Raw genomic sequence first — 72,089 nt, 5'->3', positions numbered from 1 at the left:
TGCCCATTCCCCCAATTCCAGTCTGGAGCACAAACATTACCCTCAAGATCAAATCACCAAGAGTCATTCTCATGAGATCATAGAAGATATTGTTGAGAAAAGAGTCTGAATGTCACAGAGTTAGAATTCAGAGTAGTAGTACCAGTCCCAGATTTGATCCAGCATTCCCAGTTCTAAGAGAGACTCTTGGAAACTTCACTAACTCACCTTTCTGAGGACAGTAGTTACATTTATGGGGAGAGGACTCCACACTGGTGAGCTCAGACTGCTTCTCAAAGTAGCCAGACTATCATGTTTCTTTTTACACTCACAGGGCCATGCAGGATGGGGCAGTATTTAGTCTGTTTCCTGAATCCTTCAGAGTGCACATCAGGGCATCATCCACAAACAAAGTTTTATCTGCCACATCAAAAATGTCTCTGATACACCCACTCTGTGTATAATAGATTTTAAGTCCTTGGATATATGAAGATTAATGGAGCTGGATCACTGTTCCTAAGGGCTCAGAGTCTAGTGTGGGAGACACATATATAAATTATGATAACAGTAAAATGCAAATCATGCCATGAGTGAAGCATATGCAGGGCATGCTGGATACAAGTATCAGGGATTGTAGCATTGGTGAATCTATGGTAATATGCAATAATTATATTATTTTTATTACTTAGTAATTTTTTTCCAAATTATATAATTGGTGTATATATGTATATCACAAGTTGTAAAATAATATAAAGGCATACACACAAAAATTATGTAAATCCACTTGTCATGTTATAATCCCACTTCTGTGTTAACCATACATCTCAAGTGTAGATTCTTTCACAGTTTTCTTCATGTTCTTACAAAATGTGTGTGGTTTAGCAATCAGTAAAAATATAGAACTAAATTTGTTGCTTATATTTAAAAATTTAAACTTGTGTGCCTCCTAAGTTTTGAGTGAAAGAAAACAATTATACTGCAAACATGGCATTAAGAAGATATATCCAAGAATTCAGGGACAGTTCCATATTATAATATCTAATACTAAAGTTGACTGTATGGATATTTAAAAAATTCCTATGACTGTCTCCATTAATGATAACAAATGACTTTGATGACTATCAGCAGCATTAATTAAATAAATATATGAGAATGTTTGGATATTTCTTTAGCATGATGTATGTGCATATTCTAGTGCTTCATTTATGTTTTTCTTTAGGAGAACACAAAGAGGACCATTCTTTCAAATAATAATTACTACTGTTCTATAAGTATGAGTAATTATATAAGAGGAAATAAATTATCATAAAATCTCAGAGAGAAGTAGACTATTTGCCGTCACATGTTTGCAGTATAATTGTTTTCTTTCACTCAAAACTTATGAGGCACACAAGTTTAAATTTTTAAATATAAGCAACAAATTTAGTCCTATATTTGTACTGATTGCTAATAAGCAACCCCAAGAGAATCAGAGTTAAGAATTAACTCAAATAATAGAAGAATTTAGGAAGGTAGCAAGCTATAAAATTGATATTCAAAAATCAATAGTTTTTATACCCACAAATAATCATTTACATGATGACATTGAAAGTACTATGTATAATACCAATCAAAACTTACAAAGTTTCAGAATAAAATGAAGAGGGTTGGTGGAGAAAGGTCTTAAACATCTCACTAGCAGTAAGCCTGGTTAATGGAACTCATTTCTCATTCCTGGGCAGCATATAGAACCATCATAAATCTATCAGTCCTTCCAGAAGTTAACCTGAAAATTTGATGGCCCAAGTAAATACAATAATCATATTATGGATCCAGACAAATTGACATGAAATATTAAATATAAAATAGCATGCAAACTTAGATAAAAAGGGATAACAGAAGAGATGTGAGCTATGCAGCAGTTCCCCCCAATACTAGAACACACTTCAGAGACTCCATGTTATAAGAGTTGCACCTGACAAGCAGAACAGAAAGGTATCTAAAATGTACAAGTGATACCATTCCAATACATATTAGATGAAAACATGGATGAATTCCTCTATGACCTAGATATGGGGAAGGATTTCCAGGTATATCTCCAAATCAAAAAGCAAGAACATATTGGTAATGTTAACAACATAAAAGTTAAGAAAAAAAACTTTCGGGGCTAAAGTACTGTTTCTCTTTCAGGTTTAGTTGAGAGCATTCATTTGAACCAATTTTCCTAGACTGAATAACCATTAACTATGGGCTATCTTTAGAATTCACTGGAGTTCACTAGGGAGTGAGCAGAAGCAGGCAGATCTAGAAAATGATTGACACTTGACAGAAAAGGATGAGTTTTTCACTTTTTAAAGTGCCTCTGTTCTTGTGGGCAGCTGTGGTTGACACCCTACAAAGTGACTAAAGCTGAAATAGATTCCCATTATCCCTTTGGTCAAATGAAGCAAAGGAAATAGTTGAGGACAACTGTAGAGGCTGCGAAGGAAATAGCTATGGAAAAAAATAGAGCTAACAGGTGGGACCATGAGTTTTAGGTGTGGCATTTATCCAAGTCTCTGATAGATGGATGACTGCAAATGTAGACGCCAAGTTGCTATGGAAATCTAAATTAACTACCATGAGACTTCTGAATATGGAGTTTGAATTTAGCCAAATTAACTATCTGCTGAACAAAAAATATTCTGTGCTCTTTGTTTCTCTTATGAAAACATAGCCAAATGCAGTCTCTATAATGTCTGAGAACACAATCCCAAATTACAAAACACATAAACAAATAGGAAAATGTGACCCATATTCAAGGCAAAAACTAATCAATGGTGACTAAATCCAAGAGAGCTCAGATGGTAAAAATAGCAGATAATTATTTTAAAACATATTTTATATGTGTGATCAAGAGATAAAGAAAAATAAGTGAATAAAAATAGTAACCACATAGAAAAACAAATGAAAATTCTAAAACTGAAGAATAAATATTCAAAATAAAAAAATCACCTAATACGACAGAAAAATTCAATCATAAAGAAATACATAAATGCTACCATAGTTAAAGAATTATAAAAATTAGACAAAACAATAAATAGCAGAGGAACTAGAGAACCTGTAGTCATCACAGAAACTGGAAGAATGTATACATTGGTGTGATAGTGCAAAATTTAATATATATATAATATATATATGCCCCTGATTCCTGATAGGGAGTTGAATCTCTTCTTCTTGAGATGCTAGAGAAATCTTTTCTTATAATATTTGGTCTCTGACCTGGTTCAAGACACAGAGCTGATAAGACCTTTGTAAGTGCCTGAGTGATGTAAGCATCTGACACAGGTCTCCTAAATTCTTTGAATTTCATGTGATAGGAGCATCTTCTGCCCAAATCGGATGACTCTTGGGCTCCCAGACAGACTCACATGGGGGCTGGTTGCCTGGGGAAAGAACCTTGTGATTAAACGGTTGAAATACTTACCTCCACCCCTAACCTCCAGAGAAAGACAAGGGATAAAGGTTGAGATAATGAACACATGGCAGGATTTTTATCAATCACTAAACAAAAATTCTTTTATAATGGAGCTTTCATTAAAAAATAATGGACAGGGTTTGGAAAGATGCTAGGTTGCTGAACTCATACATAACTGGTTTGGCTCCAGGTGCCCACACTTCTGCAAGTTCCAGCATTGAGACCAACCAATCCATTGCCCTTTTGTGATCTACACGTGCTCCTTTTCTCAAATTTTTGCTTCAGCACAAAGTGTAACAAGACTCACCTACCTGCTTGTCTGTCAAGAAGAGACTTTTATGTAGGGTAACAGTGTGGGCTCCATAAAGAACAGTAAGACTGAAGACAATATTCTCAGATCCTGGGGAGGGGGGGACAAAAAGATAAAAAAAAATGAACTCTCAATGATGTTAGCCCACATGATCACCCTCTATTTCTCCATCATTGAGGTACTTCCAGGGTCAGATACTGTAGAAAATGAGGAATAATAGCCCACATATTAAAGCAGGCTGGATGATTTAGATGGTGATTCATGTCAGATCATAGCAAGGTGACACCTTTGTCTGATCCATCAGGTCCAAATCCCAATTTTGACCCAAATTCATATGCAAAGGGTGAAACCATTCTTGTGACATAAGAAAAATCATGATACAAACAGTGAAATTGACTGAGAATTGACCTTATGCCACATATTGCTTGGAGAGTCTTAAATCTGTTCATTCATGATTTCTTTGATATTCTAAATATGGCAAATACCATTCTCACTTCATGGAAGGTTAACAACCAGGCAGAGAGAAGTCACGTGTTTCACTTAAATTATCAAAACGAAGGGTGGTGAAGGATATAGACCCAGTACTGCAGGGCCTGATGGTCCTGCCTTGGACACTGTTCAGCTAGAAAGGAATGGCTTCTATGATGCCATCCAAGTTGTCTGATGGTATTCTCTTTATGAAGCTTTTTTTTTTTTTTTTTTTAGAGACAGAGTCTCACTTTGTCTGCCCTCGGTAGAGTGCTGTGACGTCACAGCTCACAGCAACCTCCAACTCCTTGGCTTAGGTGATTCTCTTGCCTCAGCTTCCCAAGTAGCTGGGACCACAGGCATCCACCACATTGCCTGGCTATTTTTTGTTGCAGTTTGGCCAGGGTCGGGTTTGAACCCACCACCCTCAGTATATGGGGCTGGTGCACTACTCACTGCGTCACAGGTGCCGCCCTATGAAGCATTTTTTAAATTGACATCATTAGCTATCACAAGGAAAAACTAAATAACCAACAAACCAAGAAATGTGAGCAGTCAAGTACCACGGAAGTGGACACAAGTTACACAAAAATAAAAATGGAAATGAAATGGGATGTGAGAGACAGGTCAGACACTGGGGACAGGTACAGTCAGACATGAAAACTCCTGGCTGAATATAATCCCTGTATCGTGAAGAGGATTGACTCACAGAATGATAATTAGGAAGAAGAATGTAATTAGAAGAAACCAGTCACATAGGAGAAAACACGATGAGATGTGTGGAGAGGAAAAATTGTTCAAGAAGATGGAATTGCAGATAAAGAAAAGAATGAGGTTAGAACTGCACTGTGTTTCTAATCCATCTCCTAGTAAGTGGCTCAAGTTTCATTCAGGGAAAATAGCAGTTCATTCAGTTTATTGATGACTTTTCTGTATGTTGGGCTTTATATCTGGGTACAGAAGTCCCATGTATGTTAATATTCAATGTCCAGTGTCAAATAATATTCAACGTTTTGAAAAATATATATTCATCTGTAGTAACAGAAAACAGGCCACTAGTTGCCTGGTGACTGGGATGGGATGGGGTAGGAAGAAAGGCTGCCCCGAGAACACAAGGGAATTTGCAGAGGCAATAGATATGTTCTATGTTTCAAAATGTCAAAACTGCACAGGTAGAGAAATATGCCAAGAATTCTTAAATTGTACATCTGTCATTTAAACCTCGATAAGCTGTATATATAGCAAAGATGTTCTTTTTTTTTTTTTTTTGTAGAGACAGAGTCTCACTGTACCGTGCTCAGGTAGAGTGCCATGACATCACACGGCTCACAGCAACTCTAACTCTTGGGCTTACACGATTCTCCTGCCTCAGCCTCCCAAGCAGCTGGGACTACAGGCACCCGCCACAACGCCCGGCAATATATAGCAAAGATGGATAAAAAGGAAAACAAAGTACAGAGATTGTTAGCTTTGTCAAGGTCACTCAGTCTCAATGAAAGGCAGACTAGGTCTTGGATGTGGTGAGAGCTTCTCATTGAGAATACACACCTGCAGTAGCTACACTCCGTGGTGTGGGAGTGCACATGCAGTGTATGGAAATGACACTGTCTCTGCCTCTTCACACCCTCCCAAGTCACACACACACACAGTGGATTCAGACCATTATTGAGACCATTCTCCAGCACCTCTAAACATCACCAGAGGGAAGAGGAAAATAATACCAGCACACAGATGGGGAAGCATTTTGTTACAGTTGCTGCTGACTGATTGTCTATCTTGCTCCAAAGTATTGGCCCAGAATCAGGTAGAAGAGACCACTGTGACTACCTTTGCTAGAGGCTATGGGAGCAGTGCTGCCCTGCATGATGTTGAGAGACACTCTGTCCCTATCCCTGTTTCTGGGACTCCTGGACTGGGGATCAGAGACACTGTCAGGACTCCCAACTTCTCAGCCTGTTGGGACAGAGTCAGAAATGTGAGAAACTGTTCCTGGCTCCAAAGACTAGACTCTCAGTATGAATTTGAGCCTTTCAATGGGGAAGAAAGACACATGACACCACAAACCCAAGATGACCCACACTCATGCAATTACTCATGTGTGCCATTAAAATTCTAAAATCTGCCTATGAGAGTTATTTTGGGGCCATGCAAGTCTGGGTACACATATGTGTACAGGGAACAGAGACCACAATCAGCCAAAGACCCTGACATTTCCTCTTAACTGTAAATACCCCAAAATGTCTCAAAATCTCCATGTCCAGTCTCAGATAATCCAGGTGGATGGACAGAGACCTCCATAAGGGGAAAGAACAGATGAGATTACAGGGCCCTCAAACCCCAGGCTGGCCCCAGCCTCAGAAATTTCAACCCCCATGAAATTGACTACCCATGACAGTTCCCGGCCTGCTGTGGGGTCTCCATCCTCACACTCTCCTTCACCCCCTCAGCTCAGAAGCAGTTCAAAGCTTAGATGAAGCTGTTCGGAGAACTGAGATAAACTTCTGTTCTGCCTAGATCCTCACCTGCCTTCTGAGTGTCTGAGGTTTGAATCATCCCATGACACTCACCACAGTCAAATGTCGTGGCTGCAACTGCCAGGGGGATCATTGTCTTCACTAGACACTGGCCATCTGGAGTCAAAGCAGTTATGGGTCTTGCTATTCCCTTATTTCATTTCCCCTCAGAGCTATAATTACCATGTCACCTTGAGGCACTTCTGCAAGGGACCTTGTCACATCTGGAAAGAAGCTGAAAATATTTGTTCCTGGAAAAGTCAGCAGGTCCTGGGGATTCTTTGGACATGAACTAATTAGAATCAGGTGCAAACAGGAGGAAGACTTACCCAAGGCCACTGCAGTGAAGTCTGTAATGTGAGTGGGTGAAAAGGGAAGACAAGACCTTGTTAGTGCTGCACTAGGATGGCCCCAAGATGATCTGAAAAATGGATTCTAATTTTCAATTTTTGCCTCCATTTAGGATCTCAGTGATGCCATGTATCACATTAGTATTCCACCTTATGTTCTGGTGTGTTACTGTTAAGAACACAACTCCTATATAGATGTTTTCTGGTTCCATACAGCAATTCTTAGTAATAAAAACAAAGATGGGGTCATCACCTTAACAGACTTTGGGGTATATTACAAGTCCATAGCGAACAAAAAATGTGATATTGGCACAAAAATAGAGACACAGACATTTGAAACCAAATAGAAAACCATGAGATGAAATTAATAACCTACACTCACCTGATCTTTGATAAACCTAACAAGAGCTCACACTGGACATAAGAATCTCTATTCAATAAATGGTGCTGGGAGAACTGGATATCCATATGTAAAAGAATGAGACTGGACCTGCACCATACTTTTCACCACTCACAAAAATTTATTCAAGATAGATAAAACATTTACATCTAAGGCATAAAACTAACAAACAAAAAATCCTCAAAGAAAATGTGGGGAAAACACTTGGAGATGTCGGATGGGGAAGATTTTATGAAGAAGACTTCCATGGCAATTGCAACAACAATGAAAATCAACTTAATTAAACTGAAAAGCTTCTGCACAGCCTAGGAAACAACAAACAAAGCTAATAGACAACCTTCAGAATGGGAAAAGATACTTGCACATTAAAAACCAGAAAAAAACTTGATTAAAAAAAGCTAGTGACTTCATAGGTCACTGGGAAAGAGACATTATAGAACCTTCTCTCAGGAAGACAGACCAATGACTAACAAACATACTAAAAAGTACTCATCATCCCTAATCATCAGAGAAATGCAAATCAAAATGAACTTGAGATATCACCTAACCCCAGTAAGAATAGCCCCCATCAGAAAGTCCCAAAACTGCAGATTCTGGCCCAGATGCTTACACTGTTGGTGGGCCTCCAAATTACTGCAGGCTCTTTGGAAAGAAATATAGTCAATCCTCATACTTTGACTTCCCAATCCCAATATTAGGCATCTACACAGAAGAATAAAAAATCATTTTATCATAAGGATATTTGCACTAGATTGTTTGTCACAGCTCAATTTACAGTTGCCAAGATGTGAAAACAACCTAAATGCCCATCAGCTCAGGAAATGGATTAACAAATGGTGGTACATGTACACCGTGGAATACTATTCAGCCATCAAAAATATGATCACTAAACATTTTTGTAATATCCTGGATGGAGTTGAAAACACATTCTTTTTAGTAAAGTATCACAAGAATGGAAAAGCAATTATACGATGTACTTAATACTAACATGAAGCCCACAAAGCCCAAAATACATGCCCATGTGGGTGAAGAACAACTCATTTCAATCTATATTTGGGGAGGAGTAATAAGGGAGTGAGAGAGGGTTGGGGTGCTCTCACTGAATGGGTACTGAGTTGGGGGAGTGTGGGCACACCTTTTGTGTGTGGGACATAACCATAAGAGGGACCCTACTTAACAAAATCGAGTATTTTGACCTGGTTGTTTGTACCCTCATATTAACCTGAAATAAATTTACACAAAATAAATAAATAAATAACACCACTCCTTTTGGTGGTGGGAGGTGACATAGACATTGGAGCACTGTGACATGATGCTATATTCATATCTCTGCAAGAGCATCTGGAATTCCTGGCAGTCTCACATTTCCGTCAGGCTATTCCAAAATTTGTATTTTAGAATTATCCTGGAGAAAAGCCAGCACACACAACAAAAATTGACTTCATTTGCCATTTATGCAAGTGCTTCTACCCCAATCATTGAGTCCCTGTCAAGAGTAAAAATGTAAGTCCTATAGTTCCACTTCCCCTTATTTCCTGCACTGCTCAGAATTAATAAATTTTTCTGATGAGGTTAGATCAAACCAATCAACATAGCTTTCACCTCATTTTCTTGATTATTGTGCCAAAACATCTGATGCTCTATACTTGAGAGAATTGATTTGAAAATATATATATATATATATCAGTACATTGTACCCCACATATGCATGAATGTATTCATGATCTATGTGTATTTGACTTAATAAAAAAAATGAAAACTGAAAAAATAGGTTTTTCTTGGTGTTTTCTTCTATTTTTTTTAAATTACTCAGTGTAAATACTATTTACCTCCCTCCCAAGAGTAAAAAGATAAGATTATATTCTTACATTTTATTTTCATTCTCCAGTTTCTCTACAAACCTATATAGTCTATAATTTCTACACTGTCATTATTTTAGCACTTATATTAGGGTTTTCAATTCAAATTCCAATAATTCACTGTACTCCTATTTATGTCTAGGATTCCTAGACATAAATGGATTCCTGGGTAGAGGTTTTAGAAGAAATTTTGAGAGTAAATTATTTTTTTTTTATAATACAGTGTATAGGAATATACATATTCCATGGTGTTTTTTTTTTTTTTTTTTTGCTTTAGTAAGTAATTTCCTCCTCTATGTCTAATACTAATATCCATTTCCATTCTTATTACTGGTAATTTGTGTTCAGTCTTTTTGTAGAATATTATTTCTTATTTTTTAAAGATTCTTTCCCATATTCTTAGGTTATAACTGGGTTATAGCTTTCATATGAAAGCCATAAATTAGTTTCATAGTAGGGCTGAGTACATTGGATACTTTTTCTTCCATTCTTGAGATACTTTACTAAGTAGAATATGTTCCAGCTCCCTCCATGTAAACATGAAAGAGGTAAAGTCTCCATCTTTCTTTAAGGCTACATAATATTCCATGGTGTACATATACCACAATTTATTAATCCATTTGTGGATCGATGGGCACTTGGGCTTTTTCCATGACTTAGCAAATATGAATTGGGCTGCAATAAACGTTCTGGTACAAATATCTTTGTTATAATGTGATTTTTGGTCTTCTGGGTATATACCTAGTAGAGGAATTATAGGATTGAATGGCAGATCTATTTTTAGATCTCTAAGTGTTCCCCAAACAACTTCCCAAAGGAATGTAACAATTTGCATTCCCACCAGCAGTCATGATTGAATTAATGTACACAGCTATGATTTAATAAAGAAAAAGAAAAATGATTCTTTCCCAGGATGGTGCCCTTTTTCCTTGGTAGACAGCTGCTTTCTTGTTGTGTTATCCAAGCTGGACTTGAATTTCTGTGCTCAAGAAATCCTTCTACCTTCACCTTTCTAGAAGCTGCCACTGTACCTGTCTGGATTTGACATTTTTTAAGAAATTGAAGAAGTAGCAGCAAGCCACACAGGTAGCTAGGAAAAGAACTTTTGTGGTAGAGGGAACAACAAAGCCTGTGATGTGAGGGAGCGCTAGCTAGACTCAGTACCTCTTAGACTCAGAAAACTGAACACCTTCTCTAGGCAGTAGAAGACTTTGCTCTTGGAGGTGGAGCAAGATGGCGGCCGAGTAACACCTTCCTTGCATCTGGGCACCATGAGTCTGGAGAGATAGGAGTCCAGGCATCTCTGGCTGGTGGGATCTGCCTATCATCACCCCAGTGAGGATACAGGTAGTCAGCGAGAGACTTCTGGACCCCAAGAGGAGGACTAAAACAGTGGAAAAATGGCAAGTGGTCGCGTGTGTTCAATCCATCTAAACCTGCCTGCAACTGTAAGTTCAGTACCAGCGAGACTGCAAACCAGAAAGGCCTTACCTGTGAACTGTTTTGGTGTCTTTGGACTTGGCACTCAGTTGAACTGCCTTGGGGAGAGCCTGAGTGGGAGTGTGGAGAACTTTGGCCATTGTCTGGGGCCCCAGTCTCAGCCACTGAGCCAGACGGAGCTAATAGTGTTTGGCTGTGGGTCACAGGGAGCCATTGTGAGCGATCTGCCCCGGCAAGCTCCACCCTCAGGGTCGCAGAGCTAGAATAGGGTGGGAGCTGGTAACCCAGCGACCAAGTAGCCTAAGGGTGGGTTCTGAGCCGCCTTGCAGCCCTAACCCTCAGGGGCAGAGTGAGACCGGTTTTGGCACACTGGGTAAGTGGATAGCCACTTCAGCAGTGATTCCAGCGAGAAAGCTGGGAAAGCTTCTGCTCAGCAAGTTTACAAGTTCAAAGTGCATTTTAAGTGGGCTGAAGAGAGATTTAGGGTGTCTACATGCTGGGGTTTGAGAAATCAGCAGCCTCCAGTAATATAAGAACTGTGATTAACATCTCCTACACCAGAAGACCACGTGTTGCCCAGACAATATTCAATAACATATACATACTGCTTTGTTTTTGGTTGTGTTTTTTTTTTTTTATTTTGGTTTGTTTTTTTTGTTTGTTTGTTTATTTTGATGTTGATGTTGTTTTTTCTTTTAATTTCAACCTTTTCCATACAGATCCTTTTTCTTTCTCAATTTTTCTAGTTTAATTATAATTTCCCATTGCTGCCTTTTTCAATAACTAGAACTTCATTTTTGCTAGTGTTTCTACCACTATTATTTGGTTTTTCACCCAATTTTATCCCGTAAAGTTTTCTGTTTGCTTGTATTGGTTTGATTTATAGCATTTTTGTCTTTCCTCTCTACTTGGTGGAGGTGGAGTACTGTATCTGATCAGGTTAGCAAAGAGCTGCTGACCTCAACGGAACCACCTAACTGGGCACCCCCAGAAGGTGGGTTTTTTTTAAGGCTGTTTCAAAGTACCCTACTGTACACCTTATTGATCTGTCTCCCTATTTCTGTGCCTCTCTCTTTTTGTCAATATTCCTTTTACCTACCCCCTCTCCTTTCTCTATTTTTCTTTTTTTTTCTTAACACTCGGTCCTCCTTTCTTTCATTCCTTTTTTGCTCTTCAACCTTCTCACCCTTCTGGTCCTATAACCCTTACTCCACAGGCATGAGAACTGAAAGACCAAGAAGAAATGAAAGGAAAATTAGGGCAAGGAAACAGATAAAAGAAATCACTCATGAGGAAGAATCAGCAGAAAACTCCAGGCAACATGAAGAACCAGTCCAGAACAACCCCGACAAGGGACCATGAGGTAGCTACTGCAGATGATTCCACCTATAAAGAAATGTTAGGAATGACAGAAAGGGAATTTAGAATACACATGTTGAAAACAATGAAAGAAATGATGGAAACAATGAAGGAAACTGCTAATAAAGTGGAAAATAACCAAAAGGAAATCCAAAAACAGAATCAAATAACAGATGAACAATATGAAGAATAGAAAAAAGATACAGCAGAGCTGAAGGAACTGAAACAGTCAATTAGGGAACTTAAAGATGCAATAGAAAGTATCAGCAACAGGTTAGACCATGCAGAAGAAAGAATTTCAGAGGTAGAAGACAAAGTTCTTGAGATAACTCAGATAGTAAAAGAGGCAGGAAAGAAGAAAGACAAAGCAGAACGTTCACTGTTAGAATTATGGGACTTTATGAAGTGTTCCAACATACAAGTTATAGGAATTCCAGAAGGGGAAGAAGAATGCCCCAGAGGAATGGAAGCCATACTAGAGAATATTATAAAAGAACATTTCCCAAATATCACCAAAGATTCTGATACACTGCTTTCAGAGGGATATCGGACCCCAGGTCGCCTCAACTCTAACCAAGATTCTCCAACACATTGTGATGAACCTGTCCAAAGTCAAGACAAAAGAAAAGATTCTGCAAGCTGCCAGGAGTAAGCGCCAGTTGACCTACAGGGGCAAATCCATCAGAGTGACCGCAGACTTCTCTAATGAAACTTTCCAAGCAAGAAGACAATGGTCATCCACCTTTTATCTACTTAAACAGAACAATTTCCAGCCCAGAATTCTGTACCCTGCTAAGCTAAGCTTCAAAATTGATGGGGAAATCAAATCATTTACGGATATACAAACATTGAGGAAATTCGCCACAACAAGACCAGCTCTACAGGAAATACTTCAATCTGTTCTGCACACTGACCACCACAATGGATCAGCAGCAAAGTAAGAACTCAGAAATCAAAAGACAGAACCTAACCTCCACACTGATGCAAAAGATAAAACTAAGCAATGGACTCTCACAAAATAAGATGACTAGAATACTACCACAATTATCAATTATCTCAAGAAATGTTAATGGCTTGAATTCCCCACTGAAGAGACATAGATTGGCTGACTGGATTAAAAAACATAAGCAATCCATTTGCTCTCTTCAAGAAACAAACATGGCTTCAAAAGACAAATTAAAGCTCCGAGTCAAGGGTTGGAAGACAATTTCTCAGGCAAATGGAATTCAGAAGAAAAGAGGGGTAGCAATCTTATTTTCAGATACATGTGGATTTAAAGCAACTAAAGTCAAAAAAGACAAAGATGGTCACTTTATATTGGTCAAGGGAAAAATACAACAAGAAGACATTTCAATTCTAAATATTTATGCACCCAATTTAAATGCTCCCAGATTCTTGAAACAGACCTTACTCAGTCTGAGCAATATGATATCCGATAATACCATAATAACAGGAGACTTTAACACTCCTCTTACAAAGCTGGACAGACCCTCTAAACAGAAATTAAACAAAGATATAAGAGATTTAAAGGAGACCCTAGAACAACTGTGCCTGATAGACGCATATAGAACACTCCATCCCAAAGATAAAGAAGATACATTCTTCTCATCACCCCATGGAACATTCTCCACTATTGATCATATCCTGGGACACAAAACAAATATCAACAGAATCAAAGGAATTGAAATTTTACCTTGTATCTTCTCAGACCATAAGGCACTAAAGGTGGAACTCAACTCTAACAAAAATGCTCAACCTAACCCAAAGGCATGGAAATTAAACAATCTTCTTTTGAATAACAGATGGGTGAAGGAAGAAATAAAACAGGAAATCATTAACTTCCTTGAGCATAACAACAATGAAGACACAAGCTACCAAAACCTGTGGGATACTGCAAAAGCAGTTTTGAGAGGAAAATTCATCGCTTTAGATGCCTACATTCGAAAAACAGAAAGAGAGCACATCAACAATCTCACAAGAGATCTTATGGAATTGGAAAAAGAAGAACAATCTAAGCCTAAACTCAGTAGAAGAAAAGAAATATCCAAAATCAAATCAGAGATCAATGAAATTGAAAACAAAAGAATCATTCAGAAAATTAATGAAACAAGGAGTTGGTTTTTTGAAAAAATAAATAAAATAGAAAAACCATTGGCCAGACTAATGAGAAACAGAAAAGTAAAATCTCTAGTAACCTCAATCGGAAATGATAAAGGGGAAATAACAACTGATCCCACAGATATACAAGAGATCATCTCTGAATACTACCAGAAACTCTATGCCCAGAAATTTGACAATGTGAAGGAAATGGATAAATATTTGGAATCGCACCCTCTCCCTAGACTCAGCCAGGAAGAAATAGAGCTCCTGAACAGAACAATTTCAAGCAGTGAGATCAAAGAAACAATAAAACAACCTTCCAACCAAAAAATGCCCTGGTCCAGATGGCTTCACTCCAGAATTCTATGAAACCTTCAAGGAAGAGCTTATTCCTGTACTGCAGAAATTATTCCAAAAAATTGAGGAAGAAGGAATCTTCCCCAACACATTCTATGAAGCAAACATCACCCTGATACCAAAACCAGGAAAAGACCCAAACAAAAAGGAGAATTTCAGACCAATCTCACTCATGAATATAGATGCAAAAATTCTCAACAAAATCCTAGCCAATAGATTACAGCTTATCATCAAAAAAGTCATTCATCATGATCAAGTAGGCTTAATCCAAGGGATGCAAGGCTGGTTTAACATACACAAGTCCATAAACGTTATCCACCATATTAACAGAGTCAAAAATAAAGATCACATGATCCTCTCAAAGATGCAGAAAAAGCATTTGATAAAATCCAGCATCCTTTTCTAATTAGAACACTGAAGAGTATAGGCATAGGCATAGGTATAGGCACATTTCTAAAACTTATTGAAGCTATCTATGACAAACGCACAGCCAATATTTTACTGAATGGAGTAAAACTGAAAGCTTTTCCTCTTAAAACTGGAACCAGACAAGGTTGTCTTCTGTCACCTTTACTATTCAACATAGTGCTAGAAGTTCTAGCCAATACAATTAGGCAAGACAAGGAAATAAAGGGAATCCAAATGGGAGCAGAGGAGGTCAAACTCTCCCTCTTTGCTGACGACATGATTTTATACTTAGAGAACCCCAAAGACTCAACCACAAGACTCCTAGAAGTCATCAAAGAATACAGTAATGTTTCAGGATATAAAATCATCAAGATGAGAAGCTAATTAAGGACACAACTCTCTTCACCATAGTTTCAAAGAAAATGAAATGCCTAGGAATATACCTAACAAAGGAGGTGAAGGACCTCTATAAAGAAAACTATGAAATCCTCAGAAAGGAAATAGCAGAGGATATTAACAAATGGAAGAACATACCATGCTAACAGATGGGAAGAATCAAAATTGTTAAAATGTCTATACTTCCCAAAGCAATCTACCTATTCAATGTCATTCCTATCAAAATACCAACATTGTACTTTCAAGATTTGGAAAAAATGATTCTGCGTTTTGTATGGAACCGGAAAAAACCTTGTATAGCTAAGGCAGTCCTCTGTAACAAAAATAAAGCTGGGGGCATCAGCATACCAGATTTTAGTCTGTACTACAAAGCCATAGTGGTCAAGACAGCATGGTACTGGCACAAAAACAGAGACATAGACACTTGGAATCGAATTGAAAACCAAGAAATGAAACTAACATCTTACAACCACCTAATCTTGATAAACCAAAGAAGAGCATACCTTGTTCTTGGGGAACAAGGGGGAAAGACTCCCTTAGGGGAAAGACTCCAAAAGGGGAAAGACTCCCTATTCAATAAATGGTGTTGGGAGAACTGGATGTCTACATGTAACAGACTGAAACTGGACTCACACCTTTCCCCACTCACAAAAATTGATTCAAGATAGATAAAGGACTTAAATTTAAGGCATGAAACAATAAAAATCCTCAAAGAAAGCATAGGAAAAATGCTGGAAGATATTGGCCTGGGGAAAGACTTCATGAAGAAGACTGCCATGGCAATTGCAACAACAACAAAAATAAACAAATGGGACTTCATTAAACTGAAAAGCTTCTGTACAGCTAAGAAGACAATAACCAAAGCAAAGAGACAACCTCACAATGGGAAGGGATATTTGCATATTTTCAATCAGACAAAAGCTTGATAACTAGGATCTATAGAGAACTCAAATTAATCCACATGAAAAAAGCCAACAATCCCATATATCAATGGGCAAGAGACATGAATAGAACTTTCTCTAAAGATGACAGACGAATGGCTAACAAACACATGAAAAAATGTTCATCATCTCTATATATTAGAGAAATGCAAATCAAAACAACCCTGAGATATCATCTAACCCCAGTGAGAATGGCCCACATCACAAAATCTCAAAACTGCAGATGCTGGCATGGATGTGGAGAGAAGGGAACACTTTTACACTGCTGGTGGGACTGCAAACTAGTACAACCTTTCTGGAAGGAAGTATGGAGAAACCTCAAAGCACTCAAGCTAGACCTCCCATTTGATCCTGCAATCCCATTACTGGGCATCTACCCAGAAGGAAAAAAATCCTTTTATCATAAGGACACTTGTACTAGACTGTTTATTGCAGCTCAATTTACAATCGCCAAAATGTGGAAACAGCCTAAATGCCCACCAACCCAGGAATGGATTAACAAGCTGTGGTATATGTATACCATGGAATACTATTCAGCCATTAAAAAAAATGGAGACTTTACATCCTTCGTATTAACCTGGATGGAAGTGGAAGACATTATTCTTAGTAAAGCATCACAAGAATGGAGAAGCATGAATCCTATGTACTCAATTTTGATATGAGGACAATTAATGACAATTAAGGTTATGGGGGGCAGAAAGAGGGACGGAGGGAGGGGGGTGGGGCCTTGGTGTGTGTCACACTTTATGGGGTCAAGACATGATTGCAAGAGGGACTTTACCTAACAATTGCAATCAGTGTAACCTGGCTTATTGTACCCTCAATGAATCCCCAACAACAAAAAAAAAAAGTTAAAAAAAAAAAAAAAGAAAATATAAAATCCAATTTGGTCTAAGGAAATGATTAAAATGTCTCATATCTGCCCAAATTTACCTCCATGCTTCATCAAATATTTCAAAGGAGTGATGCCAAATCATTTGAATATTTCTATTTCAAAATACAAAACCTTGGTATGGTGCTAGCATTCAGTTTTGTTTTTATTTGGTAGTATGTCTGTCTTCTGAGTAAAGCTGAAGGCTTCTACATGACTAAGTCAATGTCATTCAAAACTCTTTAGCATCAGTTTATTGAGTGTATGTCATATTCACACATTCTCATTTAAATCAGTGAATAACTAGATTCTTTGAACAAAAGAAACACTTATGAATGGCAGGACTTATTATTTAGATCTTTCTTTCTCCATCTACGAGCAGAAATTAGGTTTTTGAGGATCTTGAACCATCAGTATCAGGGGGCTAAATGTGGGATAACATCCTGCCAGAAAAGTGGGAGTATGCTGCAGCCAGAGGTGAGATTTGAAAAAAACAATATGATACATTGTAAGCATAGAATTAATGAAGTAAAACATAATGAAATTGGCTGCCAGAAGCAGAATGGTCTGAGTGGCTTTTGCCTCAGGAGAGAACCTGTGGGAGGTGCTGAGGGTGTGAATATGCTTCACTTTACAATGGAAGATGTGTCTGGATTGTTAAAAGAGCAAAGTCCATAATTCCGTGTCTTAGGAGCATTATGGATATGCTGAAGAGCATGTGCAGTTTTAGGAACAAAGACATTCATCAATAGAGTGAAGATCCAGCATAGAAAGCAGAAGAATCTGATGTACTTCAAAGCTCTGACTTTGAGCTTCCTCCACCCCCCAGTTCTAGGGCTGATGGTGATAGCCTGAAAACTGCTCAAGTGACAAGTAGCACAGAGAGAAAGGCCCTGGGCTGATCTATGGATGTAATTGACAAGTTTACACCCTATTATGTCCCAGAATGTTTGTCACTCCCCAGATAAATATTATTTGAGGGATCCCTTTGAAGAGAAGAACCAAGAGGTTGGCTACAACTAGGTTGGTGAGGATAAGGTGTGTGGGCCTCGGGGCTTGGCTGGTGCAGGCTGTGGAGGCATAAGTTACCAGAAGAAAAGTATTCCCTAGGACTCCAATCCCCATTTGTACCACAAACATTAGTCCAGGATCAAATCACCAAGAGTCATTCTCATGTGATCATGCAAGAAGTTGTTCAGAGAAGAGTCTGAAGGTCACAGAGTTAGAATCCAGTGTAACAGCACAAGTCTCAGGTTTGTTTCAATATTCACATTTCTAACAGGAACTTCTGTGCCCTCACTAACTCCTCTTTCTAAGGATAACAGTTTCATTTAAGGGGAGGGTACACCACAGCAGTGAGCTTAGAACTGCCACTCATCATAGCTAGCGTGGCATGTTATTGTTTACAGTCATATGACCATGCAGGATGTAGCAGTATTAGTTTATTTCTTGAATTCTTCAGTGTGTGTGTGTCTAGGGCATCATCCTAAGAAAAGGCTTTATCTGTCATATCAAAAATGTCTCTGAAACACCCATGTAAGCAGAATAAATTTTCAGCCCTGTATATACAAAGATTATTGACCTGGGTCACTGTTCCTCAGGGCTCATAGCCTAGTGTGAGAGACACAAATATAACATATGATAACAGTAAAACAAAAATCATGTCATGAATGAAGAATATGCATGGTGTTGTGGAACACCATTCCACCAGAGGTGAGATTTGAAAAAAACAATATGATACATTGTAAGCATAGAATTGATGAAGTAAAACATAATGAAATTGGCTGCCAGAAGCAGAATGGTCTGAGTGGCTTTTGCCTCAGGAGAGAACCTGTGGGAGGTGTTGAGGGTGTGAATATGCTTCACTCTCTGGTGGTGTCTGTGTGGAATATGTATCAGGCATTGTAACACTTAGTGGCCATATGGAAATATATAGAAATTGTATCATTTTTATTATCTTAGAAAATTTTTTCTATGAAATTATTCAATTAATGTATATGTATATCACAATAATAAAATAATGTAAATGTACGTAGACAAAAGAATTAGTCTACAACCAATCTATCATTTATAATACTACTTCTTGAGATAACCGTATATCTCAAGTGTTCATTCTTCCAATATTTTCTTTGATTCTTACAGAATGTGTATGTTTCAGTAAACATTAATTAATACAGGAACAAATTTGCTGCTTAGGTTTAGAAATTTAATGCATTCTTCCTCATAAGTCTTGTTTCCCAGGAAACAATTATACTGAAAGATGATATACCATGATGATGTAAGACATATTTCAGGAATTCAGTGACATTCAATATTATAAAATCTAATAATAAATGTTACCGTATAAATATTAAGAAAATTCATCTGATGGTTTCCATTAATTCTAACAATAGCCTTTGATAAAATTCAATAGCATAAGTTAAAAAAATACATTCAAATTATGGGAGTATAGGGATATTTCCTTAGCACGATTATGTGTGTATAATCTAGTGGTTCATTTATGTTTTGCTAAAAACATAAAGAGAAACACTATTTCAATTAATACTTAACATAGTCCTTCAAGTTTGAGTCAATATAATTATCCAAGATAAAATAAAAACTTACAGAGGGTAAAACTAGATGACATGATAGTATAAAAAGAATCCCTGGAAAATTCGATAAAAATGAAGTCAACTAAAAAAAAATGAGAAAAGCAGTAACCTCTAAATTTAGTACACAAAAATCATATAGACAAATAATATCAGTTATGTAATGGAACATAAAGTCATATTTACAAAGCAAATCAAAAGTTTTAATGTTTAGGTATAAAATTTAAAAAATTAAGTAAAACTTGATGAGTAAAAGTCTTAAACACCCTAGGAGGGCACCAAAGTAGCCCTGGTCAATGGAAGACATTTGTGATTTCTGGGCAGGATAGCAAAACATTACAAAGACATCAGTCCTCCAGAATTTAACCAGTAAATTTACTGGATCAACTAAATATGAGAATAATTCTTTCTTTTTTTTTTGGAGCCAGATGAATTGACACTGAAAATTAAATTGAAAATAACATTTAAAATTATGCAGGAAGGTATAAAAGAAAAGTTGTGAGCAATGGAGCAACTCTGCTAAGTCCCAGAACATATTTCAGAGTCTCCATGTTAAAAGTGTTCTATCTATACACAGAAAAGCAGAACAGAAAGGTATCTAAAATTTTAAAATAAAGCCATCCATAGTCTTAGATGAACACATGGGTGGATTCCTCCATGACATGAATATGGGGAAAAGCTTTCCAAGTTTCCAAGTTTAGGAAACTTTCCAAGTTTCCTAAGAAGGAAATCAAAGGCAAGAAAATATTCTCAATAATAACAACACAAAAGTTAAGAAAAACTTCTTCATGACCAAACACTGTAAGAAAGCATAGTTTCTGCTTCTGGTGTAGCTCAGCAAACCCAACTGAACCAAATTTCTTACAAATAATGACCATAGACTCCAGACAAAATATAAAGCATGGCTGTCTTTAGAGTTACCATAGTTCACTAGTGAGCGAGCAGAAGCAGGCAGATCCTGGGGAAGGATGACAATGGGGAGAGAAGGGTGAATTGTCTACTTTTCAAAATGACTCTGATCCTGAGAGTAGCTATGGTTGGCATCCTTCCTGCAAGGTGACTAAAGCCAAAATAGATCCTCATAGTCCCAGAGTGGAGGACAACTGCAAAGGCTGAATACAAGAAAGTGGTAGAAAAAGATAGCTATATTGTGGGACCATAAGCTGTAGGTGTGACTTATTCAAGTCTCTGGCAGGTAGATGCTTAAGTATTCGTGAAGATACCAAAATGCTCCTGGAAGCCTAAAATAACTGAGCTGAGATATAAGAATGTAGAATTTGAGTTTAGCCAAATCAACTGTCTGCTGAAAGAGCAATAATCTTATGTTTGTGTCAAAAAATGACACAGAATCCAATCTCTACAATGTGTGAGGACACATCCCAAAATGATTAAACAGATAAACAAATAGAATATACTGACCTATATTCAAGCCAAAAAATGATCAGTGGAGACTAAACCAAGATAGCTCAGATGCTGCGATTAACAGAAAGTGATTTTAAAGCAGATTTTATAGCTGTGATTATAGTGACGAAGAAAAATACGTGAGGAGAAACAGAAACTACATAGGAAAGCAAATGAAAATTCTAGAACTGAATAATAAACATTCAGAATAAACAAATAACTAAACATGACAGAGAAATCAAATCTTAAAACAAATAACTAGATTTTACTCAGGTAAAATATCATTAAATTTGGATAAAGCATTAAACTTGGATAAAGTTCAGTGTCATGAACATATAGATACAGAGAGTAACTGAGTGATTTTGTAATATAATGAGAAGTATATGTATTGGGTTCTGCCCCGATTCCTGACACTGAGTTGTTGAATCAAAACCTTGCTAATAAGGATGCTGGGAGAAATTGTTTCTAATATTTCTCTCTGACCCTAGTTCCTGCCACAGAGCTTTTAAGACCCTTATAATTGCCTGACTTATGTAAACATCTCACAGATCTCCCAAATCCTTTGGAATTTCCTGGGTGATGGGAGCATCCTTTGCCCCAGCAAGATCAGTCTTATGGGCTCCTGACCAGTCTTGGGGTGGGCTCCTTGGCTGGGTAACCAACCTTATGATTGAAGGGTTGGAGCGATCAGCAACACACTAACCTCCAGAGAAAAGAGAGGACATAAAGGTTGAATTGAATACCAAATTCCAGGGCCCTGATCAATAACAAAAAAAAAAAATGATTGTATAATGGAGCTTTCATAAAAACCTAAAAGATGGGAATTGAAGCACTGTCAACTTGCTGAACACACATACAGTTGCATTTGTCTTCAGATGGCCGCACTATGTCTGCCAGTTCCAGCAATGAGATTGACCCATTCATTTGCTTTTTAGGATCTACTCACATTCCCCTTCTAATGTTTTGCTTCAACACAAAGTGTAACCAGAATCACGTATCTGTTTGTCTGTTAAAAAAAGACTTTTCTGTAGATTAACAGTGTGGACTCCATAAAGAGTGGTGAAACTAAAGATAATATTCTCAGATCCTGAAAAAAAGAAAACCAAACCAAAAAAAATAGCTCTAACTGACTTTAGCACAAATGACCACCCTCCATTTATGCAGCAGTGAGGTACTGCCAGGCTGAAAGGCTCTACAACATGAGGAGGAATAACCCACTTCAGTCACAGATCAAAGCAGGCTGAGTAAGTTAGGGATTCTTCTAGTAAAATCATGATAAAGCAACCATGGTCAGATTCATCAGGTCAAAATATCAGCCTTGCTTAATGCTCATAATGACACATCCACTGAAACTCATTCTTTGTGATAACCAGAAAATTAATAATACAAACAGGGAAATTGATTGAGAATTGACACTGTACTACATACTACTGTAAGGGTCTTAAATAAATCTATTCATGAATTTCTTGATAACCCAAATATAGTAAATATCATTCTCCTTTGGCAGATGATGACAGTGTGAATGGGAGAATTCAAGTATTTCACTCAAAGTCTCACAAGTTACTAGTGGCAGGTGAGGCAGCTGGACCCAGGAATATAGGGCCTGAGGGTCGTGCCTTAGCCACTCTGCTCTGCTAGAGTGAAATAGCTTCTGTGATGCCACTGAAAGTGTCTGCTGGGCTAGCATTTTTCTCCAAGTGCTTGGTTTTCTTTTTTTTGAAGCAATTTTTAAACCAAGAGCAGGAACAAATGAGGCAAAAGCAAAAATCCAACCAGCCAAATAACTTGAGCACTGTAAATACCACACAGGTGGATATCAGTTAGAAAAAAATAGGAAAATGAAAATGGAAGAGGGTGTAAGTGAGAGGTTAAACACTGGTGACAGGCACAGTAAGATTTGAAGCTCATGGCTGGACAGAACTGGAAAAATTCGTATGTCCTGAAGGGAATTGACTCCCAGAGGATAATGAGAAAGTACAATGGAATTTGGAGAGACCCAGTCACAGAGGAGGAAAGATAAGGAGAAGTGTGGAGAGAAAATGTTGATCAGGGAGGTGGAAATGCAGATAAGGAAAGGGTAAGATTGGACCAGCAGTACCACTTTCTGTGTTTCTAATCCATTTCCAAGTAAGAGGCTCAAGGGCAATTAAAAAAAAATTCACCAATCCATACAATTTGTTGATGACATACTGTATGTTAGGCTTTAGACCTGGGTACAAGACTGTAGTGTATGTTAATAATATTCAGTATCAGGGAATATTTTTATGTCATTTTATGTGAATATAAAATGGACAAAATATTTATATAATATTCTAATAAACAAAAATTAATCTGTACTAACAGAAACCAGATAAACAGTTGCCCGGTAGCCGGAGTGGGTGGGGCAGGAGGGAAGGCTTCCCACAGAACACAAGAGAATTTATGGTGACAATAGACATATTCACAATTTTGAAAGTGGCAATAGTTTGATGAATGTAAAAGCATGCCAAGAATTCTCAAATTGTACACTTGTCATTTATACCTCAAAAAAGCTGTGTATAGAGCAAATGTATAGAGCTGTGTATAGAGCAAACAAGCAAATGGAAAACAAATATTTCTTAAAGCTTTGCCAAGGTCACTCAGTCGCAGTGAAGAGCAGACCAGGTCCCCGGCATAGTGAGAGCGGCTCACTGAGCATACACACCTGCAGCTGGTGCACTCCCAGGGTGTGGGCCTGATGCAGCTCTGTCACTTCATACCCTTCCCAGACCCAGACACATGCATACAGAGGGGAAGTATTCATATCACTCCCAGAACCTTCAAACATAATCAAAGGAAGAGGCAAATCATTCCAGTCACACAGAGATGTGGCAGCTTGTGGTTACAGTTGCTACCAGCTGATTGTCTATCTTGCTTCAAAGTAGTGACTATGGAATCAGGCAGAAAAGGCCACTGTTACTATCTTTTGTTAGAGGCTGTGTGGACAGTGCTACCCTGTGTAATACTCATAGACACTCTCACTATCCCTGGCTTTCGACTGTGAAGCCCAGAATCTGTCAGGACTCACGACCCATCAGCCTGTAGGAACAGAGGCAGGAATGTGAGAAACTTCTTGTATCCAGAGGCTGTACTCTCATTGTGAAGTCTAGTCTTTCAGTGGGGAAGAAAAACACATGATGTCACAATCCCATGATGATCCACCACACTCATGCTGTTACTCAAGTGGTGTTGAGTTTTTGAACCTGCCTGTGAGAGTCACCTCAGTACCCTGAATGTCTGTGTACACACTAGTGTTCAGGGGGCAAGAAAAACACACAGCCAGAGACACTGAACATTTACCTTAAACTCTAAATACCAGAGTGTCTCAAGTTCTTTAATTCTTATTCTCAGGAATCCAGATGATAGGACACCTGAAGGAGAACAAGCATGTGAGGACATAGGTCCCTCCATCCCAGGCTGGCCCCAGACTCAACAATGTCCACCTCCGTGAAGCCAAGTAGCCATGACCTTTCCAACCTGCTGCAGGATCTCCATCCTCACACTTCCCTTCCCCTCTCATAGAATGAAACTGCTCTGAGGATGGAGCTTTGAGGATTTCCAAGCTTCTATGCCACTGTGGTTAAAGGCTGGTGATAGCAAGGCAGCTGATTTTCCCCAATACTGTGGTTTTAATGCTTCTATTTTTCACAACTGATGTGGAGCTGGGGAGAGCAGAAGGGCACAGGCCAAGTTACAATTTTACAAACCTCATTGTTTTTACAGACATCCAAAAATTTTTTCCTGAACAAATGCTATTGAGAATACTTAAGCTCCTGGTTAATTCCTGGAGTTAACAATAATTGACATTGACAATACTGATGTTGTGTTTGTGGAAGAATTAATTTACAGAAACCCTCATGATTCTGGAAGTCTCACCCTATCACTGCATGTATTTTTGCACAATAAATGCACAAAGTGAAAATTTAATTGATCATGTAGGTAAATACTCTAAGTTGTATAATGATTAACTGGCTTTTCATGGTTTTTTTATTTTGTTGTTTGTTTGTTTTTCAGTTTTTGGCCAGGGCTGGGTTTGAATCTGCCACTTCTGGCATATGGGGCCGATGCCCTACTCTTTTGAGCCACAGGCACTACCCCTGGCTTCCCATGGTTTTAATTGGAAGTGGTACCCAAAGCTGTGACTGTTTACCAATATACAATATTGCAGCCAATTTGATCTAATTAATCATTAAAATTTTTCATATCCCCAAATTATTTTTACCCCACCTCATCCCCATGCTTCCATCAAATATTTCACAGAAAGAATACCAACAGAAATCATTAGATAGTGTTAACACACAGTTTTGTATTTATCTGATTGGAGGTCTGTCTTCTGAGTGCAACTGAAAGCCTCTGCATGGCTAAGTCAAGGTCATCCGAATTTCCATATCAACAATGTCTTGGTGTATGTCGGTTGTATTTTAGACATTCAAACATTCTCACTTGAATAAGTGCATCACTAGATTCTTTGAACAAAAGAAATACAGTTGTGAATAGAACCACTAGTACTTTCTGATTTCTTTTTCACTATCTAAGAGTAGAAACTTGAGGCTTGAGGATCTTGAAGCATCAGTATCCGGGGCCTGAGGGTGTGAGAACATGCTGCTAGAAAGATGCTGGCCTGTTGCAGCCAGAGGTGAGATTTGAAAAAAACAGTATTATAGATTATAAAAATGAATTCACAAAGTAAAAGAAGATAAAGTGAGTTGCCAGGAGCAGGATGGTCTGAGTGGCTTTTTCCTCAAGAGAGAACCTATCGGAGGTGCTGAGGGTGTGAATATGCCTTACTCTCTGGTGGTGTCTGTGTAGGAGGAGGAACATGTAGACACTGGCCCCAGCCCTGAGTCTTATGAAAACAACATCTGGGAGGACCTTTGGAATTGTGTAAATCATAACAAACAATGCTTCAGGATTTTTAGAAGAGCAAAGTCTGTAATTCTGTGTCTTAGTAGCATTTTGTATATGCTAAAGAACCTGAACCTTTATAAAAACAAAGATGTTTATCAGCAGATTAGCAATCCAGCATAGAAAGCAGGAGAAGCTGATGTTCTTCAAAGCTCTCCCTTTGAGCTTCATCCACCCCCAACTTCTAGGGCTGATGGTGATGGTCTGAAAACTGCTCAAGTGACAAGTAGGCAAAGAGAAAGACCCCAGGCTGTTCTGTGGAAATAAGTGACAAGTTTACACCCTGTATTTCCCAGGATGTGTGTCACTCCCCAGATAAATATCATTTGAGGGATCCCCTTGAAGAGAAGAAACAAAAGATTGGCCAAAGGTAGGTTGGTGAGGATGAGGTGTGTGGGCCTCGGTGCCTAGTTGTTACAGGCTGTGGAGGCATAGGTTATGAGAAGAAAGGTGTTCCTCAGGACCCCAGTACTGGTCTGGAGCACAAACAGTAGCCCCAGGATCAAATCACCAAGAGCCATTCTCACGGAATCATGGAAGACATTTTTCAGAAAATTCTCAAGATCACAGAGTTAGAACTCAAGCCAGTCCCAGACTGGCTCCAATATTCCCAGTTCTAACAGGGACTCCTGGAAACTTCACTATCTCCACTTTCTGAGGATAGTAGTTACATTTATGGGGAGGGGACTCCACATTGGAGAGCTCAGAACTGCCATTCAGTGTAGCCAGCCTGAAATGTTACTATTTACAATCATATGACCATCCAAGATGTGGCTGTATTAGGTCTGTTTTCTGAATCCTTCAGTGTGCATGTCCAGGGCCTCATCCTCAGACATAGCTTTATATACCATAACAAAAATGTCTCTGAAACACCCTCTGGAAGCAGACTAGGTTTTCAGTCCTTGGATAGACAAAGATTAATTGACCCGGGTCATTTTTCTTCATATCCCAGAGCCTTGAGGGGCAGACATATATATAAATTATGATAACAGTAAAATGCAAACCATGGCATGAATGAAGCTTATACAGGGTCTTGTGGAAACATGTATCAGGGATTGTAATACTTAGTGACTCTTAGGTAACATACAAAAATTGCACTATTTTTATTAATTTACTAAAATTTTCTTTAGTAATTTACTAAATTGTTCTTCCAAATTATTTAATCAATGTCTATGTGTGTCACAAACAATAAAATAATAAAAAGACATAGGCAAAAGAATTAATATATAACAAATGTGTCATTTGTAATCTTACTCCTCTGAAATAATCTTACATCTCAAGTGTGCATTTTTCCATGGTTTTCTTCATGTTCTTACAAAATGTGTATTTCAGCAATCAGTAATAAATATAGGATTAAGATTACTTTTTGTGTTGAGAAAGTTAAAACATTCTCATAAATTTTGTGTCAAGAAAAATAATTATACTAGAAACAGGACATTAAGAAGAAAATATACCATGATATGTGAGACATATACCAGGAATACAGAGACAATTCAATATTGTAAAATCTTATAGTAACATTTATACTTTATTATATATATTCCAGGCTGGCTACACTGAATGGCAGTTCTGATCCCACCAATGTGGAGTCCCCTTCACATAAATGTAACTACTATCCTCAGAAAGAGGAGATAGTGAAGTTTCCAGGAATCCTTGTTAGAACTGGGAATATTGGAGCCAGTGTGGGACAGGTGCTATTACTCTGAGTGCTAACTCTGTGACCTTATATGTTGATTAAGAACATTCATATGACTATCTTCTTTAATGCTAAAAAAAGCCTTTGACAAAAATCGATAGCATAAATTAAAAAAAAAGAAAACATTTTAAGTTATGGTTGAGCATCAATATTTACCTACCACGATTCTCTACATATGTATATTTTTTCTATTGTTATGCAAAGAGGACCACTATTTCAATTAATAATTGCTACTGTCCTGCAAGTATGAGTCAATGTAATTGTTATAGAAGAGGAAAGAAGTTAGCATAAAATATCAGAGAAAAGTAAACTATTTGTAGCTGACACGATAGTTTAATAAGCAGCACCTGGAGAATCAGTGTTAAAAATCAACTCAGGTAATAGAATAATTTAGAAAGTACCGAGGTACAAAATTAGTATACAAAAATCAACAGCCTTCATATCTATAAATAAGAATCAGTTATGTAATGACATAGAAAGTCTTACCTATAAAACCAATCAAAAGTTATATGTTTATATGTTTAGGAATAAAATTAAGAAGAAATATTGAAACTTTTGATAAGGAAAAGTCTTAAAACTATAGGAAGTAGCCCTGGTCTATGGGAGACATTCTGCATTTCTGGGCAGGATATATCACAAAGCTATCAGTCCTCTAGAAGGTAACCTGAAAAGTTAACAGACCACATAAATATAACCACAATCCTTTTTCTAGAGCCAGATGAATTGACACCATATATAATGTGGGAAATAACACTCCAAATTTGGTAGGAAGGGATAAAAGAGGAGATGTGAGCTACGGGGCAGCTCCATCAAATACTAGAACCTACTACAGAATAGAAAGGTATCTAAAATGTACTAATGAAATCATCCTTACAAGTATTAGAAGAAAAGCTGTGTGAAATCCTCTATGACCTGCAAGTGGGAAAAGGCTTTCTAACTGACTCCAAATAAAATGTCAATAAAATATTGATAAAGTTAACAACATAAAAGCTAAGAAAAAGTTTTCATGGTGAAAACACTGTGATAAAACACAGTTTCTGCTTCTAGTATAGCTGAGCAAATCCAGTGGAACCAATTTCCCTGCAAATCATAACCACAGACTCTGAATAAATATACAACGTGACAATCTTAGAGTTCAACAGAGTTCTCCAGTGAATGAGAAGCCAAAGCTGGCAGGAAGTTGACACCTGAGTGAGAAGAGTGAGTTTTCCACTTTTCAAAATGCCTCTGATTCTGAGGGCAGCTGTGGTTGGCACCCCACAAAGTGTCTAAAGTCAAAGTAGATTTCCATAGTCCCATTGGTCAAAGTGAAAAGTTAAGGACAACTGCAGGGGCTGAAAGGGAGAAAGTGGTGGGAAAAGAGAGCTAAAGGCGGGACCATAAATATTAGGAGTGACTTTTATCTAGGTCTCTGGCAAAATGCCTGAGTACTTATGTAGATGCCAAGCTGCTCCTGAAAATTAAAGTAACTGAGCTGAGACTTCTGAGTATGAAGTTTGTGTTTAGCCAAATCAGTTATTTGCTGAAAGAGCAATAATCTATGCTCTCACGTTTGTGTTATGAAAACAATCAAATGCAATCTCTACACTGTGTGACAACACAATCCAAAATTAGTAAACAGATAAACAAATAGGAAAATGGGACACATTTTTGAGGCAAGTAATAATTAATAGAGACTAATCCCAAGATAGGCCAGATAGGAGAATTAGCAGACAATGATTTTAAAGCAGACTTTATATCTGTTATCCAGAGGATAATGAAAAGTAAGTAAAGAGAAATAGTTTAACTATATAGGAAACCAAATTAAAATTCTAGAACCAAGAATACACATTCAAACTGAACATTTCTCTAAACATGGCAATGAAATCAAAGCTTCAGCCAGATAGATTCTCCTGCAGATAAAAAATTATAAAAAATTGGATAAAACATTAAAAAGCAGAGTAATTAGAGAACATGTAAACACAGGCAGAAAAGGGAAATATGTATACACTGAGGTGATACTGCAATACAGTAATAAATACAGTTTTTGGTTTCTGCACTTGGAGTCTGACACAGAGTTTTTGAAACCTTTCTTAATAGGTATGAAGGGAGAACCTTGTTTGTATTATTTGATCTATACCCCTGTCTCCTGAGACAGAGCTGATAAGACCTTTGTGATTACCTGAGTAATGTAAGCATATGGCACAGGCCTCCCAAATCCTTTGAAATTTCCTGGGTAACTGAAGAGTCTTTTGCCAAAATTGGATCACTTTTGGTGGGCTATGGGGCAGCCTCAGCATAGAGGCTAGTTGTCAGGGTAACCAACTTTGTGATTAGAGGATTGGAACATTCACTGCACAAGGGCATTTGCAGGGACAATGGATATGTTTACTATTTTAATACTAGCAATAGTTTCATGGGTATAGGAGTATGCTAAGTATTCTCAAATAGTATACTTGCCATTTATAACTCAATAAACTTGAGTATATAACAAAGAGGTCAAAAAAAAAAAAGCAAAGAAAGTACAGAGATTGTGTTTTAAGCTGTGTCAAGATCATTCAGTCCCAGTGTAGGGCAAACCAGGTCCCTGACCCAGTGAGAGCGGCTCACTGAGCATACATATCTGCAGCAGATGCACTCCCTGTTGAGCAGAGTGTGAGACTAATGCTGTCTCTGTCAATTCACACCCACCCCAGACAAGTCACACAGAGTGAAATTATTCAGATCATTCTCCAGAACCTCCAAATATCACCAGAGGTAAGAGGCAAATCACTTCATTCACACAGGGGTAGTGTAATTAGGGTAGCATTTGTTTATAGTTGCTCCTGTTTGATTGTCTATCTTGCTCCAAAGTACTGGCCTGGAATCAGGTACAAGAGATCACTGTGACTACCTTTGTTAGAGGCTGCAAGGGTACTGCCACCACCCTCTGTGATGTTTAGAGGCACTCTTTCCCCATCTCTAGCTGCTGAGCTGGGAAGCTGACACACTGGACTTCTGACCCTTCAGCTATAAGGGCAGAGACAGGAATGTGATAAATTGTTCATGGCTACAAAACCTGTAATTTCAGTATGAACTTGAGACTTTCAGTGGTGAAGAAAAGCACATGATGTCACAACCCTATAATGGCCACACCCATTAAGTTACTCAAGTGTCATCCAGGTTCTGAAACCCACCTATGAGGGTCACCTAAGGCCGTGCTTGTCTGTGTGCAGGGACAGGGACCACACACAGCCAAAGACCCTGAACTTTACCGTGAACTCTAAATACCAGAATGTCTCAAATTCTGTGAGTCGAGTTCTCAGGAACCCAGGCCAATGGACAGAGCATCCCGAAGGGGAAAGAGCATGTGAGGACACAGGTTCCTCCATCCCAGATGACCCCAGCCTTGGAAGTGCCCACCCCTTGAAGCCAAGTGGCCATGACCATTCCCAGCCTGCTGTGGGGTCTACATTATCACCCTTCCCTTTGCTCCCTTAGCTCAGAAGCAGTCTGAGGCTTAGGCACAGCTCTGCTGAGGCCCATGGGAAACCTCTTTCCTGTGCAATTCCTAATCTGCCCTGGGAGTATCTGGAGTCTGAGCCATCACAAAATATTCACCAGAGTCAATATAACGGCTGGAACTGGCAGCAGGACCATGGCCATCAGTAGATACAGGCCCTCTGGAGCCCAAGAAGTTATGGATATTCTATTCCCTGACTTCATCTCCCTCTGGAACTGCAATTACTATGTCACCTATAAGCCATTTCTACAAAGGGATCTCATCACACCTGGGAAGAAGCTGTAAATATTTGTTCCTGGACAAGGGAGCAGGTCCTGGGGATTACTCAGACATGAACTAAACAGCATCAGGTGCCCCTGGGAGTAAAAGTTTCCCAAGGAGTGAACTCCATGTCCAAGTGGGTGAAGAGGGTGGACAGGACCTGTCAGTGCTGCGCTGGGATAACCCAAGCATTTTCTTTTCGTTCTTCCTTTCTTTTTTTTTTTGAGACAGAGAGTCACCTTTTCTCTCTGGGTAGAATGCAACCTCAAACTCATGGGCTCAAGCGATTCTCCTGTCTCAGCCTCCCAAGTAGCTGGAACTACAGGCTCCTGCCACAATGCCTGGCTATTTTTAGAGAAGAGGTCTTTATCTGGCTCAGGCTGGTCTCAAACCCCTGAACTCAGGCAATCCACCAGCTTTGGCCTCCCAGAGTGCCAGGAGTACAGGCATGAGCCACCATGACTGGCCTCCAAGCATTTTCAAGTTCTGCTTCCTATCAAGGTCACAGTGATGTCTTGGGAAATTATAAACAGCTACCTCCTCTTGAAGGGACAGTGATAAAGTTATCCTTTCGCCCACACTGCCACAGTCAGACCTAGGCCAAGAGGCCTCAATAAAGAAAGAAGCTTTGGGTGGGTTTCACCCAGGAATACTGAGACACAGCATGGCTGAACATGCATGGAAGAGGTTAATGAATCACTCGGGTAGAAGAGATAATTGTCAGGTTACTTGTAAAGGATGTTACCAAGTCAGTGTGCTTAAAGGTACTTAATAGAAATATATGATCTTCATAAACCACTCAGCCCAGGAACATTGTGCCCCACCCCACCAAGTATACTAGTCTTCTAATGCTTTCTGTATTGCTGAACTGCACTACCATCCCTCCAATTATAGGAGAAAAAGTGTTCTACAGTCTCCACCTTGAATCCGTTACCAAGCTCTATCATCTCTATTTCAAGATTTTTAAATCCAATTTCTCCTTAACAGTCATCAACTGTATAAACAAAGGTAATCATTTCTAGTTTCCTCTTGGTCTGCTTTTCATTCCCAATCCCTTTCAGTCTAACAATCACAGATCAGCCACATTTATCTTTATAAATAAAAGTGTGTCACCCTGTATATGGGCTTCAAAAGTGCTTGGGATGAGATGGTTTAAGTACACTTGATCTATCTAGCCTGGGACCACTTCTGCCAACTCAGCTCATGCCATCCTCCCCTTCCCTGGTGATACCACAATGAACTTTATTCAGGTCTAAACCATTCTGAGCTCTTTCTCATCTTACTTTCTTTGAGGCTGAAGAATAAAGATTGAACTTTAGAGTTTTCATTACCAAAGGTATATTACGAGGAAAGAAAACATTAGTGTTTTCCTTTATAGTATCTGTCATAGTTTGTGTGTGTGTGTGTATATGTGTGTGTATTAATCTGATGTAATTCTTTTTTCTACTAGCTTGTAAGTTCCATGGGTTGTCAAGGATGTTCTCAGATGCTCACCCTTTTTATAATGACTGATGAACAGAAAATACATAGTACGTTCCCTGAATAAATGAATGAATACTAGTTTAAAAATAAATAAATAAATAATAAAACCATGGAAATCCAGTTAATCATTATACAACTTGGAGTATTTACCTATATGATCAATTAAATTTGTTCTTTTTACACTAATTGTGCAAACATACGTACAGTAATAAAGTTGGACTTCCAGAAGAGAGAGGGCTTCTTTAAATTAATTCTTCCACAAATACATCACTATTGCCAATGTCATCAGTTGTTATTACTCCAGAAATTAACCAAGAGCTTGCAATATCCTCAACAGCATTTATTCAGGAAAAAATTTGAACTTCAGTAAAAACAGTGAGGTTTGTAAAATTTTAATTTGGCCTGTACCCCTCTTCTTCTCCCCAGCTCTGTATCAGTTGTGAAAAATAGAAGCATTAAAACCACAGTATTTTGGAAAATCATAAGCCTTGCAACCACCAGCTTTTAACCACAGTGTCACAGAAGCTTGGAAATCCTCCCAAGCTCCATCCTAAGAGCAGTTTCATTCTGTGATCACTTTAGCCCAGGACTTCAAGTTCAATCTTGGCAACACAATAAGACCATAATATCTAGACTAAATTAAAATAATAAAATAATTCAGAGTTTAAGAATGAAAAGGTATACCACTGCTATATAAAGAGGAGGGATAACTTAAGAAATACTAATTATAAACTTATTTAAATTGTGAGAGTTGGTACTCAAGGGCTGGTAAGTTTCAGATGAGATTTGGGGGCTTTGAATTGAGGCTTTGATGGTTTGACACTTTGGAGGTGTTGAGATGGGGTAAATGTATTTCCCAAGTGGAAAATAAGGAGCTTTTTGGACTTGATAGTGTGAACTGTTGTGGGTAGACTAATGGTTCCCTAAAGACATACACATCCTACTCCCTGGAATCCATGAATATAGTATATCCTATGGCAAGGGGAAATTAGTTAGCAGAAAAAATTAAATTTAATAATTTATCTTAAATCAGGGAATTTGTTCTGGATTGTCTGAATGGATACAATGAGATTTGATGTGGAGGAAGGAGGCTGAGAAGTTCATGTCAGAGGACTGCAACATGAGAAAGCCTCACCAGCCATGGCTGGGTCTGGAGATGGGCTGAGGCCATCAGCCAAGGAAAGAGCTTCTAGAAGCCAGAAAAGGCAAGAAAATTGATTCTGCCTTAGAGTTGCCAGAAAAGAACACTCCTTGTTGTTAGCTCAGTGAGACCCATTTTGGATTTCTGACCTTCCACACTGGAAGATATAAATTGGTTCCTATTGAAGCTAGTGAACTTCTGGTAATTTATTACAGCAGCAACAAAAATCTAATTCATGTGCATCTAGCAAATTAATTTCCTCTGAATAATTTGAGTTGGGGAATGTCAGTTGTGGAGGAGGCTGATCTAGAGACAAGGTCATGTGTAGTCCTTTATTATATCCCCACTTGAACAATCCATCTGCAAAAGACTCTTTGGGGAACTGTTAGGGAAATTTGAATACAGATAAGACTGTATATGGTATTAAGGAATTCTTGTTTTTGCTATTTTGATGGTTATGGGAGAAAAATTCCCTTTGTTTAAAAGACACATACTACAAATAAAATATTTAAAGGAAAAATGTCAAGATACATGTATCTGCATGCATTGCTAAACCACTTCAGAAAGTAATAGGGAAAAGAAATGAGCAAATCTTAACAGCTATTAAATTTATCGGATAGGTAAACTGATGTCATATGATTTCAACTTTTCTTTCTGGGCATATGTAGGACATTTTATTTTTATTTTTCTGTTCTTGTCATGACCATATTGTAGGGAAAATTGTCCCAGGACATAGCAAAGTAGGCCCTTAAGTCCCCCAGGACCATGTTATGCTGGCCCTACAAAGACTCAAATCAAGTATCATTGTTTCCCAAGATTGGTAATTGTCTCCAAGACTAAATTAGTTAGAACAAAGAATAAAGATAAGTGTTTTGAGTAAAAAAAAAAGAAGAAGTTTGTTAATTTTCTGGCAAACAAGGAGGGCAGTGGATTAGTGTCTATCATCCTTGCTTATTAGAAATATAAAGGTTTTGGGCGGCGCCTGTGGCTCACCGGGTAGGGCGCCGGTCCCATATGCCGGAGGTGGCGGGTTCAAGCCCAGCCCCGGCCAAAAAAAAAAAAAAAAAAAGAAATATAAAGGTTTCAATACTTGTGCTGAGATCTCATCCACCAGAGTCACATGTTGTGGAGGAGGGCTGGGCATAGTGATAGTGTAGATAGAGCTCTGTCACACAGCTACTGATAGGTCATAGACCAATACTGGTTGACAACCAAAGGTTAAGATACTATAAGAGAAAAAACAAAGAACATTTTTCTGCCCCTTTGATTACTAGCTTCAGGAAGGAATTTATAGTTTTAATTCCTAAAAATAATGGGAGTTTTAATGAGATAAATCATAAAACATTCCATTGCCCTTGTTATACTTTTTTTCTCAGCAATGGCTGCAGGAGCAGAGTGTGAAGAGGCCATAAACATATCATAATTATCTGGAAGATAAAATTGGCCCCTCTTGGTGCATTAGTTCAGATATCAATATCAATATATGCAGAAATGTTAGGCCATTGGCAGCCCAGAAACAAACTTCCCTTGGGCAAAACCAGTGGTTTCTGAGAGCAAGAAACAGGAGACAAAGCATGTTACAGTCAAGAAAGAAGACCACTGGTGTGGAAATCGATTGATGAATGAGCCCTGGTGCATAGTGAAAATAATACTAATCAGGAATGTGTTGCAGGGCATCTAGCCCTCTTAGTTTCTGTTAGTCTAAGCTGTGGAGTCATCCCTGCAAGGTACTGAGAGACCATGCATATGATGAGTGAGAAAAAAACTGAGAAATTTGTTTAGGTAATGGCCCAACCTCCTTAGGAGCTTCTGCAAATCTGGCCATTTCCCTACATCTCTGCCCCCATGAGGGATTCACAGCCAGTGTGAATAGCCCATGGTCTGGATCTGCTCTTAATGACAGTTCCTGAAGTCTTGGGATTGACCACACAGGATTCCAGAGCTCATCATAGTTGGATCAGAAAGGTGGTCTTGCAGTGAAATGCTATGCATCCACTCACCCAGAATTCATATCAAAAGCTCACCTAGAATTCCCATCAGGAGTGACACGCCACCAGGCCCAGCTGTTAAGATATTCTCCACAGAGAGACCCAAGGGGACAGGCTCTGGGAAGGAAGATAAAGGGGCAGAGAGAAAAAGGAGTTGCTAACAGGTGAATCAGCCATATCTGAGCCCAGAACATAACATGCAAGCTCTCCACTCCCTTCCCATACCTTGCTGTGCCACAGCCACTCAACTGAAGGTCACTGCCAATCAGGAAGCTCAACACTCCTGTCTACAATGACCTCGGCACACAGATAAATGGGATACTAGCACCCGGGGCTGAAATACAGCCTGAATAGTCTTCATACCTCTATCCTGCCACAAGCCTGGACACAAAGCTATATCCACCACAGAAAGGGGCACCTTTTCCTAAATTCTGGGTCTAGGGGACATGAAGAAGGATCTTAAGACCTAGGAAGGCCATGTGGAATATCTCACATTAGATTTACCTACACGGTCTCTCCTATTTGGACTCCAAACTGCATCTCTCTTTTACTTACAGAATCTCTTCTTGGCACATGGTATTCCGTGACCTGTCAGTGGTCCAAGCATGGCAAAAGCAGGGCAGGCCTCCCCACCTCTGCCTTCCGTCACCAGTGGGTCACTGGGAGTGGACCACAGAGAGGAGGCTGTGCTTAGAGAACTATAACATTGATAGATATTCCCTCAGACCAGGTCACGGGGCTCACAGGAAAGATGGCTTGAAACACAGCTTTGTACTCTGATCTCAAATGCTGTGGCTGACCAGTATCACCCTCCTTGTACAGATAGAATGTATCAAACCAGGTGTTTGAGCTACATATCAGAGACTTGTTCTTAGGATACTTCAGCAAAGAATACGGACGGGCAAATATTTTGTGTTTCTATTAGGGAATCTTAAAAAAGAGACTGAAATAATTTAAAAAATAAAACCTACATCTTATAATATTTGTAGCAGTTAACTTCCTTGTTTTCTGAAAGTATCAGCATTTTATATGCAGTTCCACACAAAGTAGTTGTTTTCCCTCATGTACATCAACTATTAACTAGTGTGATTTAAACATTCCAATTGTATATGAAGTCAGCACATTTTACCCCATAAATATACTAATGTATACATTTCTATGTGTTTATGATTTAATAGAAAATAAAATAAAATAATACTTAAAAAAAAAAAAGTCTTTTTAGCTCATCCCATAGGGGATAAATTTTAAAATCCCAGTCCTCCTTCATTATTGAGGTTCCAACACTTATCCTAGGTCCCGTTCTGTCTTGCACAAAAGACCAAATATCTTTCCTGCAATTCTGAGCACCCAGAACACCTTTCCCATCCTAGTCACTGGAAGGACTGTCACCTATAGAGTCCAGAGTATTTGACAAGCTCACTGAGAAGCTCAGAATGTTTGTCAGCCTTTGAGCTGCAGTATGAGAATAGTATCATGGCAGTTCAAACTTTGGTGGGGAGAGGGTGAAGTACCCATCTCCAGGTTCTCAGGAAATCTCAAGCAACACTGTTTTCTGCACTTCAGGAAAACTGAGCTCCATTGGTTTGGTGGGACCAGTGCTCAGATGACTTTGACTTGTGACTGAACTTTGGACCTGCTCCCTCTATGAGGCATGGCTCTCAGAATTTGATTGTATGAGCAGGGGAAGTGTCTAAGTGACTTTTGGCTGAACTTTGGGCCTCTGGTCTCCACCACACAGGGGTCTCTGAGCCACATTTTCTCAGGAAGAGCCATGTTTAAGCGACTTTGGACTGAACTTGGGATTAGCACTATCCAGCAAGTGGAAGCTCTCTGAGCTCTGTTGGATGGGCTGTGCCTGGTGCCTGAGCTACTCTTGTCTGAACTTTAGAACTGTGTCCCCTACTGTATGGCAGCCCACTGAGCTTGACAGAGCAGGCAGTGCCCTGTGTCTGAGCAACTCTGAGCTCTAGGCTTACAGTGTCCACAGAGCGGTGGTCCTCAGTGCTTGATTGGCTGCATCATCCCCAGAGACCTCCTGAATTCTGGGTCAACACTGTCATCTGGGCAGCCTTGTGAGCTTAATTTGGTCGGCAGAGCCAGTACTGGTAGAGTGAATTTCATTGGGACTGTAGACCTGTACTGCCTACAGATTCTTGTCATCCTGGAGACACTGTCTGGGGCAGCAGATTCACCAATTTCCTGCCTTTGTTAGTGCATCAGTATCACTGCAGTGGTGAGGAATGAACTAATTAGGGACAACCTATCAATTCAACTAAAAAAGCATGATTAAAACATTAAAAAAGAGAAAAAGAGGAAGAAGCTGAAAATACTCATGAGGAGGAATCAGCTGAAGAACTCTTGCAACATGAAAAATCAGAGCAAATCAATGCATTCTGGGGATGCCAAGGAAAATACAACAAAAAATTCCATCCACAGAGAAATTGCTGAAATATAATAAATATAATTTAATATATGGATGGCAAATAAGATAATTGGAATGGAGGAAAAGATGGAAACAGAGAACCCCCCCCCAAAAAAAAGTTCAGAATTTGTCTTGAGAAATTAATGAATTCAAAGACAAAGTCACCAAGGATATGGACACAATGAGGAAAGATATAGCAGAGCTTAGGAATTCCCAGATTTCAGGTTATATGACAAGGCTATAATGATCAAGACAGCATGATATTGGCACAAAAATAGAGTTGTAGATCTATAGAATAGGATAGAGAATCTAGAGATGAACCAGCCACATACCGTTATTTAATCTTTGATAAGCCTAACAAAAACATGCAATGGGGAAAAGAATCCTTCTTTAACAAATGGTGTTGTGAGTACTGATTATTCACATGTAGAAGACTAAAACTGGACCTTCACCTCTCACCACTGACAAAAATTGATACTCACTGGATAAAAGGTTTAAATTTAATACACAAAGCAATAAAAATTCTAGAAGAGAGTATGGATAAAACACTTGAAGATATTGGCCTGGGAAAAATTTTATGAGGAAGACCCTTTGCCCCCCGCAATTGCAGCAACACCAAAAAGAAATAACTCAGACTTGCTCAAGGTAAAAAGCTTTTGCACAGCGAAGGGTACCGCAAACAAAGCAAACAGACAGCCTTCAGAATGGGAAATCTTTGCATGTTCTGAATCTGACAAAGGCCTGATAAATAGCCTCTACAGAGAACTCAAACAATAAGAAAAGTGCAAACAACCCTCTCCGTAAGTGAGCAAGAGATTTGAACAGAAACTTTTCAGTGATGACAGATGAATTGCCAGCCAACACACGAAAAAGTGCTCATCATCTTTAATTATCAGAGAAATGCAAATCAAAACCAGTCTGAGATATCACCTAACCCCAGCAAGGTTAGCTCACATCATAAAGTTTTAAAACACCAGATGCTGGCATGGATGTGGAGAAAAGGGAACACTTCTACACTGCTGGTGGGATGACAAAGTAATACAGCCCTTTTTGAAAGAAGTAAGAAGAATCCTCCATTTGGCCCTGAAAACTCATTGCTAGATATCTACCCATAATAAAAACCATTTTGCCACAAAGACATTTGCACTGGAATGTTTATTGTGGCTCCATTCATAAAACCCATGAATGGATCGGCAAACCATGGTATATGTATACCATGAAATATTATTCAGCCATTAAAAAGATAGAAACTTGACATCTTTTACTTTTACCTGGATGGAGCTGAAATACATTCTTTTTTTTTTTTTTTTTTTTTTTTTTGTAGAGACAGAGTTTCACTTTATTGCCCTCGGTAGAGTGCCGTGGCGTCACACAGCTCACAGCAACCTCCAACTCCTGGGCTTAGGAGATTCTCCTGCCTCAGCCTCCCGAGTAGCTGGGACTACAGGCACCCGCCACAATGCCCGGCTATTTTTTTGTTGCAGTTTGGCCGGGGCTGGGTTTGAACCCGCCACCCTCGGTATATGGGGCCGGCGCCCTGCTCACTGAGCCACAGGCACCGCCCTGAAATACATTCTTCTTAGTAAAATACAGCAAGAATGGAAAAATAAATATCAATGTATTCCATACTACTATGAAACCAATATATAAACAATTACATGTTCATAAGAACAATAAAACACTAATATAGTCCAGGTTGGGGGTAGAGGGAAGCTGGAGGGTGGAGGTAGTTTGGCAGAAGGAGGGAGGTCATGAGGCAGGAACTCACCTAATGTGCACACTGTGAGGGTGTGTAACATACCCCCTGGGTGAGAGAGGCTCTTCTATAAATGTAACTTTACCCTGTAAGTGAGAACAATGTAACCTAAACATTTTACCCTTTATTAATTTGAATAAAATTTTTTTAAAAAATAGAAATATGATTGGGAAAGGACACTCAGGACCAATGGAGTGTCAGCAACCTTCTACATCTGGATCTGGACTGTGCTTCAGTGCACAGATGTTCAACTTGTAAATATTAATTACACCAGGCCTTGGCATGTTTTACTTTACAAGTTTTTTTTAGGTTGAAGGAAAAAGTCCCATAATCACCACAATACCAGTAGTAATAATCAATATCAATTGTTTTTCAACACTAATGACCAATAGCAATAATAATAATCAATAAGAACAAGAAATATTTTTGGAAATTGGAAGATATTTATTTTAAAAATGCTTAAATATTCTTTAACATAGTGGAGGTTAGCTCTCAAAATTTTACAGCTAACATCATATTTAATGATAAAATTTTAATATGTTGCCTAGTTGTTCAGCAATGAAGAACACACATCTGTTGTCACTATTTCTACTAAACACTCTGCTAAATATTTTTATCAGCACAGTACAAAAACAAAAAATATAATGGGTTCAAAATTTTGGAAATTTTAACAAAACTGTTATTATATTCAGATGATGCATTTCTCTTACATGTAAAGACAGAAGTATCCATAGACAGGCATGTAGAATAATTAGAAAGTCTAGTAAGATTTCTGGATACATGATCCAATGCATAACTTCAATAGAGTGCTCAGCATCATAAATAAAAAAAAATTGACAGTGAAAATGGTCATAAGGGAATGTAAAATGTAAATATCACATTATTGGAAGAGTATTAAAAAGAGAAAAATTAAGTAATAAGTACGTTTTTTATTGAATAAAAGGAACCAATATGACAAAGATATTGGCCTCTAATAAATAAGTTTGTTGAGTATCAACATGCAGAAAAGCAGCGCTGAGCATGCAACAGCTGAGGGCAAGTCATTCCTATAAAGTTTGGAAGAACTTGCTAAAACATGATTTTACCCATAAAAGATAAACAGATTAATAATGGCAAAAAACTGACCTTGAGCACAAAATCCAGATAACCAGAGACATAAATTAACATGTAGTTATTTATTGGACCCTGAGTTACAAACCCTAATAAAAATGCTGATAATGTAGAAAATACAAAACTAAATAGATTTAGAGAGGAATGGGTGAAAGGAAAAGGGAGTGTAAGAACAATAATCATATTAACTTAGTGAAGGAAGGGAGATAAGTAGTATGCAGACTAATTTATCAAAAAAAAAAAATAGAATAGGGCGGTGCCTGTGGCTCAGTTGGTAAGGCGCCGGCCCCATATACCGAGGGTGGCGGGTTCAGACCCGGCCCCGGCTGAACTGCAACCAAAAAATAGCTGGGCATTGTGGCGGGCGCCTGTAGTCCCAGCTACTCGGGAGGCTGAGGCAAGAGAATCGCTTAAGCCCAGGAGTTGGAGGTTTCTGTGAGCTGTGTGATGCCATGGCACTCTACCGAGGGCCATAAAGTGAGACTCTGTCTCTACAAAAAAAAAAAAAAAAAAAATAGAATAAGTACACAAAATGTCTGTAAAGAAACTATGAATACCAGGGAACATTATGTAGCCTTAAAAAAGATGGAGACTTTACCTCTTTTACACAGATGGAGCTGGAACATATTCTTCTTATTAAAGTATCTTAAGAATGGAAGAAAAAGTATCCAATGTACCAGTACTATTAAGAAACCAATATATAATCACCCACAATTTCATATGAAAGATAAAACACAACTATAGTCCAGGATGAAGGAGGGAAGAGGAGGGGGAGGGAAAGGGAGAGGGTGAGTGGAGGGAGGGTAAGTGGTGGGACCTCACCTATGGTGTGTATTGCAAGGGTACAAGTCAGATCTATTAAGAGTAGATATAAACACAATAATTAAGTGAGGTGAAGGCTATGTTAACAAGTTTGATGTAAGCATTCCAAATTGTATATTAAATCAGCACATTGTACCGTGTAAATTCATTTGTGTATACAGTTATAATTTAATAAAAAAAATTAAAGAAACACCATGAAAAACAGGCTAATCCTGGGAAGGAGTAGGAAAGAAAGGAGATACGGAACTCAGGGAATTGCACAATTACTCATACCAGGGACTCAGAATTAGGGTAGAAACACTTACAGAAATGACAAATGGAGTCATTTTTGTTGTGTGTGCTGCCCTGTCTCCAGGACAGTTCCAATGGACAAATTTGGGAAGGCCTGATGGATGCGTGTGACTGGTAAATTCCAAAGTCTCCTGCAAGGACATGAGAATAGCATGGTGTCATGGTTGTTCTACTATCTAAGTCACCACCCATCCCAGTAAGAGGTTGTTTCCTCATCAGACCAAAGCTCAGAGGCCAGTATGAATATGACAGGTGGCATCACTGTGTACCTTAGTGATGAAAATATGAAAATGAAAATTCACTTTGTGTTCCTGTTGGGGTCACCTAAGTGCAGTGCAGAGAAGACCACTGTCACCTCCTTGGAAACAGCATTCAGTGTAATGACCTCGGGAAATTTTCCTCCCAGTTGCTTGTGACACTGATTAATTCACGTCTGAGTAATCCCCAGGACCTGTTGACTCCATCCTGGAATAAACACTTACAACTTCTTTGCAAGTGTAACATGTCCTTTTGCAGAAGTTTCTCTCACATGACATGGTAATTGCAGCTCTAGGGGGGATGAAGTCAGGGAATTGCAAGACCCATAACTGCTTGGCTCCACATGGCTGCTGTCTATTGATGTCCATGATCCCACTGCAAGTTGTAGCCAGGACATTGACCCTGGTGAGTGTTTTGTATCGGCTCAGACCCCAGACACTCAGAGGGCAGGTGAGGAGCTGGGTAGGACAGAGATTTTCCTCAGGCCTCAGCACAGCTTCACCTAAGCCTTGGACTGCTTCTCAGCTGAGAGGGTGAAGGGGAGTGTGAGGATGGAGATCCTACAGCAGGCTTTGGAAGGTCATGGCTACTTGGCTTCAGGGTGGTGGACATTGCTGAGTCTGGGGCCAGCCTTGGGTGGAAGGACCTGTGTCCTCACAGGCTTGTTCCCCTTCACGTTGTCTTATCACTTGGATTTCTGAGAATGAGACTTAGAGAACTTGAGACATTTTGGTATTTAGAGTTTAGGGTAAATGTACAGCATCTCCGGCTGTGTGTTTTTCTTGCTCCCTGAACACTAGTGTGCACACAGACATTCAGGGTACTAAGGTGACCCTCACAGGCAGGTTCAAAAACTCAATAGCATGGCAGCGCCTGTGGCTCAAAGGGTTGGGGAATTGGTCCCATATATTGGAGGTGATGGGTTCAAAACCAGCCCCGACCAAAAAAAAAAAAACTCAGTATTGAGTAACTGCATGAGTGTGGTGGGTCATCATGGGATTGTGACATCATGTGTTTTTCTTCCCCACTGAAAGACTAGACTTCACAATGAGAGTACAGCCTCTGGATCCAGGAAGTTTCTCACATTCCTACCTCTGTTCCTACAGGCTGATGGGTCGGGAGTCCTGACAGATTCTGGACTTCACAGCCCAGAGCCAGGGTTAGTGAGAGTGTCTATGAGTATTACATAGGGTATCCCTGTCCACACAGCCTCTAACAAAAGATAGTAACAGTGGTATTTTCTGCCTGATTCCATAGTCACTACTTTGAAGCAAGATAGACAATCAGCTGGCAGCAACTGTAACCATAAGCTACTACATCTGTGTGTGACTGGAAAGATTTGCCTCTTCCTTTGATGATGTTTGAAGGTTCTGAGTACTTCCCCTCTGTATGCCTGTGTCTGGGAAGGGTATGAAGTGACAGAGACAGCATCAGGCCCACACCCTGCTCACCAGGGAGTACACCTGCTGCAGGTGTGTATGCTCAGTGAGCTGCTCTCACTGCACCAGGGACCTGGTCTGTTCTTCACTGCGACTGAGTGATCTTGGCAAGGCTTTTTGTTTTCCATTTGCTTGTTTTCCATTTGCTATATGAGCAGCTTTTTTGAGGTATAAATGACAAGTGTACAATTTGAGAATTCTTGGCATACTTTTACATTCATCAAACTTTCCACTTTCAAAATTGTGAATATGTCTAATATCACCATAAATTCTCTTGTGTTCTGTGGGAAGCCTTTTCTCTTGCCCCATCCACCCCAGCCACCAGGCAACTGTTTATCTGGTTTCTGTTAGTACAGATCAATTTTTGTTTATTATAACATTATATAAATATTTTTTTCATTTTATATTCACATAAAATGTCATAAAAATATTCCCTGATACTGAATATTATTAACATACACTAGATTCTTGTACCCAGGTCTAAAGCCTAATATACAGTATGTCATCAACAAATTGTACAGACTGGTAATTTTGTTTTTTTAATTGACCTTCAGCCTCTTACTGGAAAATGAATTAGAAACACAGAAAGTGTTACTGCTGATCCACTCTTAACCTTTCCTTATCAGCATTTCCATCTCCCTAATCAACTTTTCCTCTGAACACTTCTTATCTTTTCTCCTCTGTGACTGGGTCTCTCCAAATTCCATTGTACTTTCTCATTATCCTCTGGGAGTCAATTCCCTTCAGGACATACGAATTTTTCCAGTTCTGTCCAGCCATGAGCTTCAAATCTTACTGTGCCTGTCACCAGTGTTTAACCTGTCCCTTAAACCCTCTTCCATTTTCATTTTTCTATGTATTTCTAACTGCTATCCACCTGTGTGGTATTTACAGTGCTGAAGTTATTTGGCTGGTTGCTTGTTTGCTTTTGCCTCATTTGTTCCTGCTCTTGGTTTAAAAATTGCTTCAAAAAAAAAAAAAAAGAAAGAAAACCAAGCACTTGGAAGAAAATGCTAGCCCAGCAGACACTTTCAGTGGCATCACAGAAGCTATTTCACTCTAGCAGAGCAGAGTGGCTAAGGCACGACCCTCAGGCCCTATGTTCTTGGGTCCAGCTGCCTCACCTGCCACTAGTGAGTTGTGAGACATTGAGCAAAATACTTGAATTCACCCATTTACATTGTCATCATCTGCCAAAGGAGAATGATATTTACTATATTTGGGTTATCAAGAAATTCATGAATAGATTTATTTAAGACCCTTACAGTAGTATGTAGTACAGTGCCAGTTCTCAGTCAATTTCACTGTTTGTATTATTAATTTTCTGGTTATCACAAAGAATGAGTTTCAGTGGATGTGTCATTATGAGCATTAAGCAAGGCTGATATTTTGACCTGATGAATCTGACCATGGTTGCCTTATCATGATTTTACTAGAAGAATCCCTAACTTACTCAGCCTGCTTTGATCTGTGACTGAAGTGGGTTATTCCTCCTCATGTTGTAGAGTCTTTCAGCCTGGCAGTACATCACTGCTGCATAAATGGAGGGTGGTCATTTGTGCTAAAGTCAGTGAGACCTATTTTTTTGGTTTGGTTTTCTTTTTTTCAGGATCTGAGAATATTATCTTTAGTTTCACCACTCTTTATGGAGTCCACACTGTTACTCTACAGGAAAGTCTTTTCTTTACAGACAAACAGATACGTGATTCTCGTTACACTTTGTGTTGAAGCAAAACATTAGAAGGAGAATGTGAGTAGATCACAAAAAGCAAATGAATGGGTCAATCTCATTGCTGGAACTGGCAGACAGAGTGCAGCCATATGAAGACAAAGGCAGTTGTAAGTGTGTTCAGCAAGTTGAAAGTGCTTCAATTCCCATCTTTTAGGTTTTTATGAAAACTCCATTATACAATCATGATTTTTTTGTGATTAATCAGGGCCCTAGAATTTGGTATTCCATTCAACCTTCATCCCCTCTCTTTTCTCTGGAGGTTAGTGTGTTGCTGATCGCTCCAACCCTTCAATCATAAGGTTGGTTACCCAGCCAAGGAGCCCACCCCAAGACTGGTCAGGAGCCCATAAGACTGATCTTGCTGGGGCAAAGGATGCTCCCATCACCCAGAAAATTCCAAAGGATTTAGGAGATCTGTGTGAGATGTTTACATCAGTCAGGCAATTACAAGGGTCTTAAAAGCTCTATGGCAGGAACCAGGGTCAGAGAGAAATATTAGAAAAAATTCTCCCAGCATCCTTATTAACAAGGTTTTGATTCAACAACTCAGTACCAGGAACCAGGGGTAGAACCCAATGCATATACTTCTTATCATATTATAAAATCACACAGTTACTATTTTTATCTAGATGTTCATGACACTGAGTATTAATGCTTTATTCAAATTTAATAATTTTTACCTGATTAAATTCTAGTATTTGTTTTAAGATTTGATTTCTCTGTCATGTTTAGTTATTTGTTTATTCCGAATGTTTATTATTCAGTTCTAGAATTTTCATTTGCTTTCCTATGCAGTTTCTGTTGCTCCGCATGTATTTTTCTTTGTCACTATAATCACAGCTATAAAATCTGCTTTAAATTCATTTTCTTTTAATTGCAGCATCTCCATTGATCATTTTTTGGCTTGAATATAGGTCAGTTCATCCTATTTGTTTATCTGTTTAATCATTTTGGGATGTATCCTCAGACATTGTAGAGATTGGATTCTGTGTCATTTTTTGACACAAACACAAGATTATTGCTCTTTCAGCAGACAGTTGATTTGGCTAAACTCAAATTCCACATTCTTATGTCTCAGCTCAGTTACTTTAGGCTTCCAGGAGCAGTTTGGTATCTGCATGAATACTTAAGCATCTACCTGCCAGAGACTTGGATAAAAGTCACACCTACAGCTTGTGGTCCCACAATATAGCTATCTTTTCCCACCACTTTCTCGTATTCAGCCTCTGCAGTTGTCCTCCACTCTGAGACTATGGGAATCTATTTTGGCTTTAGTCACTTTGCAGGGTGCCAACCATAGCTACTGTCAGGATCAGAGTCATTTTGAAAGGTAGATAACTCACCCTTCTCTCCCCAGTGTCAGCCTCCCCGAGGATCTGCCTGCTTCTGCTCACGCACTAGTGAACTCTAAAGACAGCCATGCTTTATATTTTATCTGGAGTCTAGGGTTATTATTTGTAAGAAAATTGGTTCAGTTGGCATTGCTGAGCTACACCAGAAGCAAAAACTACTCTTTCTTACAGTGTTTGGTCATGAGGAAGTTTTTCTTAACTTTTTTGTTGTTAATATTGTGAATTTTTCTTGTTTTTGATTTTCAGTTATACTCGGAAAACTTTCCCCCATGTTCATGTCATGGAGCAATCCACCCACATGTTTATCTAATACTATTGGTGGTTTTATTTTGAAATTTTAGTTACCTTTCTGTTCTTCTTTTCTGGATACAGACCTAGCACTTTTAACATGGAGACTCTGAAATATGTTCTGGAACTTAGTGGAGCTCCTCCATTGCTCACAGCTTTTCTTTTATACCTTCCTTCATTATTTTAAATGTTATTTTCAATTTAATTTTCATTGTAAATTCATCTGGCTGCAAAAAAAATTATTATTATATTTAATTGATTCAATACATTTAGTGGTTAGATTCAGAAGGAACGATGTGTTTATGATGTTTTGCTATCCTGCCCAGAAATAACCCTCCTAGGGTGTTTAAGACTTTTACTCATCAAGTTTTTCTTCATTTATTTTATTTTATGCCTAAACATTAAAATTTTTGATTTGCTTTGTAAATATGACTTTCTGTTCCCTCACATAACTGATATCATTTGTCTGTATGAAGGGCATTGATTTTTTTTATTTATTTTATTTAATTAATTTTTTTTTATTGCTAAATCATAGCTGTGTACATTTGTGAAATCAAAGGGTACAATGTGCTGGTTTCATATACAATCTGAAATATGCTCATCAAACTGTTCAATGTAGCCTTCATGGCATTTTCTTAGGTATTGTATGTAGACATTTGTATTCTGCATTTAGTAGGTTTCACCTGTACCCATTCGAAGATGCACCGTAGGTGTTGCCCCACCCCTTACCCTCCCGCCATCCTAACCTCCCCCCTCCCTTTCCATCCCTTGGCCCTTTCCCCATATTCTTGTGCTATAGTTGGGTTATAGCCTTCATATAAAAGCTATAAATTAGCTTCATAGTAGGGCTGAGTACATTGGATACTTTTCCTTCCATTCCTGATATCCTTTGCTAAGAATATATTCCAGCTCCATCCATGTAAACATGAAAGAGGCAAAGTCTCCATCTTTCTTTAAGGCTGCATTCCATGGTATACACGTACCCCAATTTGCTAGTCCATTCGTGGGTCGATGGGCACTTGGGCTTCTTCCATGACTTAGCAATTATGAATTGGGCTGCAATAAACATTCTAGTTCAGATGTTTTTGTTACATTGTGATTTTTGGTCTTCTGGGTATATACCTAGTAAAGGAATTATAGGATCAAATGGCAGGTCTATTTTTATATCTCTAAGTATTCTCCAAACATCCTTCTAAAAGGAACATATTAGTGTGCATTCCCACCAGCAGTGTAGAAGTGTGTCCTTTTCTCCACATCCACGCCAACATCTCTGGTTTTGTGATCTTGTTATGTGGGCTACTCTTACTGGGGTTAGGTGATTTCTCAAAGTAGTTTTGATTTGCATTTCTCTGATGATTAAGGATGATAAGCTTTTTTTCATGTGTCTACAGATTGTGCATCTATCTTCTTTAGAGAAGTTTCTCTTCAAGTCCCTTGGCCACCCTGAGATGGGATCACGTGTTCTTTTCTTGCTAATACGTTTGAGTTCTCTGTGAATTCTGGTTATTAAACCTTTATCAGAGGAAACCTGCAAATATTTTCTCCCATTCTGAGTACTGTCTGCTTGCTTTCCTTACTATGTTCTTGCCTGTGCAGAAGCTTTTTAGTTTGATCAGGTCCCAGTAATGTATTTTTGATACTGCTTCAATTGCCTGTGGAGTCCTCCTCATAAAATATTCACCCAGGCTGATTTCTTCAAGAGTTTTCCCTGCACTTTCTTCAAGTATTTTTATAGTTACATATCTTAGGTTTAAATCTTTTATCCAGTGAGAGTCTATCTTAGTTGATAGTGAAAGGTGTGGGTCCAGTTTCATTCTTTTACATATCGCCAGCCAGTTCACCCAGCACCATTTGTTAAATAGGGAATCTTTTCCCCAGTGAATGTTTTTAATTGGCTTGTCAAAGATCAAATAACGGTAAGTAGCTAGATTCATCTCTTGGTTCTCTATTCTGTTCCAGACATCTACTTCTCTGTTTTTGTGCCAGTACCATGCTGTTTTGATCACTATCAATTTATAGTACAGTCTCAAGTCTGGTAGCGTGATTCCTCCTGCTTTGTTTATAAAACATTTCAAAAATGTTTTATACAATGTTTTATACAATGTTTTATTACTCAAAAACATTTCTGAGTAATATTTTGGCTTCTCGAGGTTTTTTCTAATTCCATATAAAATGAATTATTATTTTTTCAAGATCTTTAAAATATGACAATGGAGCTTTAATAGGAATTGCATTAAAATTATAATTGCTTTGGGTAGTATAGACATTTTAACGATGTTGATTGTTCCCAGCCATGACTATGGTATGTTTTTCCGTTTGTTAACATCTTCAGCTATTTCTTTTCTTAAAGTTTCATAGTTCTCTTTATAGAGATCTTTCACGTCCTTTGTTAGATAAACTCCCAAATATTTCATCTTCTTTGGCACTACTGTGAAAGGAATAGGGTCCTTGACTGTTTTTACAGCTTGGCTATTGTTGGTATATATAAAGGCAACAGATTTATGGGTGTTGATTTTGTAGCCTGAGACATTCCTGTATTCCTTGATCACTTCTAAAAGTTTTGTAGTAGAATCCCTAGTGTTTTCCAGATATACGATCAAGTCATCTGTGAAGAGTGAAAGTTTGATCTCTTCTGATCCTATGTAGATACCCTTGATTGCCTTTTCTTCTCTAATTGCAATGGCTAAAACTTCCATTACAATGTTAAAGAGCAATGGAGCTTTATGTCAGAATTCTACCAAACCTTTAAAGAAGAACTAGCACCTATTATACTAAACCTCTTTCAAAATATAGAAAAAGAAGGAATACTACGCAACACATTCTATGAAGCAAACATCACCTTGATCCCCAAACCAGGGAAAGACCCAACAAGAAAAGAAAATTATAGAACAATATCACTAATGAATATTGATGCAAAAATACTCAATAAGATCCTAACAAACGGAATCCAAAAACACATCAAAAAAATTATACACAGTGACCAAGTGGGATTTATCCCAGGCTCTCAAGGCTGGTTCAATATACATAAATCTATAAATGTAATTAGGCACATAAACAAAATAAAAAATAAAGACCATATGGTTCTCTCAATTGATGCAGAAAAAGCTTTTGATAATATCCAGCATCACTTCATGATCAGAACACTTAAGAAAATGGGTATAGAATTGACATTTCTTAAACTGATAGAGGCCATCTACAGCAAACCCACAGCCAATATCGTATTGAATGGAATTAAATTGAAATCATTTCCACTTAGATCAGGAACCAGGGAAGATTGCCCATTGTCTCCATTGCTCTTTAACAGTGTAAGGGTATTGATTTTTGTAAATTTATAGATTGCTGCCGTCCTCATTTTTTCAGTTGAGTTCATTTTTATCTGATTTTCTAGAGATTCTTTTTATACTATCATATCATCTACAAATAGTTTTCCCCTCTCTAAGTTTTTATTTTCTCTTGGATAATTATATTGACTCAAACTTATGGACTTTGGTAAGTATTAATGGAAATACTGGTCCTCTTTACTTTTTTATGAAGCAAAACATAAATGAACCACTAGATTATACACATATAATCATGCTAAGCAAATATCCCAATATTCCCATACTTTTGAATGTCTTTTTAATAACTTTGCTATTGAATTTTATCAAAGGCTCTTGTTAGAATTAATAAAAACCATCGGATGAATTTTTTGTAGTAAAGTTTATTATTAGATTTTATAATATTGAATGTCACTGAATTCCTGAAATATGTCTTACATCATCATGGTATATTATCTTCCTAATTTCATGTTTGCAGTATAATTGTTTCCTTGGAAACGAGACTTCTGAGGAAGAATGCATTAAATTTCTAAAATTATGCAGCAAATTTGTTCCTGTATTCATTAATGTTTACTGAAACATACACATTCTGTAAGAATCGAAGAAAACATTAGAAAAACAAACACTCGAGATAGACAGTTATCTCAAGGAGTAGGATTATAAATAGATTGGTTATAGACTAATTCTTTTGTCTATGTACATTTATATTATTTTATTACTAATGATATACATATACATTAATTGAATAATTTCAGAGAAAAAATTTTTAAGATAATAAAAATAATGCAGTTTCTATATATTTCCATATGGCCACTAAGTGATACAATGCCTGATACATATTCTACACTGTATGGTGGAATGGTGTTCCACAACACCATGCATATTCTTCATCCATGACATGATTTTTGTTTTACTGTTATCATATGTTCTATTTGTGTCTCCCACACTAGGCTATGAGCCCTGAGGAACAGTGACTCAGACCAATTAATCTTTGTATATCCAAGGACTGAAAACCTATTCTGCTTACATAGGTGTTTCAGAGACATTTTTGATATGACAGATAAAGCCTTTTCTGAGGATGATGCCCTAGACACACACACTGAGGAATTCAAGAAATAGACTAATACTGCCACATCCTGCATGGTTATATGACTGTAAACAATAACATGCCAAGCTAGCTATGCTGAGTGGCAGTTCTAAGCTCACTGCTGTGGTGTACCCTCCTCTTAAATGAAACTGCTATCCTTAGAAAGAAGAGTTAGTGAGGGCACAGAAGCTCCTGTTAGAAATGTGAATATTGAAACAAACCTGAGACTTGTGCTGTTACACTGGATTCTAACTCTGTGACCTTCAGACTCTTCTCTGAACAACTTCTTGCATGATCACATGAGAATGACTCTTGGTGATTTGATCCTGGGGTTAATGTTTGCTGTGCAAACAGGGATTGGGGTCCTGGGGAACACCTTTCTTCTGGCAGATTATGCCTCTACAGCCTGCACAGGCCAAGCCCTGAGGCCCACACACCTTATCCTCACCAACCTAGCTGTGGCCAACCTCTTGGTTCTTCTCTTCAAAGGGATCCCTCAAATAATATTTATCTGGGGAATGACAAACATTCTGGGACATATAGGGTGTAAACTTGTCAATTACATCCACAGAACAGCCCGGGGCCTTTCTCTCTGTTTTACTTGCCACTTGAGCAGTTTTCAGGCTATCACCATCAGCCCTAGAACTGGGGGGTGGATGAAGCTCAAAGTCAGAGCTTTGAAGAACAACAGATTCGTCTGCTTTCTATGCTGGATCTCCAACCTGTTGATGAATGTCTTTCTTCCTAGAACTGTACATGCTCTTCAGAATACCCATAATGCAACTAAGACACGAAATTATGGACTTTGCTCTTCTAAAAATCCAGACACATCTTCCATTGTAAACTACACAATTCTAATGACTTTCCCAGATTTTGTGTTCATGGGACTCATGGCTGGGGCCAGTGTCTACATGGTCCTGATCTTACACAGACACCACCAGCGAGTGAAGCATATTCACACCCTCCACACCTCCCACAGGTTCTCTCCTGAGGCAAAAGCCACTCAGACCATCCTGCTTCTGGCAACCAATTTCATTATGTTTTACTTCATCAATTCTATCCTTACACTGTATCGTATAGTTTTTTTCACATCTCACCTCCAGTTGCAGCATATTCCCACTTTTCTGGCAGGATGTTATCCCACCTTTAGCCCCCTGATACTAATGATTCAAGATCCTCAAAAACCTAGTTTCTGCTCTTAGATGGAGAAAAGAAAAAAATCTATATAACAAGTCCTGCCATTCAAAAGTGTTTCTTTTCTTCAAAGAATCTAGTAATTCACTGATTTAAATGAGTGTGTGAATATGACATACACCCAAGAAACTGATGCTAAAGAGATTTGAATGACATTGACTTAGCCATGTAGAAGCCTTCAGCTGTACTCAGAAGACGGATATACTACCAAGTAAAAACAAAACTGTGTGCTAGCACCATACCAATATTTTCTGTTTGCATTGTTCCTTTGAAATATTTGATGAAGGCAGGGGGGAAATTTGGGCAGATATTAGACATTTTAATCATTCCTTAGACCAAATTGAATTCTATATTTTCTATTAATAAAGTGTAACAGCTGTCATCACATACTGGTATGGGAGAGGGACCTCTTGCATTCAAGGATGAGGAGGGAGAGTTGACCTGAATGGAGGTGGGGAATGAAGAAAAGGGACACACACAAGAACAAAACACACACAAGACAAGCAATACGATAGTGTCAGGAGGACAGACAGAGCTGATGGCTTCAGCCAGCTCCTGAACCATGAAAACAGCTTTATTTATACAATATCTTAACAAGGTTTCATAAATCTTTGCACATGTGATGGTGATCAACCTTAAAGAGAAAAAATTGTGTGCTTGCCAATAACAAGTAAAGTATACATTTGCTATGTGAATTCTGGCAGGTGAAAAGAATGTTGTTAAAGGAGGAGAAGTGGTTAGGAGTCTCTCTCTCTCTGAGCATTTCCCAGGCTGTGGGGGCCTGTCGTCCACAGCCTGCTCTACAAAAACTATGTGTACCAAGTTCAACTGTGTATGTAGAACCCATGGGAAGCTACATAATCATTATAAGACCTGGGAAATTTACCTATAAGTTAAAAAAATTGCCATCTGAGAGTTGTAAGGTCGGTCAATTTTTGTAATGAAATAATGGAGACATTGTTAACTCATATTTTTTAAGTGAGAGCAAAAATCAATCTCTGCTTTGCCTGCTTTCTTCATCTTGCTGTTCTCCCCCAGGTTGAGTTCCCTTTTTCAGAAACAATTGGACATCCCAGAATCCTAAAAAAGATTAAAATTTTTCCCAATTGCTAGACCTATTTACTAAATCTACTTTTTTTTTTTTTTTTTTTTTTTCCGTAGAGACAGAGTCTCACTTTATTGCCCTCGGTAGAGTGCCGTGGCCTCACACGGCTCACAGCAACCTCCAACTCCTGGGCTTAAGCGATTCTCTTGCCTCAGCCTCCCAAGTAGCTGGGACTACAGGCGCCCGCCACAACGCCCAGCTATTTTTTTTTTTATGGTTGCAGTTTGGCCGGGGCCGGGCCTGAACCCGCCACCCTCGATATATGGGGCCGGCGCCCTACCGACTGAGCCACAGGCGCCACCCAATCTACTTTTTAAATTTGTTTTTAATAACTCCCAGACAAACAATGGAATATAAACATCAGGCCTCAGAAGCAGAAACATATGGAAAAATATGTCTGTTTTCAACCTTTCGAGATGCACATTAACAGTACCTTGTGAATTTGCCTGAACTTACCTTCGTTGTCACCATTAAATTCTACAACTGTTTGACTCATCCATGGGCATTCTTTCTTTCCTGAGGATATCATGTCATCTCCCTGCTTTTTCTCTCTTTCCCTATTCTCTTTCAGTCTCTTACTCCCTCTCTTTTCTATTTCTTTTTTTTTTTTCTATTTCTAAGATAAAATCAGGTCTGCACTTTACAACCTAATCTTGACCTAGAGATATTATTTCCTGTACCTGCATGGAACACCTACTGACTTTTACACCCTGAAGACATTGCTATGACAAAAAATAAATGCAGTGAGGAGGCAGGTTTTTAAGAACACTGAGGGATTCTGAACATTTATTCTTTCATAAAAACAACATAAATATTGTCAATGTCAACTTTTGTGATGACTCCAGAAATTAACCAATAGCTTAAAGTATTCTATGCAGCATTTTTAAAGAAAATAATTGAGGACCTCAGTAAAAAGAGTAAAGTTTGTGGAATTTTAACTTGGCATGTGCCCTTGTGTGGAGGGCCCTTATACAATGTATCGATCAGGCACAAAAACAGGATGGCGGAGGCGTACTTTAGGAAACCTGCTTGCAGGCTGGCCCTGGCAACAACCTTGCCGCCTGTGCCCTTTGCGCTCATTGGAGAGATATCTAGGTCAAGAAACCGCAATAACAGGATGTGTCCTAGAGTATATATACAGAGTGCTGTAAACAAGGTGAGAGAGAGAGCTTTTCCATCCTGCTCTCCCCGGACAAGGTTAGGGCTTTTCCATCCTGCTCTCCCCGGACAAGCTGCTTGTACCTGATAATAAACTTGCTGAAAGCTGTCTGCGTTGGTGTGTTCGTCCCTGCTGGCCGGCGGCCCAGCGACACTGACACCCTTGCTTCTTTGCCCAGTTCTACCTCAGCTTTGGAAAATGTCAACTTTAATATCACAATATCCATGAAAACTATCAGACTTGCAACCACCAGCCTTGCATCAGAGGAACATAGAAGCTTGAAAATCCTACAAAAGTGCCATCCACATAGCAGGGCCATTCTGTGACATGTTTTATAGCTCCATGATTAAGTTCCATTCCTCATCAGGACTCATTGTTTGAGCTAACACACAGGTCACTCATAGGGAAAAGTCTTACCAAGCACTAGTCAAAAATAATCAACTTCAGTTTTTAGCACTGCCATACCCTAATTCCAAAGTATATTTTTACCAAAGAAGAGCTCTGCCACAATTTTTATTGGGACATCTGAAGAATAAAATATTCATAGGGGTCTTTGAAATATCCTGATATGTTCATGAAAATATAGAATGCACACACTTACGTAGGGCTATGTACCTGCCCATCTGGCTGGTCTTGAAGCCCTGAGAAGGGTAAGGAAGACTTGTGCATTGAAGAGGTTCCTTGATACATGCATAGTGCCCCATCCAAAAGTGGAAGCTTTAGTGGCTCAAGGGAATTAAGGAAATCTCAGATTAATCATTAGCTAAATAAGCAGACTTAATTTACTACATACCAGAGAGAAAACAGACTTCAAGGAATTAGTTTTGGAATGCCTCTAAACACACTATTAACAATATCAGCAACAATAAACTCTAGGAAGAGGGAGAATCTGGCTTCCTAAGTAGCAACATTATGCTATCTAAAATGTGTAGCTTCAACAAAAATGTGTAGCAAAGAGAGAAAAGAATCATTCATACATGTAAAAAAGGTGAATCAATAGCACCTGGGGAGGTACCCATATGTCAGACTTAATATTAATGCAGAGAAAATTTAAATCAGCTATTATAAATATGCTCAAAGGACTTCAATAAACTACATATAAAGAACTAAAGGGAAGTATGGTAATGATGCTTTACCAAATATGGAGCAGCAACAAAGAGAGCAGTGCTTAATAGAAGATTCCAGGTGGCAGAAGAGAGAATAAACAAAATGAAGATTAGTCAATAAAAATAGATTATCTATTTTTGAGGAACTAAAATAGTGAAACAGGAAACAGTTAAAAAACAAAAAGAATAGACCCTGAGAAGTCTCTGTTGTACTCAAACTCACCAACATATACATGATGAAAGTCCCTCAAGGACAGTAAAGAGTATAATGTATGTAAAGAAAATTTGAAGAAACAATAGCCAAAGTTTTACCAAACTTGGTGACAATTAGTTTACACGTCTAAGATGGTCAACTAATTCTGAATAGCATCAACATATTACTTTCTTTGTAGGCTTTAGATAAATAGACAGAACCTCATCTTTCTTCTCTAACTTTTCTGCTACAGGTAAAGTAAACAACACAAGAATTAGTTACATATCACCCAATATCAGTCACTAGTAGTTTTCTCAAGACTTTTGTTTTTGTTTTTTGAGACTGGCTCTTGAGACTGCCCCTGTTACCTAGGTTGGAGGGAATGGTGCTATCACAGTTTTCTTTAGAGTTGAACTCATGGGCCAAGAAATACTTTTGCCTCAGGCTTCCAGGGAGCTGAGGCTACAATAACAGTCCACCAAGCCAGCTGATTTATTATTATCTTTTGTAGACAGGGAATCTCTTGATATGTTGCCAAGGTGGTTTTGAACTACTGGCCTCAGGCAAGTTTCTCAAGTTAGCCTCTCAAAATACTAGGATTTCCTGTATGAGGCTTTATGTTTTACCTTCCCATGTTTTTATCACACACACACACACACACACACACACACACACACACACACACACACACACACACACACACACACACACACACAAATTAAGAGACATTGCCAGTGCTGTCACCAAGGAAGCAGGCCAGAGAATGGATTGTAAGCTCAAAGCTTGCAGGAGGTTGGCCTCCCTTTACGTGTGCGGGCCCTAAGCAACCTCCGCAGCTGCTATTTATTGAGAACAAGTTCCCCCCTCTCCCCCAACCCCTACTCTGAAATTCCACAGCTGATCAGTTTACAACTGCCCATGTCTGTTCATTAACTAGTGATTGCTTGTATGTTTCATAAAACTGCCACTTTGTCTCTGCAAGCCTGCTGTCCTTGTTCCTATACATCTTACTGCATAGGTTGCTAAATAGACCACTACATATGTTGTTACATAAGCTGCTACATATCCTATTACATAGGTTGCTACATATCTTATTACATAGGTTGCTACATATCCTGTTTCATAGGTTGCTACATATTCCCCTTTTTTATTTAAGACATTCTTGTGCAGGGTGAAGAAAAAACCTGTAGTTGTTTATTTCATTTGCTCTTCTTGCTAGGCAGAGAAAAGAAAGAAAGGTGGAAAAAAGCACCAAATGCAAGATTCAGTGCATCTTACAAGGGTACATGTGAAACTTAGTAAATGTAGCATATAAATGTCTTAACGCAATAACTAAGAAAATGCCAGAAAGGCTCTGTTAGCCAGTGTGATGAAAATGTGTCAAATGGTCTATAAAACCAGTATATGGTGCCCCATGATCGCATTAATGTACACAGCTATGATTTAATAAAAAAAAAAAAAAATCAGAGGAGTCAGTGAGGGCCTTCACCAAAGAAAAGGGATTTGTATTCTAAACAAATAAGGGTAACATTAATTTTACATATTTCATCACCTAACGGTTTTGGGGCTGACCCATAGAGTTCTTGACACTTTCATAGGAAGTATTAATCAATACCCCAAGTTTCCTGCTTCTGCACATTATCCATTGCACCCATTAAATGAGCAGCAATAGGCAGAGTGCAGATGATAAGTGGGGAAGTGTCAATCTAAAGGAGCAGTAAGGTAAGGATTAAGGATATATATCCAATAAATAAAGATTCTCTCACCTTTGCTGATACAAGAATTTTGCTATGACTTCAAACTTCCATTACCAAAGCTTTGTTCAGAACCTTATTAGAGCTTAGAGGGTGTGGACTGAGCTCACCTGGGCCTAGAGAATCAACAGACTCCTTAAATGGTGGAATCCCATATCAATCCTTTGTCTCAGAAGCTCTAACTGCTGATAGGGAGAAAGGGCTCTGACTGCTCCAAGCTACTTCCTGCTGAGATGGACGGCTATATGGGAGACAGTTAGAGGTTTCTCAGAGGAGGGTGATCTAGGGTTCACAGTAAATGAAAATTATTGTGGTAAGTTTGGAATAGAATGTTTTCATAAAATTTCAGGCCTAAAAAATTGAGATTCTGTATTCAGACTGAAATGTTGGAACCTTGTATCTATAGAAGGAGTTACCAAGGATGAATTCATCAAGGTGTTGGTGAGGTCTCTTGCTCATGTTGAGATTTAATCCAGTGAGTAGGCAGCTACTGCTTTTCTTATTGTTCTGTAAAGTAATGTAACTCCAATGTAGCACATAACCTAGGTTTCCATTCAGACATATCAGGTTTCTTATAGAAAATACTTTGCTGCACTTAGAAAACCAGTAGATGGGTGAAAGATGCCCAGTGATGAAGTTCAGCAGCTGTGTTTCCATCATTGTTGAAATTCAAAAAATTAAGGGTGAACAGGGCTCTAGTGAGAATATATCCAAGGCTATTATTCAAGGGGAGTATGCCATCTCTCTCTTTTTATTTAACTATCATATCTTTTAATGTTTTGTGGTGGCATTTGATAATAGCTTGGCCTTGAGAATTGTAAGGAATACCATTAGAAATTTTAATATTCCAGAAAGATAGAAAATTTCTTAATTTTTGTGCAAAGTAAGAGGGCACATTGTCAGTCCTAATGGACTTAGGGAGCGACATTAAAACATTCTAGCAAGTGTTGAATGACATGATGAGCCTTTTCTCCTGGTAAGGCTGTAGCACAGGAAAAATGAGAAAAGGTATCTATGGAATGATGACATATTTTAGACTACTAAAGGATGGGACAATGTTCCCATCCATCTGCCATATGTGATTTTCTGTTTGTCCTCTGAGGTTGGTTCCTTCATGAAGGGAGGATACAGGTATTTTGAAACAAGAAGGACAACTGGAGAGAATTTGTTGTGATTGAATTTTGGTGAGATGGAATTTCTTATGAAACATTTTTGCATTAGCATGTGTATAACAATGAACACTGGATGCTTCCTGGACAGAACCAATAAGGGCTTGATCTATTTGAGAGTTCAGAGAAGTCATGGGACCAAGTGGAATGATATATGCTCTATTATGAGTAATATATGGAGGATGAATATGTAATATATAGAAGGAGTCTCTAGATAGATTGAAAAAGAGAAGAAATTTCATCAGTATGAGTAATAGTCTGTTCAAGGTGTCTAAGAGCAAAGCTGGAGGACTGTGAGTCAGTGACAGTGTTCATAGCAAAATGAAAGTCTTGGAATAGTATAAGAATAACATGCATCTCATTCTTTTGAACAGAGTTATAAGGACTTTGAATGACTTTGACATTATTACCATCAGTGTATCCATCCCTGCCATGCTTATTGGCTGCTGTGGAAAAAGTAATAGCATCTGTAAGTGGAGAGTCCTTGACAATATGAGGGAAAATCTGAGAAGTAAGTTTTAAGAATTGAAATTTTTTATCATGAGAGTATTCATTGGTAATCAGGCCTGTATAACATGCAACAGAGATTTGCCAAGGCATTGATAATTGAAAGTTAAGTTGAATTTGTCTTTCTGTAAATGGAAGAACAATAGAACATGGATCATAGCCTGAGAGTTGACAAATTCTGTTTTTGCCTTTACCAATTAGTTATTTCTAACGTAGGATGTAACCAATTAATATGGTCCAACAATTTTTGAAAGTAATTCAAAGTAGGTAAGGAATCAATTGAGCCCAAAACAAATGCATTGCAGTAGCATTTTGGTTTAAATTAAATTGTATCCTAAATAAGTATAGGGGGATGTATTTTGAATTTTTTCAGGCACAATTTGAAGGCCATAAGATTTTAAGGCAAATATGGCTTGTTTAAACATGTCTTATAAAATGGCCAAATTTTGGTGTGCAAGTAAAATATCATCCATGTAATAAATGATACAGGCTGTAGAATATTTCTTTCTAATTGGATGCAATGTTTGATCAACAAAATGCTGACACAATGTGGGGCTATTCAACATACCTTGTGGGCAGAACGTTCCACTGAAACTGTTGGTAGGGTCTCTGCTGATTATAGGAAGGGATAGAAAAGGTGAAATGGGATCGATCCTCAGTATGTAAATAGATAGTGAAAAAACAATCTTTTAAATCAATCATATACAAATACCAATTAGAAGGAATTATAGAGGGCAAAGGAAGACCAGTTTGCAAAGGACCGAGGGGGATAATAGTTCATTGACTTTATGGAGATCATTGAGCATTCTCCACTCGCCTGATTTCTTTTTCTTTGTTTTGCAGTTTTTGGCCAGGGCTGGGTTTGAACCTGCCAGGTCTGGCATATGGGGCCGGAGCCCTACTCCTTTGAGCCACAGGCACCGCCCTTGCCTGATTTCTTTTTTATATTAAAGACAGGGAAGTTCCAGGGGCTGGAGGAGGGTGCAACATGTCCTGGTTCTAACTGTTCCTGAATTAAAAATTGTAAAGCATCCAGTTCTTCATTTGTTAACAGCCACTGCTCCACCCATACTAGATTATCATTCTTCCAAGATAACCTGAGAGCCTATTTTAGGGCAGTGGCCTGTAAGCTAAATTTGACATCTGAAAAGAATTTTCAGAAGAGGGAGGTATAATTACCATAGCTTTCCATTATTGGAGTAAGTCACACCCCCATAGGTTAATGGCTACATCAGCTATGAATGGCTGAATTTGAGCATGTTGATTATCCAGTCCTAACCAGGTTAAAAGCAATGTACTTTGAAAAACTGAGTGTAAAGTTCCTATACCCATAAAAGTAACATCAACTATTTGTTTAGGACATCCCTTGGGTCATTGGTTTAGAGCCATAATGGAAATATCTGTACCAGTTTTTAACAGGCCACTAAAGAGTTTATCTTTCAGGGTGAGTGTTAATTGAGGCCTATTCTTATTAATAGATGTTAGCAAAAAATACTGTTTGTACTGCCAAGATCCTTGGTATGTTTATTATCAGTTTAATGCAAGGCAGAAGCAGCAACTGGGCAATTTTTTGTCTGGCTAGAATTTGAGTGAGTTGGTTTACTGAGATCAGGATTTGTACTTTCCCTATAAAGCCACTATTGACAACACTTGTGTGGACTATCACCCCATGAGATGTTAAACCACTTTTTCCCAGCAATAGCCCAACACATTCTGGGGGAATAGGACCACATATTCCTTTTCCCAATTTCTTTACTCCCATGTTGGGAAGTAAAAGAACATTATCACATGCTGGCAAATCTAAAGTGGTACTACCTGGGGTAATGGTAATAAGGGATTGGATGGGTTGAAGTTGCTGGTGAGTGGGTAAATCCCTGTACTTTTTGTCTGTGGGTCCCAGGTTGGGCCCAACTGATAGTTTCCCTGCTGTAAAGGTGTTCTATTTTTATTGAATTGGGAACAGCATTCATTAGCCCAATGGAACCCTTTTTACACCTGGGGCATACCCCTGGGGGATTACATTTTCCTTGTCTCTTTTGATTATTGAAATTGTCCTTTCCATTAGTATTCTTATTGCTATTTTTTTCCCAACACTCTTTTTTTCATATGGCCTGGCTTCCCACAATTATGGCATGTGACAAAATTTGATTTGAACCCATCTTTTATGGTGGCAGCAAGAAGATTAGCCTTATAGGGTTCCGTTCCCACATCCAAGCATGCTCATATATATTCCTCTGGAGGAGCATTTTGTGCCCTCAGAAGACGTAAAACCTTTTAACACTCAGAGTTAGAATTCTCAAATGCTGATGTTTGAAAAAGTCTATCTATAAGTTCTGACTGAGCAACAGATTTATCTACTGATGTTTTTAATCCCACTAAAATGTCAGTGTAAGGTTCACTTGCAGACTGCATTACTTTAATAAAAGATTTAGAGACATTCCAGGTACCTGAACCTTTTCCCAGGCTCTAAAACAGCACATCTTTGTTTGTATTATAGCTATATTGTGATATTGAAGTTGTTTTAAAATGCCCATCCACTGACCAGAGCCAGTGAGTTGTTCTGAAGTTATGGGGATATTCCTCTGCTGATTCTGATGACTTATCAAGTCAGTTTCCTCTTTCCACCAAGTTTTAAATTGTAAATATTTACCAGATCCGAGAACAGTTCTGGCCAGTACGTCCCAATCATATGAAATAAGTCACTGCTCTTGTGCTAGTCCCTGTAAAAAGCGTCTAGAAAACGGTGATTGCATGCCATACTGTGTTACATAATGTTTGAGATCTTTTATAATTGTGAAAGGAAACATATGATGAATAAAGTGTTGGCCCCCTTGAGGATATTGTGAATTAGGAGGGCTGTCATTAATTGTAACAGCAAAGAGCCCCAAAGTATTTTCTAAAGTAAAGTCTCCCATTTGGTAACCCTCTAACAGTGCTTTCATAATTGGAATGGTGGGAGAGCTATTTTCATAAGGGGGTGCTGAGGGCAGTGCTGGAAGTTTTATATAAGTAGTCTTAACTGTGAGATCATTCAACAGGTTTTCTGAATGCTTAATCCTGACTTTTAGGTTTTGATTCAGCTTGGCTTTATTGAGGCATGAAGGGGGCAATGGATGGGAGGACACAGAGTCCAAAGAATTGTGTTGTTCCAAATCCTGTTCTAATTGAACCCTCTGTCTTTATGTCTGAAACTGTTGCAACTCCACAGACCAGAAGCCACTCATTGCTTTCCTGTAAATCATTTTGCTATTTAAAAAGCTCTTTCCCACTACAATTGTTGTTCCCTTTGGTAGGACAGACAGGGATTTGCTTATTATTTTTCCAAAGGTCTTAATATCTCTTTGGTAGGTGCTTGTGATTCGCCAAAGATGTTACTCACTCCAAGTGATCCTGTCCTTTGATAGGTTACATGTTACAGGCAACCTATAATTTTCCAAAGGTGTCACTCACTCTGAGTGATCCTGTCATTTGGTAGATTACCTATTACAGTCAACTTATGATTTGCCAAGGGTCTGACTCACTTTAAATAATGTTGCCCCCTTGATTACCTATGGTGACCAAAGGCTATATTGTCCCTTGGTCAATGTGGACGGAGAGTCCCTTTTCCCTCCCCATAACTTCTCCTGCCATATTGCTGAAGGTTACACTTACTCAGAGTGATATTCCCCTTCAGTCCACGTCTGCTATCCTGTCAACTATGCCAGATGTCTGTGCCATCACCAAGGAAGCAGGCTGGACAATGGATTGCAAACTCAAATCTTGCAGGAGGTGGGCCTCCCCATGCTTGTTGGGGCAAAGGCCCCAAGCAACCTCTGCAGCTGCTATTTATTGAGAACAAGCGCCCCTACCTTGAGCCCAAACCCCACACTGGAATTCCATAGCTGATCAATATCCAACTGGCAACATTTGTTCCTTAATGTCTAGTGATTGCTTGTGTGTCATAAAACTACCACGTTGTCTCTACAAGCCCACTGTCTGGTCAATTGCCACTTTATCTCTGCGAGCCTGCTGTCCTGGTTCCTACATATCTTGCTACATAGGTTGTCACATAGGTCACTACATATATTGTTACATAAGGTGGTACATATCCTATTACATAGTTTGATACATATCTTATTACATAGGTTGCTACATATCCTGTTACATAGGTTGCTACAAGATATATCGAGAGTGGAAGAATAGTAAACATCCTCATATAAATCACATAGATTCAATAAACGTTCATTTTGTCCAGAGTTTCTTTGTCTATGTAGCTTCTATGTGCCATCTATCTCTCCATTTCATACTTCTACCCAATTTTCTTCTTTTGAATGAACCATTTAAAGGTAAATTAGAGACATGATAAGCCTTCAACCCCAAACACCCCAACTTGTATCTTATAATAATAAATATATTATCATACTTATCATAGCACCATCCTGATGGCAATCCTTTGGGAGTGTGGTATTTGGGGAAGAAGGAATCACAGACACTGGATTACACCAGGAAGAAGAAAAAGAGAAACTTGAAACCAATGAATGTTTCAAGTAAGAAAACTTCAGTGAAATTTCATAGAACCTGGACACCCACAAAGGTGGGGATACCACAGAAAACAGGAATACAGCCTTCATATTTTATAAAGATGATTTTTTCAGGTTCAAAAGCAAACTCTACCTCATACCATCACACATAGTTACTAGTTCTTGAAGGTGACAGCCACTATATTCTAAACAGGTCAAATTGAGAACTGTAATCCTCAAATGCCACTATAAAAAGACAGATCTAATTGCTAAAACAGAAGGAACAAAATAATAATTCTTAGGATAGTGAACTTTTTACATGAGCTCCAGGATTACTTTTTGCTTGGGGCTGTCCAAATATGGTTGTGTCTATTGGGAATTGTAAGACTTAGTGGGTTCCATGAACTATCTGGAACTGTTGAGATGATCACTGTGATCTAAATGGTTTTGAGTTAGAGAACGAGAATAAGGATTAGGGATAAAGAAAACTGTCTTTTGGATAGAGCCATCCTACACAGCTGTGGGTAGATTGTGGAATAGATATCTTCAATTGTTTAAACATTCATATTGTGAACACACAGCATTACACATCATACACAACAGTTGAAAGTATAATGGGAACACCTATGTGTAGACAAATATGTAATACCACTCAGATCAAGCAGTGAGCTTGCCAGAAGCCCTATTTAATCATTCCCAGTAAATACTCCACTCGTTAACTTCTATGGTCAAGATCCCTCCAGAAACAGGCCTGGAGCACTTTCTTCAAGCCAATATCACTTCTCTAGATGAACCCCTGGCCAGAGGATTTCTCAGATCTTCTCTTCCCAATCCTCTCTTCTTTGCTCAGGCAATATGTTCTCTGCTCTACTAGACTTCAAAACACATCCAAATGAATAAGTCTTCAAAAATGCAATAAAGCTAAGAAATATCACCATTGCAAGCTTAGGTGTGACCACCTGTTTAGTCTTGATGGCTGGAGACTCATGTGATGGGTGTTATGACAGAAATGCTATTAAGTATAAGCAATAGCTTTTGGGCAGGTGGAAGTGCTGGTGTTGATGTGCCTTGGAAAAAGATAGGGAAATACCACTTATAGTTTTTTTATTCCTAAAGTATCAGTGCCTTCCAGCCAAAAGAATGTCCAACAGGCTGTCCAGCAGCACCTCTCTGAAAGTGTAGCTCCACAAAAGGTGTTGAAATATGTTCTCTGAGGAGTGAAAGAAAGGCCATTGGGACCCAAATCAAGGACTTGTATTTTTTCCAGTTTCTACTGAGTCTGTGCAGGGGCAGGACACTCAAGCCTGGAACAGAAGTCTAAGCAGAATGTAGGTGCATTGTATTTCTGTAGATGGAGCTGGAACATATTCTTCTTAGCAAAGTGTCTCAAGAATGGAAAAAAAAATTATCCAATGCATTCATCCCTACTATGAAACAATTTATAGCTTTCATATGAAAGCTATAACCCAATTTTAGCCAAGAATATGGGAAAGACGAGAGGGAGCGGAGGGGGGAGATGGGTAGAGGGAACATAATTTATGGGACCACACCTACGGTGCATCAGTACATATGAAATATACTAAATGTAGAATATAAATGTCTTAACACAATAATTAAGAAAATGCCATGAAGGCATTGTACCCAATGATTGATTAATGTACACATCTATGATTTAACAACAAAAAAATATTTCTCTAGAGGGAGTTCACTGAACTTCACAGTTACGTTTCAGTTTCTGTGAACTGCTCTGGAAAAAAGCCACCATAAGAATCTGTTACATAGGAATGTAGTGGTTGATGTGAGAGTTATTACTTAAGATTGGTTAGCCAGACATGGTGGATCACACATGTAATTCTAGTAATTTGGAAGGTCAGTGCAAGAAAATGCTTGAGGCTAGGATTTGGAGATCTGTGCTTTCTCCCCATGTTTTGGCCATGAATATTTCTTTCTTAACTTTTTTGTTGTTAACTTTATTAATATTTTCTTGATTTTAATTGATATTTAATTAACATTAGTATTTATTATTTTTACTATTTTTAATTAATAATTTTAATTAATATTTTCTTTGATTTTTAGTCATAGGTAGGAAGCCTTTCTGCATGTCTAGGTCATAGAGGTATTCACCATGTTTTCTTCTAGTACTTAAAATATTGGTTTCATTTGTAAATTTTCCTTCTGTCTTGCTTGTCTGTGCAGTGTAACACTTTTGACACAGGGAATCTAAATATGTTCTAGTAAGTGGTGGAGCTTCTCCATAGTTCACAGCTCTTCTTTTATACCTTCCTTCCTAATTTAAATGTTATTTTCTATTTAATTTTCAGTGTCAACTCATCTGGCTCCACAAAAAGATTGTTGTTATTGGTCCATTAAATTTTCAGGTTATCTTCTGGAGGACTAATTGCTTTATGATGTTTTGTTATCTGCCCATAAATGAAGAATGTCTTCCATTGACCAGGGCTACTTCCTAATGGGTATTTTACCTAATGGGTAAATACCTATTGGGTATTTCCTCATCAAGATTTTCTATGTTTCCTCCAATTTTATTTCTAAAAATTATATTTTGATTATTTTTATAGATAGAAGTTTCTATTACATAATATAACTGATTATAATTTCTGTATATTAAAGCTATTGATTTTTGTGTATTAACCTTATAGCTTGCTACCTTCCAAAATGCTTCTATTTAATTGACTTAATTTTATCACCAATTCTCTAGGAGTTTTTTATTATAATTTCATCTCATCTGTAAAGAGTTTGAATTCTCTCTATTATTTTATGCTATTATATATTCACTTGTATAATTATATTGCCTCATATAGGACAATAGTAATATTGGTTGCAATAGTGCTTTGATTGCATTTATATAAGCAAAGCATAAATGAAGCAGTAGAATAGACACACATAATGAAGCTAAGGAAATATCCACACACTTCTATATCTTTGAGTTTTTTTTCTAAATTGACTATTACTATTTTTCAAAGGATTCTGTTAGCATTAATGATGACATCATATGAATTTTCCTAATATCAATATAGTAAAATTCATTGATAGATTTTATAATTTTGAACTGTTTCTGCATTCCCGGTATGTGTCATGGTATTTTATCTCCTTAAGACCCTATTTCTAGCATAATTATTTTCTGTGACCCAAAAGTTATGAGAACTTATGGTTTAAATTTTTAAACATAAGCAGAAAATTCAGCCCTGTATTTATTACTAATTACTGAAACACACACACAGTTTTTAAGAACATTAAGAAAACTAAGAAAGAATGCAGACTTGATATGTTATCTGAGAGAAGTAGGATTATTAATGAGAGGTGATCTATAAATTACATCTTTTCTCTATGTATCTTTGTATTATTTTATTACTTGTGATACATTAATTAAATAATTTAGAAGAAAGGTTACTAAGTTTAAAAATAATATCATTTCTGTATATCACCATAGATCCATTAATCTAATGCTATAATCCCTGATACATATTTCCACAATACCTCATGTTTCCTCCATTCATGGCATTATTTATAGTTATTTATTATATATATTATCATATTTTATATATGTGTCTCCAACACCATTCTCTGAGCCTTTAGGAACAGTGACCCAGGTCAATTAATTTCTGTATATATCCAAGTACCAAAAACTCCTGGGGTGTTTCACAGACATTTTTATTTTGACAGGTAAAGCTTTGCCTGTGGATGATGCATGAGACAGGCACTCGGATGGGTTCAGGAAATTACTAAATACTCTTCTATTCTCCATGGCCATATAAGTGTAAAGAGAAACATGGCAGTCTGGCTCCTGGGAGTGGCAGTTCTGGGCTCAGTGGTATGGGGTCTGCTCCCCATAAATGTAACTGCTATCATCAGATTGAGGAGTTAATGAGGGTCCAAGAGTTTCTACTAGAACTGGGAATTTTGCAGCAAATCTAGGAGTGGTGCTATTACTATGAGTTCTAACTCACAGTTCAGTGTCTTTTGTGAACAATGTCTTCCCTGATTCCATTAGAATGACTCTTGGTGATTTGTTTCTGAGACTACTGTTTGTGCTCCAGACTGGGATTGGGGTCCTTGGGAACGTCTTTCTTCTCTTAACCTATGCCTCCACAGCCTGTACCAGCCAGACACTAAGGCCCACACACCTGATCCTCATCAACCTAGCAGTGGCCAACCTCATGGTTCTTCACTTTAAAGGGATCCCTCAGGCTTAGCGCCTGTAGCTCAAGTGACTAAGGCACCAGCCACATACACCAGAGCTGGCATGTTCGAATCCATCCTGGGCCTGCCAAACAACAATGATAACTACAAACAAAAAATAGCTGGGCATTTTGGTGGGTACCATTAGTCCCAGCTACTTGGGAGGCTGAGGCAAGAGAATTGCTTAAGCCAGGAGGTAGCTGTGAGCTGTGATGCCATGGCTCTCTGCCCAGAGCGACAGCTTGAGGCTCTGTCTAAATTAAATAAATAAAAAAATAAAGGGATCCTTCAAATGATATTTATCTGGGTAGTGACAAACATTCTAGGAAATCATGTAAAGTTGTCTGTTATATCCACAGAACAGGGCCTTTCTCTCTGCACAACTGAACACTTGAGCAATTTTCAGGCCCTCACCATCAGCCCTAGAACTGGGGGGTGGATGAAGCTCAAAGACAGAGCTTTGGAGAACATCAAGTTGTCCTGCTTTCTCTGCTGAATCTCCAATCTGCTGATGACACCTTTATCCGTATTCAGGGCCTTGGGCATATCCACAATGCTAAAACATGGAATTTTGAACTGCCCTCTTACTATAAAAAAATCATGAACCATTTTACAGTGTTATTGTCACAATTACAATGGCTATCCCAGATATTTTATTCACGGGACTCATGTATGTGACCAGTGTCAACATGATGCTTTTCTTACACACACACCACCAGAGAGTGAATCATATTCACACCGTCATTACCTCCCACAGTTTCTCCCCCGAGGCAAAAGCCACTCAGATCATCCTGCTTCTGGCAACCACCTTTACTTTGTTTTACTTTGATAATTGTATCTTTGTAGTTTATAATGCTTCTTCTAAATCTCTCCTCTGGCTGTATCAGACCACCAGGTTTCTGCCAGCATGTCATCCGCACTCAGCCCTCTGATAACATTGTTTTTTGATCCAAGTCTCAAGTTTCTCCTTTCTGATGACAAAAAAAAGAGCCCATTCAGAACAATGTTTCCTTTATTCAAAGAATCTGCTTAGTCATGGATTCAAGCCAAAAATGTGGTGTAGAACATTACCAACATACATCCAAGACATTGATGATAAAAATATTTCCATGGCATTGACTTAGCCACATCAAGGCTTTCAGCTTCACACAGAAGGTAGACATATAATCAGATATCAAAAAAGGTGTGTTAGCACCATCCCTATGCTCTCTGTTTGCATTTATCCATTGAAATATCAGATGGAAGCATGGAAATGAGACTGAGTAAAAATAACTTTGGGACATATTAGAATTTTTAATGGTGTATTAGAGCAAGTTTAACTCAACATTGTGTGTTCATAAACCATAAGAGCTTTTTGTACCAACTGCAAACATGGGAAGCCACTTAATCACTATAAGACTTAGGGTATATATATCACTTCTCGGTCTTTTGGCTAAGATCAAGTGAAGACTTAGGGTATATAATAAGATTCATAAATATTGTCCTCTAAAATTGTAGTGGATGGCTTGGCACCTGTAGTTCAGCAGCTAGGACGCTGGCCACTACACTGGGGCAGGCCTGCCAAACAATCACAACTATAACAACATTAACAACAAAATAACCAGGCATTGTTGGAGGTGCCTGTAGCTCAGCTACTTGGGAGGATGAGGCAAGAAAATAGCTTAAGCCCAAGAGTTTGAGGTTGCTATGAGCTGTGAGGACACAGCACTCTATGGAGGGTGACATAGTAAGACTCTGTCTCAAAAAAAAAAAAAAAAAAAAGAAGAAGAAATAAAATGATTGTGGAAAAATAAATGCAGCAGTGAGGTAAAATGTCCAGAATACTGAGGGCTTCTATAAATTCATACTTTCACACAAGCAACATAATATTGCCAGCTATTGTTATTACTCCAGAAATGAACCAAGAGCTTACAATATTCCAAATACTATCTATTAAAGAAAAAATCATGAACCTCAGTAAAAACAGTAAAGTTTTGGGAATTTTAACTTGGCCTCCTCCTGTAGCAGATTTGAAAAAAGTAAGCTTCAAAATGATAGTATTGAGGGGGAAAAGACAAGATGGCTGACTGAAGCCAGCTTTCCACAGAGGCTCCCGTCCAGTAGGAGAGTTAAAGGACAAAAATTCAGCAAGTAACCTGGTGGATTTGAGCTGCACTCAGAAAGAAGGTTGAAGGACACACGTCAACCCCGCTGAGGTGAACTGTGACCACAAGGATACAACAAAAGGTACAAAATCCATCACCAAGTGGACGGGAGTCCCCTCCCCCATGAGAATGGCTCAGAGTGCCCCACAAACAATCGGGCAGAGTTCAAAGGTCCTGCCACTATACTCCACGGGAGAGACCCTCTAAAAACTGGACCTACCTCCCCTATCAGGGTGCCATGGAGTCCTCCTGCCAGGCATAAAACTGTATAAACTGTATATAGTCTCTATCTGGAATTCTGAGCTCCCAGCACTCCCCTTTACTCACACTGAGGTCTGGAGGTCAGTCCTGGTCGGCAGAGAGGGGACCTCACCGGAGTGGCAGTTCCCTGAGGCACAGTGCGACAGCCCTCTTTTGGTGACAATATGGCCAGGCATAAAACTGTGTAAAGCTGTGTGTGTTCTCTGCCCGCAACAACAGGCTCCCAGCACTCCCCACACTCACCTTTGCTCTCGCTCCAAGGTCTGGAGGCCTGTCTCCCAGGGGTCCAGACTCTTGGGCGATTGCTCGAGGGGTGTAGACAGTGCTGGGCTGCAGCCGGTCGGTGTAGACTCTGGGGTACAGGAGTGGAGAGAGGATGGTTGGCCGGAAGGGAGCTACACCAGAGCAGCGGTTGCCTGAGCCATAAAACAGCAGCCCTCTTTTGTTAGCAATACGGCTTACTACTGAATATTCTGAAGCCACACCCCCGTCTCCCTGGGCAACCAGAGACTCTGAGTATAGGATTTGCCTGAGGCTACTCCAACTTGCAACAGGGGAAACTCCCAGGGTGGGGCTGACCCAGAGGTCCGCTTTACTAAACCTAAGATGCACCTGGCCCTCAGGGGATCCTCAGCCTATAGACAATACAAGAGCAAAGACAAGCTGATTTGGAACTCAATTCAGCTTCTGTTCTGCAGGGGAACCGCAGAGTTGTTCTGTTCTGTTCTGTCAGTCACATTAATCAGGGGTGAGACTGGACCTGAGTGAAAACCCCCCAA

Source organism: Nycticebus coucang, chromosome 20 (genome assembly GCF_027406575.1).
Source record: "Nycticebus coucang isolate mNycCou1 chromosome 20, mNycCou1.pri, whole genome shotgun sequence".
NCBI lineage: Eukaryota > Metazoa > Chordata > Mammalia > Primates > Lorisidae > Nycticebus > Nycticebus coucang.
The sequence above is the reverse complement of the archived record's forward strand: the minus strand, read 5'-3'. Positions refer to the sequence as shown.